This window comes from Phoca vitulina, unplaced genomic scaffold (genome assembly GCF_004348235.1).
Source record: "Phoca vitulina isolate PV1807 unplaced genomic scaffold, GSC_HSeal_1.0 scaffold4, whole genome shotgun sequence".
NCBI lineage: Eukaryota > Metazoa > Chordata > Mammalia > Carnivora > Phocidae > Phoca > Phoca vitulina.
In genome coordinates, this window is record NW_022589707.1 from 38,532,887 (window position 1) to 38,583,989 (window position 51,103).

At 40.0% G+C, this 51,103-nt stretch overlaps 1 protein-coding gene across 1 annotated transcript; it reads left to right on the plus strand.

Moving 5' to 3' along the window:
* Positions 1 to 28,200: 28,200 nt before the first annotated feature.
* GGCT (gamma-glutamylcyclotransferase) lies at positions 28,201 to 38,812 on the plus strand. Its single transcript, XM_032401849.1, has 4 exons — positions 28,201 to 28,548; positions 32,600 to 32,745; positions 33,807 to 33,942; positions 35,992 to 38,812. The coding sequence occupies exons 1-4, from the start codon at positions 28,408 to 28,410 to the stop codon at positions 36,133 to 36,135; spliced, it is 567 nt and encodes a 188-aa protein (XP_032257740.1). The 5' UTR covers positions 28,201 to 28,407; the 3' UTR covers positions 36,136 to 38,812.
* The last annotated feature ends 12,291 nt before the right edge of the window (positions 38,813 to 51,103 follow it).

Consider the following 51,103-nt stretch of genomic DNA (forward strand, 5'->3'; position numbering starts at 1 on the left):
CTCAGGACCCTGAGATCATGACCCAAGCTAAAGGCAGATGCTTAACCGACTGAGCCACCCAGGTGCCCCTCGTTTTCCTCTTCTGATTTTAGGAACAATAGTTAGCATCTAGTTTGTAGACACTTTTTCTGCTGTGAAAATCAACAAAGACCAACCAAATGAGATCATTTATCCAGGGCTTGCTATAGCAAAGGAGTCAGCCACCATCACACGTTTTGGCAGAGACCCAGAAGCAGGCAGAGGCGTGGGAAAGCTTTATCATGGAATGAGGGGAGGGCTGTGGCCGGCCCCAGTTGGAGGCTCTTGGCCTGTGCGAGCTGTAGGCTGGCTAACTAGAAGTGGGGTATTTTATGTGACTGGTCAGGAATGTATATTTGCTTTCTCTGGAAAAATGAGGGGCAAGAATTAGGGAGGCTGTCAGTTATTAATAATGTGCTGACCCTTTGGGTCTGATTGTTCCAGGGGTTCTTGCTTGATTTCCTGGACTGGTTGGTGGAGAGAGAGGTCTGACTTTCTACAAGTCTGACATAGAGAACAGATCAGCTCCCTGGGCTGGTTGCTGCAGGGTGTAGGTTAGAGGTCTCTTGGTGTATGTGGTCTGCCCATTGTCCATTGGTATATTCAGTTTCTTGCTACCAAACCTTGAAGTGTCTCAGCCCAACAGTCTAGTGATGGTGGATTGCAGGAGTACGAAGGGATGGGCAACTGTGGGAAGTGCAGCTTTCTTTGCTTCCCCTCTGCTCAGGCCAGTGTGGCAAAGGCCATATCAGATCAAGGGGACCAGTGGTCCAGAAGTTCCAGGTGTGGCCACTACCAAGGCCAAAATCGAGGAGTGGCAGGTAACAACAGGGAAGCTCCCTCTGCATTGTGAACCGGCTCAGGAGTCACAAATCTGTAAGAGGAAGGTCACCTTGACAGCAAAAGGAAGCACTCCAGTTCTGCTTGGAAGGTAAGGGAATTCCCAGAGAGCAAAACCCTTTGATAAAATCCCTACTACCCCTGAGTTATTTCAGAGTTTACCATTGAAAGTGATGTCAATCAGTCAATCTGTCCTAGCATCGAATTGTAAACAGCTTCTTTGCCCCCGCCCCCACCATCAGCTGAGCCCACCCTCTAACTGGAAATCTTCAGAAGTGTCTCTGAGAATCATTTTCCGCCCTCTGACACCCTAAGATTTGGTTTGAGTCTCATATGGCTTCTGGATTGCTGTATGGCTTGTTTTATTCATATTTACTTCTCTTCACCTCCACCAGACTAAGCTGTCTTTATCACCTGCGGTGCTGGTGCAGGCGTTGCAAAAACACGGGCTGATCTGTGTCTCTGTGACAGATGACACATTCATTCTCCCAGTACATACTGAGAGGCTTTTTCCTGCCAAAGCGGAAGATAGGTGCTGGAGGACACAAAGAGAAGACAGCCACTGCCCACTGGCCTCAGGGTGTGAGAAAGCAGCCAAGTAATTAAAGACAATGTGATAAGTGCTAAATAAAGGAATGGAAGTAAGTACAAAGTAGCTTGGGAACACAAATAAGGAAGTGACTTGCTTTGATAGGCAAATCAGGTCTCCCAGAAGAGGTAACACTTGAAGGCTGAGTGGAGGTTTTCCTTGGCAGAAAAGGAGTAAGACATCCAGGTGGAGGGAGAGGTTTTGGAATGTGGAGTAGCTCAAGTGATGGAGTACCTCAGGTGATGGCATCCAGGGGCCGGCAGATGGGTGGATGAGGGCTGGTGGAGATGGAGCTGCCCATGTCCACAGGAACCAGACTACAAAGGGCCTTGTTTGCCTTTTTTTTTTTTTTTTTTTGAGATTTTTATTTATTTATTTGTCAGAGAGAGAGCACAAGCAAGGGAAGTGGCAGGTAGAGGGAGAAGCAGACTCCCCGCTGAGCAAGGAGCCCAACTAAGCGGGATTCAATCCCAGGACCCTGGGATTGGGACCTGAGTCGAAGGCAGACACTTAACCGGCTGAGCCACCCAGGCGTCCCTTGTTTGCCATTTTTATAAGGCATTTGAATTTTATTCTAGTGGCAACATGGGGTCTAGGCAGGCTGCTAAGCAGAGGAATGTCAAACATCTGTGTTTTATTATAATTTTGGTATCTGTGTGGCAGATGGATGGGGATGCCCAGTTAAGAGACTGCAGATTATAAGGACCTGAACTAGGACAGATGATGAGGGTGGAAAGGGAAAATGGGTTTAAGAGGTATTAAGGAAGCAGAATTGGTGGGACTTGGGAAGATGATATAGTTTTGGAATGTTGGTGAGGTCCAGAGCCCACGGCCAAGAAAGAATTCTTGAGACATCTTTGGTGCAAAGAGATGATTTTATTAAAGCACGGGGACAGGACGTGGGCAGAAAGAAATGCACTGGGGTTGTGAGGAATGGCTGATTATGATTATATACTTGGGAGTTGGGGGAGGTAAGGAAAAAGGGAGGTTTTCAAAAGGACTTTGATATGCTAAAGAGGACTTGGGGTACTGCCTGCCTTGCTATTGTCAAGCTAAGGTTGTTTTCCCCTGTAGTAAGGATTTAACATTAAGACAGTCAGGAGCTTCCTGGAGGAACGTTATACTCTGCCTGCCTCAAGTATTTGTCAATGGGCTGCAGGTTATAAGGGCATTTCCTATGTTTCCTTCTGCCGTTGTTTCCCACATTAGAGGGAGTGAAACAGAAAATTGGGGGTGCTAGGTTTTTAGCTTAGACAACTGGATTCGTGGTAAGGAATTGAGAGGTCCAGTCCTGGGGCGCCTGGGTGGCTCAGTCGGTTAACAAGGTCTGCCTTCAACTCAGGTCATGATCTCGGGGTCCTGGGATCAAGCCCACGTAGGGCTCCCAGCTCAGCAGGAAGCCTGCTTCTCCCTCTCCTCCTGCTGCTCCCCCTGTTTGTGCTCTCTCACTCTATCAAATAAATAAATAAAATCTTTTAAAAAAATAATAATTGAGAGATTCAGTCCTGGCTCACGATGGACATGCCCAGGGAAGGGTACCAGTGGCCATTACAGAGAAGGAGAGCACACCATATGCACTCCATAGCCGAAATCACAAGGTGTCTCTGAAAATCTGTAAATCACTGCAGTTCCCTTCTGCTCCTGTGGTGCAAACTAGATCTTCCTCGGTAGTTTTCAGGCAGTCAGCTTGCCAAAAGGCAAAAGGGAAGTCCCACGGTATCACCTCCTGTGTGGTGTTTACCTTGATACACCCTACCCTACCTTTGTTCTATGATGGTCTGTGCTTGATTTGGTCTCCTGCATATATGAGTAAATATCTGCTGTGAGAAATGTCTCTGAATTATGCCTTGAGAGTTACTTGTGGAATCTCCATCGAGATCGGCCCACTTTGTTCCCCTGTTGGAGCTTATATGTGGCATCTCTTCTGGACACCTTGAATTCTGAATTGTCTTCCCTTAGCCCCTCTGGGGCGCCTCTTTGGGCGGCCATTAAGATTTGTGACTCTTGCATGCTAAACCTGGTTTCTGAACAGTTCTGGCTCTACAGCAGCTGGTTTTTTGTTGTTCTTGTTGTTTCCATTGGTGGAAGAAAAGCTGGTGGTTAAGCCTTGATTATCTGATCTCTGTCAAGTGGCAAATGGCTGGGAGCCTGGTGTCTCTTTGTCTTTTTTTGTTCCTGTTTTTCTTGAAGATTCTAATACTTGGGAAACCGGTATGTATACCTTAACATCACAAGACAATGGTTTAATCAAGCACTTGCCACCCTCAACTACAAAGTTGAAAATTCAGTTATGTCATATCCAACACTGTTGATTTATTATATTTTTTGACTATTAATACAATCCTTTGTGTTCTTTGTCTTATGCTCTGTATTTAGTTTTGCCAGTTCTCTGAGTATCTATAAATGAAAAAAGCCTTGCCCCCCTTGCAAAGGAAGGAAATATTTTCTTTTTTAGACAGTCTGTTAATAAGTATATTTCTCTCGTATTTGTGGAAATTTAAAAAAAATTTTTTTTTTCAAGTAGGCTCCACGCCCAGAGTGGAGCCCAACATGGGGCTTGAACTCCCAACCCTGAGATCAAGACCTGAGCTGGGCTCAAAAGTTGGACACTTAACTGACTGAGCCACCCAGGCACCCCATGTATTTGTGGAAATCTTTTTAAGCAGCTTTATTGAGAGGTAATTCACATACCATTAACTTCATTTAAAGCATAAAATAGAGTAGGTTTTAGTATAGCCAGAGTTGTGCAGCCATCACCACACTTTTAGAACATGTTTATCACCCCAAAAAGAAACCCCGTACTCATTAGCAGTCATTCCCTTTTTTTCCCCAACAGCTGAACCCCCACCCCTAATCCCAAATCCTAGGCAACTGCTAATCTACTTTATATATAGATTTCCCTAATCTGAACGTTTCATATAAATGGAATCATACAGTATGTGGTATATGACTGGTTTCTTTCACTTAACATAATGTTTTCAGGGTTCATCCATATTGTAACACATATCAGTACTTTATTTCTTTTTATAACCAAATGGTATTCCATTGTGTGGATATACCACATTTTGTTTATTCATTCATCAGTCGATGAGCATTTGGGTTGTTTCCACTTTTGGGCTATTATGAATAATGATGCTATGAACATTTATATACAAATTTTTGTGTAGACATGTGTTTTCATTTCTCTTGGGAATATGCCAAGGAGTGGAATTGCTGGGTCATATGGTAACTCTATGTTTAACTTTTTTAAGGAACTGCCAAACTGTTTTCTAAAGTGGGTGCACCATTTACATTTCCATCTGCAGTGTATGAGGGTTCCAATTTCTGCATATCCTCCCCAACCCTTATTACTGTCTTTTTGGCAATCCTAGTGGTATAAAGTGGTATCTCATTGTATTTGGCGTTTCTCTGATGGCTACCTATGTTGATCAGATATATGATTAGCAAGTAGTTTCTCCCATTCTTTGGATTTTCTTTTCACTTTCCTGATGGTGTCCTTTGAAAAGCAAAAGGTTTTAATTTTGATGAAGTCTAATTTATTTTTTTTTCTTTTCACTTGTGCTTTTGATGTCACATTTAAGAAGCCTTTGCCTAGCTGGTGCAGCCACTCTGGAAAACAGTATGGAGGTTCTCAGAAAGTTGAAAATAGAGCTACCCTATGACCCAGCAATTACACTACTGGGTATTTACCCCAAAGATACAAATGTGGTGATCCAAAGGGGCACCTGCACCCCAATATTTATAGCAGCAATGTCCACAATAGCCAGACTATGGAAAGAGCCTAGATGTCCATCAACAGATGAATGGATAAAGAAGATGTGGTATATATATACAATGGAATATTATGCAGCCATCAAAAAAAATGAAATCTTGCCATTTGCAATGATGTGGATGGAACTAGAGGGTATTATGCTAAGCAAAATAAGTCAATCAGAGAAAGACAAGTATCGTATGATCTCACTGATAAGAGGAATTTGAGAAACAAGACAGAGGATCATAGGGGAAGGGAGGGAAAAATGAAACAAGACAAAACCAGAGCTGGGGGCTAGACCTTGGGGAGGGTATGTGCTATGGTGAGCACTGTGAATTGTGTAAGACTGATGAATCACAGACCTGTACCCCTGAAACAAATAATACATTATATGTTAATAAAAAAATTTTTAAAAAATAAATGTATATCTCATCCAAAAAAAAAAAAAAAAGGCTTTGCCTAACCTAAAGTAATAAAGACTTATTATGTTTCTAAGAATTTCATAGTTGTAGCCCTTACATTTAAGTCTATGACCATTTTGAGGTGATTTTTGTATACGATAAGAGTCCAACTTCATTCTTTTTTTTTTTTAAAGATTTTATTTATTCATTTATTTGAGAGAGTGAGAGAGAGGGAGCACATGAGAGGGGGGAAGGTCAGAGGGAGAACAGACTCCCTGCCGAGCAGGGAGCCCGATGCGGGACTCGATCCCGGGATTCCAGGATCATGACCTGAGCCGAAGGCAGTCGCTTAACCAACTGAGCCACCCAGGCGCCCCCAACTTCATTCTTTTGCATGTGGATATCTAGTTGTTCCAGCACCATTTTACTGAAAAGGCTATTCTTTCCCCCCATTGAATTATCTTGGTACCCTTGTCGAAAATCAGATAACTATAAATACAAGCGTTTGTTCTGGACTCTCACTTTATTGATCTGTATGTTTTTCTTTATGCCACAACCACACTGTCGTTGCTTTGTAGTAAGTTCTGAAATTGGGATGTGTGAATCCTCTGATTTTATTCCTTTTTTTTTTTCCAAATTGTTTTCACTCACACCAGCATCCCAGAAGTCCCATCAGATAGTTTTTGTTTTTGGTTAATTATTGGAGATTAATTAGCCACAAGATTTTTTTTGTCATTTGTGAACACCATAGTTTATATCTGATTCAAACAGGCATATTTTCTATCAAAGGGGAGGGAAATGTATACAAAGAAAAAAGAAACAATTGAAACTGTTTTTTCATGACTTGGAAAATAAAGAACTCTAATTGAGGGGCGCCTGGGTGGCTCAGCTGGTTAAGCGTCTGCCTTCGGCTCAGGTCATAATCTCAAGGTCCTGGGATGGAGCCTGCTCCCTGCTAAGCAGGGAGCCTGCTTCTCCCTCTTGCTCTGCCTGCTTGTGCTCTCTCGCTCTCTCTCTCTGTCAAATAAATAAATAAAATCTTAAAAAAAAAAAGAACTCTAATTGATAGCAACTGTATAAATATACTGAATGTGTGTTTTTGGAATGCAGATGGAAGTAGGAATGATTGCTTCTGGCTTTTCAGAGCTTCATGACATCCCAAGAAATTGTAGAGGTTCTGAGTACAAGGCTCTTTCTTCTTCCATTCTCCACTAAAAGGAATAGGGAAGTTCAATAGAAATAAATGCAAATGAGCAATGTCAAGGTATGAGGGAACTCATATCTCAAAAATTCTTCTAACAGTTATCTAGCTTTCCTGACAGTTTGATAAGATATTTTCAATGTATGGGTATGTGATGGTTAATTTTGTGTCAATTTACAGGGTGTTTGGGGATGAAATTAACATTTAAATCTGGATTACCCTCCGAAATGTGGGTAGGCCTCACCCACTCAGTTGAAGAACTGAACAGAACAAAAAGACCAGCCTCCCTGAGCAAGAAGGAATTCACCAGCAGACTTTCTTTGGACTTCATCTGCATCATCCACTCTCCTGGGTCTCAAGCCTTCTGGCCCACACCGAAGATTTGGACTTGACAGCCTCCCTAACAGTGTAAGCCAATTCCTATAATAAGTCTCTCTATATATGTATACCTCCCAATGGTTTGTTTCTCTGAAGAACCCTAATGAATACAGGGTATAAATAATTTCTAAACAAATGGATTGGTATATCTTTGCCTACCTCCAGAGAGAATTTATAGATTGCATTATAAAACACCTTAAAATTAAAGGTGCCTCTATTTTGATTGACTTATAGGAACTAATTATCTTTTTTTTTTTTAAAGATTTTATTTATTTATTTATTTGACAGAGAGAGACACAACAAGAGAGGGAACACAAGCAGGGGGAGTGGGAGAGGGAGAAGCAGGCTTCCTGCTGAGCAGGGAGCCCAATGCGGGGCTCAATTCCAGGACCCTGGGATCACGACCTGAGCCGAAGGCAGACACTTAACAGCTGAGCCACCCAGGCGCCCCCTAATTATATTTTTTTATTGAAGTGTAATTGACATACCATGTTATATTAGCTTCAGGTGTACAATACAATGATTCAGCAATTCTATACATTATGCATTATTCATTATGTTAAGTGTCCTCTTAATCCCCATCACCTATTTCAGCCATCTCCCCATCCACTTCCCCTCTGGCAACCATCAGTTTGTTCTCTGTATTTAAATGTCTGGTTTTTTGTTTGTCTCTTTTTTGTTTGTTTGTTTTGTTTCATAAATTCCACATGTGAGTGAAATAGTATGGTATTTGTCTTTCTCTGTCTGACCTATTTCACTTAGCATAATACCCTTTAGGTCCATCCGTATTGTTGCAAATGGCAAAATTTCATGCTTTTTTATGGCTGAGTAATATTCCATGGTGTATATACACCACATCTTTATCTATTCATCTATTGATGGACACTTGGATTGCTTCCATATCTTGGCTGTTGTAAATGCTGCAGTAAACATAGCAGTGCATATATCTTTTTGAATAAGTATTTTCATTTTCTCTGGGTAAATACCCAGTAGTGTAATTACTGGATCATATGGTAATTCTATTTCTTATTTTTTAAGGAAACTCCATACTGTTTTTCTTTTTTTTTAAGATTTTATTTCTTCATTTGAGAGAGAGAGCAAGAGAGAGCACAGAGGGAGAGTGAGAGGGAGAAGCAGAAACCCTCCACCCAGCAGGGAGCCCAATGTGGGACTCTATCCCAGGACTCCGGGATCATGACCCAAGCTGAAGGCAGACACTCAACTGACTGAGCCACCATACTGTTTTCCACAGTGGCTACACCAATTTGCCTTCCTACCAATCGTGCAGTAGGGTTCCTTTTTCTCCACATCCTCACCAATGCTTGTTTTCTCCTGTCTTTTTGATTCTAGCCATTTTGACAGGTGGGAAGTGATATCTCATTATAGTTTTTTTTTTTTTAAGATTGATTTATTTATTTTACTTTGAGAGAGAGAGAGAGAGCACAAACAGGAGGAGGGCAGAGAGAGGGAGAGAGAATCTAAAGAAGACTCCATGCTCAGTGCAGAGCCCGACACAGGGCTGGATCCCACAACCTCAAGATCATGACCTAAGCTGAAACCAAGGGTCGGTCACTTAACCTACTGAGCCACCCAGGTGCCCCTCTCATTGTGGTTTTGATTTGTATGTACTTGAGGCTAAGTGATGATGATCATCTTTTTATGTGTCTGTTGCCCATTTGTATGTCTTCTTTGTATGTCTATATAGAACCTCTCCCCATTTTTTAATCAGATTATTTATTTTTTTGGTGTTGAGTTTATAAGTTCTTTATATATTTTGGATATTAACCCCTTATTGGATAGATACATCGTTTGCAAATATCTTCTCCCATTCAGTAGGTTGTCTTTTCATTTTGATGATGGTTTCCTTCACTGTGCAAAAGCTTGTTATTGTGGTGTAGTCCTAATAGTTTAATTTTGCTTTTGTTTCCCTTGCCTGAGGAGACATATCTAAAAAAATGTTTCGGGCGCCTGGGTGGCTCAGTCATTGAGCATCTGCCTTCATCTCCGGTTGTGATCCCAGGGTCCTGGGATCGAGCCCCACATCGGGCTCCCTGCTCGGCGGGAAGCCTGCTTGCTTCTCCCTCTCCCACTCCCCCTGCTTGTATTCCCTCTCTCGCTGTCTCTCTCTCTTTCAAATAAATAAATAAAATCTTTAAAAAAAAAAAAAAAGGGCACCTGGGTGGCTCTGTTGGTTAAGCGACTGCCTTCGGCTCAGGTCATGATCCTGGAGTCCTGGGATCGAGTCCCTCATCGGGCTCCCTGCTCAGCAGGGAGTCTGCTTCTCCCTCTGACCCTCCCCCCTCTCATGCTCTCTCTATCTCATTCTCTCTCTCAAATAAATAAATAAAATCTTTAAAAAATAAAATAAAATAAAAAATAAAAAAAAAAGAAAAATGTTTCTACAGCCAATGTCAGAGAAATTACTGCCTATATTTTCTTGTAGGAGTTTTATGGTTTAGGTCTGAGATTTAGGTCTTTCATCCATTTTGAGTTTATTTTTGTGTATGGTGTAAGAAAGTGGTCCAGTTTCATTTTTTTGCATGTAGCTGTTCAGTTTTCCCACCATCATTTGTTCAAGAGACTGCCTTTTCCCCCATTGTATATTCTTGCCTCCTGTGTCGTAAATTAATCAACCATATAAACATGGGTTTATGTCTGGACTCTATCCTGTTCCATTGATCTGTGTGTCTATTCTTTTGACAGTACCATACTGTTTTGATTACTACAGCTATGTGGTATAACTTGAAATCTGGGATCTTTTGTGGTTCCATACAAATTTTAGAATTATTTGTTCTAGTTCTCTGAAAAATGCTGTTGGTATTTTAATGGGGATTACATTAAGTCTGTAGATTGCTTTGGGTAGTATGGACATTTTAACAAGATTGGTTCTTCCAATCCATGAGCACAGAACCAGAAACTAATAATCTTTCATATAAATATAGGAGAATTCAAGAAAAGAAAAATATTTAATTCCATATGCCATAGGTCTACTGATTTGACTATTTTGATTTAAAAACAGTAATATGTTTTCTCTGTTTTTAACAAGGAAAAAAAAATAATGGTAGCTAATATTCTAGCTTTTGCAAGACCTGGATTTATTTATTTGTGGAAAGTCTTACTAATCTGAATTTCCTAAATCATGTACTAGTCTTGCTCTTCCGATAAGCTTACGTTACTAATTATCTGACAATATAAAAACGTTAAGAAATGCATATGCCCAACTACACTGAGTTATAATTAGATCTTTTTTAAAGATTTGTTTTTAAGAATTTTAAACAATGTTAAAACCTACTTAGAATGAATTACTCCACTTCCACATAAAATTCATAATATCACCTCTCTGACAATATTTGATAGCAACGGTGATTGTATTATTCTACAGCCTCAACTTAAATCATAATACCAAGATCCTAAATTGACTTTGAGACCCTGGGCTAATTGAATCAATTAATAACTAACCATCTTTGGATGCCCAATTTCTTAGCAGATCAAAATTTCAAAAAGTAAGGAATATAAAAACAAGCAAGCATAGTTTTAATATATCTGCTGGTGCTTCCTACTTTTATTCTTTAGAGAGTGACCATCAGTTAGTAGATTAATAAGTGATATACCTATGCCTTCAGGTCATATTAGCATGCATGATACCATTTGCCACACTAAGGACTTGCAGAATGAATGAATGGCGAACGTGTGTTTACAGTACACAACCAGGTGTCCTCGTAGAGCACTGGTCTGCTAAGGTACTTGAGTATGGTAGAGTGTGCCCAGTTATTTCCCTCCCAGTTTTCTCTGCACCTGAGAGGGAACAGAAGTTAGATTCTTTGGTTAAAAGCTGTCATAAAATGAGTACCTAAATATTATTTGCAAAGAGATATAAATATGTAAGGTGATGGGTATGTTTCATTGAGTTTTCAAGGAAATTGCTGTAGTTTTATTATGATGGTAAATTCAATGTGGTGTATGTTTTATCTTCTAAAGCTATAAATTTATCACTTAACTATATGTGTATGTCTAAACATATATATTTAAAGTCATGTGAATTAATAAACAAAGTTTGTGAATGATAAAAAATAGTTCAGAAAAAGATGATCTTTGAATATCCTTTATTTTGCTTTTGCCATGCTTCAGGATCATTTTTAAATAAAAATTCTTTACTTCTGAGAAAGTTAGGATTCTTAGGCATTATCGTTGCTTTTTCCTGTTTTTAATATAAATTGTCCATCTGACAGAGATTGTTATAACTTTCCTATTTTTAGGTACCTATTATTTGTGCTCTTATCTTTAAGTATGTTCATATCTCATCTAATAACTCTTTTATTTCCCATATTCGAGCTCTAATTCAAGATGGTAAAGCTGTTAAGATACCCTCTGCAATCTTGACACTCTTCAGGTGACTACTGAGCAGCACCATTTTTTGTCTCTTTACCTTTTCAAGGAGAGATACTAAAGATAATTAGACATGTTTGGCTTTTCCATATTTCTCTTAGCGGAATCACCATAAGAGCTACCTAAAACACATGTTCCAGAACCCCTCCCTTGGGAACCAGATGTTAAATAGGCCTTTTCCTTTCCTGAGCAGACACTATAGCAACTCCTGACTTTAGGCAACCTGACCATGCTAAATCATTTGCATTGTTTGTACAGAAAAGGCAAATGCTATGCAAAAGCTAAAAACACATCGCAAGCCTATGGCCTACTTTGGATGGGTTTCTGTACCTTGTTTCTTGCTGTAGCTAAGATAGTTAAACCTCAGCAGGAATTATTCTAGCTCTGCTTCTCACCCACTGCCCTCATCAAATTTGTCCTTCAAACCTAATTGCTTCAAAACAATGCACAACAGTTACCTGCATTTTTTTTTTTTTAGTTATCTGCATTTTGCCTGTGACATTTTTCCATTGTCCACTTCTCATGTAATTGCCAAGTACCACTCCAACCTCAGTAATCCAATCTAAGGAAACCCATCTAATAACTCCCCCTCTTAATAAAAGTGAATCCCATGACTACTGAACTGCTCTTCAGACTCTTAGCATTCCCCCTCTTGACTGATATTACCTTGGCCAATGCTGATGTATTATTTTTTCATGGTTCTGATTTTAAAAATGATCAAAGTACGTTCTGTGCTGCATAAATCGTAACTTCAGAACTCTCTGCCTCTTAACAAGAACATGCCATCCCTTTAAAGATTTAAGAATTCAAAATACCCTGATAGTAGATATGCCTTTGGATCGTTCAAGATCTCGGCATGTTTTGAAAGCAAATGGGTCTTCTAACTTCCTTGAATCAAAGATGGAAAATGAATTAATAACTAACTAGAGACAAGACAACACCTGAAAAAATATTTTTAAGATACTATTAAAAGTACTGCTTAAATACTACTACAAATACATACTAATAATACTTTTGAAGCTAAAGTAAATGCCCTAGCCATCTACCGTGCAAAACAAACAGCCCTTACTGATTTTCCCACGATTGTTATTATAGGGAGCGCTACTTAATATGATTTCATCAATCCAGAAGGATTTATTTGAATACAATGATCTGCCTCTACAGAAGGAAAAAAGATCATAACTATATCAAAACTCTCATGCAGAGCTTTGGGTTTGGGACTTCCCGTGATGGCCACCTGGTGGCTCCCAAGTACACCTGCAAACCTTTATTACATCAGTTACAGGGAAGCATCTGTGAGGCCAAGGATGGATTCCATCTAAAATGCAAAAATACAGTTGGGGAAATTTTACCTGAGGCCCAATAGGTGACTGAAACTCCCTTTGTCTATATCAAAATCCAGGAAAAACTGTAAAGAAAGGGCAAAGTTCAGAATCCCGCCTAAAGATTCACTTAAACATTTACAAGTAGATTCATTCTTTTTTTCTTTTTTAAGATTTTATTTATTTGTTTGAGAGAGAGAGAGAGAATAAGCAGTGGGGGGCTGCAGAGGGAGAGGGAGAAGCAGGTTTCCACAGGGAGCCCGACGTGGGGCTCGATCCTAGAACCCTGGGATCATGACCTGAGCCAAAGGCAGACACTTAGCCAACTAAGCCTCCCAGGCATCCTACAAGTGGATTCATTCTATTGCCCAAGTGATAAAATTTTAAATATGTTTCAGTAATAGACTTTTCTTGCACTTTTTCTTATTGGGACAAATGCTTTATTCTGCTAAAAGGATAATACTTTAATTGATTTTAAAAAACAAACGGGATTTTGTTTTTTTCTACCTGAAAGGAGGAGCTTACAATTTCTATACTTAAGGATCTATGTAGAATCTTCAAATAAAACAGAAACTTTATTGTCCCTTTTATCCCCAAAGTTCTAGAAAGGTAAAACTAACAAATGATATTTTAAAATCAAAACTGTTGAAATTTCTAGAAGAGCTTAACCTTTCTTGACCTTAAAGATCAAGAAAATAATCAGATACGGGGCGACTGGATGGCTCAGTCGGTTAAGCGTCTGCCTTCAGCTCAGGTCATGATCCCAGGGTCCTGGAATCGAGCCCCTCATGGGGCTCCCTGCTCAGTGGAGAGCCTGCTTCTCCCTCTCCCTCTGCCTGCCGCTCTGCCTACTTGTGCTCTCGATCTCTCTGTCAAATAAATAAAATCTTTATTAAAAAAAATAATCAGATGTGATGATTATTGATGAATAATCATAATGCGATGTACACTACAAAAAGCTCAAACTCTCACCATAGGAAATTCATATAAGAAGACCCATAAGGGGGGGCGCCTGGCTCTGTCGGTAGAGCATGTGACTCTTGATCACAGGGTTATGAGTTCAAGCCCCACGTCAGGCATAGTTTACTCACAAAGAAAAAAAGAATAAGATTGAGGCTCAGATTGACTCCTCCAACAGATTTTGCCTTGTTAAACAATCCAAACTTGTCAGCTATTGTCAAAACTAATACCATGTACTCAATCACAAGGTGCAAGCTGCACTTTGAAAATGACAACATCAAACGCATTCCTACATGATATAAAACCAGGAAACTGGGTATATTGAGAAGGACGCCAAGACGCCAAGACATCAGCCTTGGAGAGGTCATATCATGGACTTTGAGCCGCCAATTACTCTTAAACTCTAAGGATTAATGATTCCCACTGTACAGATTCTACAGCCTGGACATCCAATCCCACTGGAGATATATAACTCTGAGGCTTAGTAAAAAGCTTTTAGAAGCACGCAGCTCTGGAAATAGATAGCTACTCCAAGATTTATGAATCAAAATGATGATATAAGGTGTAGACAGTTTCTACCTAAGGTTTCCAGATTAAGATCTGTGGTTAGGACTTATATTTTGTTATTTGTTTCCTCCTTTATTACTTATATGCTTTCCTTTGTGTGGGTCAAAGGATGAGATTATAAAATGACTGCCATAATCCTGTTTGCTTTTCCCTCAGCTATCTTCTTTGCCATAAACTCTTTGAACTCCCTAATTAACCTATCTCAAACAATTGCAATGGCTGCCAATGTTAATAATGGATGGATTTGCCAATGGCTTTAGACTCCTCTAATAAGACCCCCTAACATATCAATATATCTTAACTGAACCGTTGGCCTCTAACCACTAGCTGCTGTTACTGAAATCTACATAAGCCTCAAAGGAATGCAAGGAATATGAGGGATAATAATAACAATAATAATAATAATAATAATATAAGACAAGAGACTTATTTGCCTGGTTTGGTCTAAGCCAACTGGGAAACTTGGATACAAACTGGGTTTCAAATGTTTTTTAATTTTATTTGTGATTGTTCTCATACATTGTGAGCTCCTCCATTGTCTGATATCCAGTTACTTAAATACTACTCTGAGCTATTATGTCAATGCAACATCCAGTGGGTGATACTGCATCAGGAAGACACTAAAGTCTTCACAGTCAGCCATGGTCCTGGTCTGAGTTTGACCACAAGAAGGGAGTAAGTAATTATAATGAGAGAAATGGGACAGTCATAGCTTAACTATGGTATAGATACCAAAGGAAGGACATCAGCAGCCAATACCAAAAATGAATATACTCCCTACCTATTCCGCAGCTGAAATCACAGGATTTCGGGGCAGGGGGGGATCACAAATAACTAAAATTGTCTATCCTGGTAATAATGCAGTCTGCTTGGGTGCAAATTATCCCCTCGGTAGTTTCAGCCAATTAGCATGCTTAAGTTCAAAACAAAACAAAAAGCTTTCCCATTGTTCCACCGATTCAGGGTTCCTGTTTTGCCTCTTTGGTGACAATTTATATATGACTAGATCTCCCCATATGATAAATGTCAGCTGTGCTTTAAACTACATGTCTGTGAGATATTCTTTGACAGGATGATGTCAACATCCAAGATAGGCAATAAAAGCAGGACAGATAGTCTGGAAGGGGGTTAAGGATCAGCACATGCAGAGTTTGTGGTACTTGTAAGACGTACAGGAAATAAGTAATTAATTAAAAGGGAAGATGAGGCTGGAGAAGAAATTAGGAGTTATTAACATGAAAGTGGTATGGGAGATATGTTAAAGTAGATTACCCACAGTGCAGGAGGAAAAAGAGTGAATCACCACCAGATTATCTATACTGTCATCTAAGGGTTTGTCTGAGGAAGAGGAGTCAATGAAGAAGACTGCGTAGAGCTATCAGAGGGGGAGGAGGGAAGCCTGTTCACAGGGATGTCAGTGGCACAGGAACAGAGAGTTTCCGGGAGAGGGGAATGGGCATGGTATGAAATACAAAGAAGGGTGAAGAAATTGAATTTTCCAAACACAAATACAAAGTACCATTGATTTTAAGACATCCTGCCCTCAGAAATGTGAAAATTATGTGTGTTAGAATTTATTAAACACAGCAGAATGTGAGCTGAAAAGAAAGCACTGGATTTGGAAATTAGGAAGGCATTGCTTGCCTTACTTAGAGAAATCCCTTTTGTGAAATTGGTAAGTGTAGAACTGATGGCTGTGAGCTGAGCAAAAGGGAGATGTGGAAGTAGGGACAGCATGCTGACTGCTATTTTGAGAAATTTGTGATGGGAAGATGTGATGAAACTGGAGATGAGGTAGAGTTTAAAGGAAGGTAATGTTTGTATGAGGAGGAATAGAGGCCGTTTGAAAGTGAAGGCGAAGAAGCTGATGGAGAGGTAGAAATTAAAGATCCATGCAAGGCAGTGTAGAATAAATTAGTGGAAGGAAGCACAGCTATGGAGTCAGTCTGGGCTGGATTTAAGTAGTGACTTCTCTACTTACTAGCTCTCTGACATTGGGCATCTCACTTAAGCATTCTGAGCTGGGGTCTTCTCATGTGTAAAAGTGGAGTAATCATTCCCCTACCTCATGTGGTTGTATGTACTAAGTGAGATTATCCACATACAGTCCTTAGCACAGTAGCCAGGATATATCAAATGCTCCATAAATGGGATCTACTATTAAGAGATTAAGAGAGAGCATAACTGATTAGTCAAGTCCAGATGGGAAATGATAGAATCAAGCTTATAGGTGGATGAATTACCCTGAAAAGGAAGAGGGATCCCTCTGTGGTGGTTCTAAAAGATGGCCACAAATTCTTTGATACCCCTGCCTTCAAAATATAGAGGCTAATTCCCCTCCTCTTGAGTGTAGGTGGTACTTAGTGACTCTAATAGAATGAGGTGGAGGTGATAATGTGCAACTTTGGAAAGGAAGTTATAAAAGGCATTGCCATGTTTCCCATGCTCATTCTCTTAGATCATTCAGTCTAGGGGAAGCCAGGTGATATTTCATGAAAACATGCAAGCAAGCAACCCTGTGGAAAGGCTCATGTGGCCGGGGAGTGAGGTTTCCTGCTAACAGCCACATGAAATTTTCACCTGGGAAGTTGGTCCTCCGGCTCCGGTCAAGCTTTCAGATGAATGCAGCCCCAGCTGATATTTTGACTATATGAAAGACCTAAGCCAGACCATCCCAGCTGAGCTGCTTCTAAATTCCTGACTCATGAAAACTGTGAGGTAATGAATGTTTGTTCTTTTAAGTTCTAAACTTTAGGATTGTTACACAGCAATTTGTTACCACTACTTTCTCTGAGTCAGAAGGAAATTGAAGAATGACAGGTGAAGACATGCATGATATGGAAAAGGAAAGAAAGTAGATGCCCGACAGTCTCTCTTTTCTCTGTAAATTAAAATATGAGGGATGCTACTTGCTGAGCATATAGTCGCTTGACAACACTGGTGGGAGGTTGAAAGCCATGCAGAAAACAGGAAAGGAAATCAACGAGGAATGCACATAAGATTGATGGTTTTCTTTTGGGCTTGTCTTTCTTTATGCCACACCCAACCACAGAAATTACACTTGCTACTGGAACTAGATCAGACTCCACGTAATAACCCTTCATCTCAAGTGTGAAATTCAGAGGCATTGTAGCCTGTCTGGGCCAGCCCCAGAGACTATGGTGTGGGCAAACTGCTGACGAGCAAATTCAAGGCTCAGAATGGCTCAGGCTCATCTTGGAAAAATACTCCCTGCTGTCAAAAATGATTTGCAGCAGCTATGTAGGGCCTAGCACATTATTTATGAAGAGAGAGAGAGAGTATCAGAGGAAGTATTGTAAGAGTAAAATCAACAAGCGTTATGTTTTCTGCAACAAGAATATTGCAGTATGGGGGAAACCCACAGTCTTTTAAATGTCTCATTTGCATTATTCTTTCCTCCTCAATCCAGTGCCCCCACCCACCTCTCTCTTTCTCTCAACCCTAGTTATTAGCAGGGGAGCCCTGGGAATTCTCCTGATTTAGCCAGCCTTCAATCTTATCTCAGAACAGATCCAGCACATAGAAGACACCAGGCTAGGACTGCGCCCTTCTAAAGTTATACCACTTTATAGCCCTGGTATCTTTAAACCTCTAAGATCCCCTAGGAATTGAGTCATTGGTCTCCTTGCGGAATGATAGGTCCTGCTCTCCTTGGGAGCTTAACTTCTCTCTGCACTGATTCTGTTTGCAAATTGGGAAGCTAAAACTTCCTGCAAAACTGGTGCCTTTTCTACCTTATACAATCGAGTCCATTCATTCATTCATTCATTCATCCTTTCACTCACTCAGTTACTCAATTATTTAGCAACTCATTGCTGCATGCCTACTCAATAATGGGACAGTCATGTACTAAGTGTTGGGAATAAAAAGATGAATGTTGCAGTTTTAAGGAGGAGGAAAATGGCCTGCTGGCCCATACTAAGCACTCTATAAATATGTGCTGAATGAGTAATGATTCTCGCCCTCTGTGGGCATCTAGTCTAGTAGGGGAAGAAAGCATGTCAACAAATGATTAAAATAAAATGGTTTTAGTGCAAGGGTAAAGGAATCAATCAAGTGTTATAAACATTGAAGACTGAATCTAGCTAGAAGTTAAGGATGGCTTGATATAGGAAACAACATTAGTTTGATCTTAAAGAACAAATAAGAGTTTTCCAGGAAGGTAGGAAAAGTCTTTGCAGGCAGACTGAAACTATACACAGGGCTTATTTTTAGCAGGTTTATTTCACTACAGCCCAGTCCTACTTTGCTAATGTAAATATTAACCAATATCTTGTGGGTTTTAGTCTTTTGACTTTATTTTTGCTTTTGTTCCCTAGGCAGTGATAGCTTGGCAAAGTAAGATTCAAAACAATTCTATAAAAGAGATTAATTTTGACAGAGTGAATGAAATTAATTCAAGGAAAAAAAGGATGTATTTTAAGTTTCTTCCTGATAAATATTCTCATTTCTAAGCCAGATGGGAGATATTCTTCTTAAAAATGGTCTCCCTGTTACTTCCAAACCTTCCTCTCTGACACCTGACTGAAAACCCAGGAAGCACCCCTGTTCCGCGCCACATCGGTGTTTACTGTCATTTGCTCCCTTTGGAGAACATCAGATATTGTACACGCTAAACCAGATTGGCAGAAGGACTTGAAGGAGCCAGATGCAGTAAATCTGATTTGTCATTATCAATTCATTAGTGATTTTATATGTTGAAGAAATTCTTAATTGCATGGCAGCTTGGAAAATCATATTACACCAGGGAGTAGAATTTGCTAAGCCAACGCTTTTCTCCAAATGGGAATTTAGAAAGAACTCCTATTTGCAACAGGAAACATGAATCAGTTCTGACATTTACTAAAATGTTTTAATGAGTAAGCTCAAGCATTTTGTTTCAAGAAGCTACTGGCCTAACAAGACCTGCCATTATTATCAATGGTAATTAGGTACATTTCCATGAAGTTGTCTAACCTGTTTTATTAAGCCTGTAAACTTCTTTGACAATCTTAAAGGAACTAAGAAGGGACAAAATAAGAAGGGTGGGAAATAGAAAGAGCCAAGGAGCCTAATGTTTTTCCAGTTTGAGAATTTTGGAAACTATCACTTTTGCTTTCAGCCTTGCAATCAAATTCTTATTTTCACCAGCTTACAACCATTATTGCATTTAATAGAAGTTGGCGGTTGATGGGTATTTTTATACATGACTCTGCAGCTTCAAATTATCAGTTATCTTCAGTTTCTGGTTATCAGGTATTTAGCCAGCCAAGCCATACACCATTTCCATGAGTCAATCCGTGATAAGAGGTTATCTGTCACGCACCAAACCAGGCAGTAGCAAACCAGAACAGTACGAAGATTTAGAATCTTCCCTTTCTAGCTCACACACCATTATTGCTTGTCTTCAATTTTCTGGATAATTTAGGGTTTTATTTAATATGATTCTTCAAAAACTTAATAGTCATCCTAAACAAATCAAGGTCAGCCTATCAACACAGAGCAGCATTTTCCACACTCTGAGTAATATGCTTTCCACAGCCAAGGGGTTCTGTGACTAAAGAAGTATGGACAAACATGTCACCAGGTTTCTTCACTACAGGTATTCTCAGATTCCTTCATGTGGTAATAGACATCATGAATCTCTAAGCAGAAATACAGAGTATTCTGTTTTCCAGCTCATTTGACTACAGAGCTGTTTTTGGATGGAGGACCATCTAGTGGGGCCAGTGTCCCAAGCATCATACTTTGGGAACTATTGCTGTTCAAGTATAATTGTTATTCTTGAACACCTCCCTATTGTTAATGGAGCACCGGACACTATAAGGAGACTCCAGGGAAGGAGCAGCATATTAGTAATGATTGATTTTCCCTTCCCACAATATCCAGCAAGCACCTACTGCAGGCAAAGTTTCTGCCATCACCCCTTGAAAATAGTAAGGGCATCACATTCCTTCAGTGAGTGCATATGGGAACAGGAGTGACCTGTCTGGGAGACATGTCAAATCTGTTAAACTCCTCACCCTCACCTCATATCAGAGGAACTTGATGTCCAAGTTATCCATCAACATTTTTTTTTTTTTTTGTCCCCCACCCCTACTCCTTGATCCACCAACATTCTACTGTCACTTCTCACAGCACTGATGAGAAACCCTGGAAAGTAAATGGGGTTTTTGACTTTTCCTTTTTTTTTTTTTTTATTAAGATGAAATTCACATAATCTAATATTAACCATCTCAAAGTGAACAACCTGGTGTCATGTAGTACATTCATAATGTTGTGCAACCACCAACTCTTTCCAGTTCCATTTTCATCACCCCAAAATAAAACCCTATACCCATTAAGTAGTTACCCCTCTTCCCCCCCAGCTCTTGGGAACCACCAATCAACTTTCTGTTTCTAGGGGTTTACCAATTCTGGATATTTCACATAAATGGAGTCATATAATTTGTGACCTTTTATGTCTGGCTTCTCTCGGTTACCATAATGGTTTTTTTTAGATTCATCCATGGTGTAGCATGTATCAGTACTTCATTCCTTTTTATGGCTGAATAATATTCCATTGTATGGATATACCACCTTTTATTTATCTATTCATCAGCTGATGGACTTAGGGTTATTTCCACCTTTGGGCTGTCGTGAGTAGAGCTGCTATGAATATCTGTGCGCAAGTATCTGTTGAGTCCCTGTTTTCAATTTGTTTAGTTATATACCTAAGAGTGGAATTGTTGGATCATGGAAATAAAATTCTAAAGCATATGGATTCTAATAAAATTCATATGATTCAGCTAGCTTGAGACAGTTTTTAATGCCTCTAAAAAAGATGCATATAAAATGCACTACCCTCAGGAAGCTTAGAGGATAACTTGCTGAAGCAAGTTTCTTCTCCACACAAAACACACCTATTTCTCCCATGAACAACTGTCATTTTCAGTGAGCCATCTGAGTTTCTGTTACTCAGCTATCTAGAGTTTCTGTTGTCTTCTCATCCAATAAGCATTTAACAAAGACAATAAGTAGAGATGCCTTTTGGGAGCTCTATTATTGGGATGTGTTGTATTCATGTGAAAGCAGAAAATAATGAAGAAGAAAAAAGGTTGACACCAGCACTAGGTCAGCTATTCTGGAAAGATTTCCAAACATCCAGAATTGTTTTAATAGTCAAGTAAAATGCTTCATTTGAGTGTATGTCTCTGAGAAGTGTTAATTGTTGATTAAATATTGTTGAATAGACTGAAAACATGAAATCCAAGCATATTAATTAAGCAGAGAATTCAAGCATAGTTCTCACTTTCCATAAATGTTTCCAAATGCTTAAACTAGGCCTCATTCCAAAGCCATTCTTCCTATGGGGACGTGGAGAAAACCTTGGCTCTCATCTAATTATTATACATGATATTAAGAATTTACTGAGTTTAAATTTCCAGGAAGAAAAGAATGAGGTCTATCACCAAGGGAAACATTGGGATTCTCACTTAAGTAAATCTACATTCTAAAGTGTTATTGCTTATATTACAGCTATTATTGGCAGTAGAAATACGCAGCAATAGTCTTCCTTTACATTTTAATTTCAGTTAAACTTAAGGTGTCACAAATAATATGGGCATATAAACAGAAGAGATGAATATATTAATTATGATACAGTTTGTCAGACTTTAACAGTAATGGTAGTAGATCTTGGGATTGGTACATCTTGATCTAATGTAGCTATGGTAAATGACATGGAGATGGCTGAATTGCTATTATTTCCAGAACTTCCTGGAAGGGACTTAAGGTTGGCAGTAGGATCTAGCAGGTCATTGTCCTAGAATATATGTGTGGTCTTCCCCTAAACCAGACTGGGAAAATAGTCTGGGTCTTGTATCCACTGGCATCTCGCAGGGCAAAGAGGGACTAACCGGATAGACACATGGAGATTCTGCCGCTGCAGGCCTCTCAGAACAGGGTTGTACCCTTCCACAGAGCAAGGTTGACCTGCTCTGGCCTAATTATCTGACGTGTTGAGAGGTGAGTCACCTGGGAATGTGTTTGCTGGATCTGCTTTTATTTTGGACAGTTTATTTAGTCATCACCCTCTTTTTACCCTCCTGACATTAGATCTCCAGATATTGACTTTAAATTCCATAGGATATGAATTTAATAACATATGTATTTTTAAATAATAAAAGTAATACAGGAATGCATGCTCAAACATGGAAAAAATACCAAAGAATACAGAATGAAGAAAATGAAAGCTTTTTGTCCAAACTGCTCCCCTATTCCGCACCCCTCCAGTTCCGTTTCCCTTCCCATAGGTAAGCACTGTTAGCAGTTTGGTGCATGCCTTTCCAAAGTGTATGGTTATAGATAAAAATACATATCAATATAAAGATAAGCACTCTTTTTTTACTAAGCACTAAGCACTAAAAAACTGTATTGGAACCACTTCCTAGGGTTAATCTCAAAACAAGAATACGGATTATCTGTCAAACATCCTGAGAAATTACTGCCTACCAGAATTTTACTTTTTTTTTTCCCCCAGAACACTTCTGATTTAATATCTTCTGGCATGCTTCCCAGTCATGTGGCCATGAGCTGGGAGGAGATATAAATACCACTATGGCTAATAAAATGTATGCAGAATCCTGTATGTTAAAGCATTAGTATGAATTTTTAAATCTTAAATCAGAGCTAAAGGACAAATGCCTCTCAGTAAGTCAAGGAAAGCTGGAAAAAAAAATCATAAAGAAAAAAAGGTTTGGGCATCTCTGTGAAGGGCTGGGGAGATTTTGACTCTGATTTGATTGATCAGCAAATATTTATTATTCATCTATGCTGTGGTAAGCGCTGTAGGTGTACAGAAAGATGAGGTGTAGTCCCTGCCTCCAAAGGGCTTACCATCAGCGGGAAATCAGACTAGCCAAATAGAATGGAATCAGATAAGAAAAAGCTTTCACAAGAGCTTGAACTTGATAAAGTAATAGACAGCCAGCCTCACAAGGTTTCTGCACAAAGGAGTGATACAATAAAAGCAGATTAAAAGAATACGTCTTTGCGGGCACCTGCGTGGCTCAGTCGGTTAAATGTCTGCCTTCACCTCGGGTCATGATCTGGGGATCCCAGGGTCCTGGGATTGGGCCATTTCAGGCTCCCTGCTCAGCGGGGAGTCTGCTTCTCCCTCTCCCTCTGCCCCTTCCCCTCACTCACACATGTGCTCACTCGCTCTCTCAAATAAATAAATAAAATCTTTTTAAAAAAAGAAAAAAATATGTTTCGGGTGCCTGGGTGGCTCAGTCAGTTAAGCGTCCGACTCTTGGTTTTGGACATGATTTCAGGGTCATTAGATCGAGCCCTGCATGGGGATTCACACTGAGCAGGGAGCCTGCTTACGATCCTCTCTCTCTTTCTCTCTCAGGGCGCCTGGGTGGCTCAGTCAGTTAAGCGTCTGCCTTCGACTCAGGTCATGATTCCAGGGTCCTAGGATCGAGCCCCGCATCAGGGAGCCTGCTTCTCCTTCTCCCTCTGCTTTTCTGTCTGCCAACTTGTGATCTCTCTCTCTCTCTGTCAATAAAATCTTAAAAAAAAAAGCTTCTCTCTCCCTCTCTTCCCCTCTGCCCCTCCTCCCACTTTCCATCCCTTCAATTCCATTCTGTAACTACTGCCTTAGCTCTGACTTTTAGGACCTTGCCTATTGCAAGGAGCTAGTGTCCAGCACTCAACCATCTCCCCATCCTTCTTCTTCCCAGGCCATCCTACACACAGCCACAAGAATGTTTCTAAAGGTGCAAGAGGGCCCTTTTCTGTTCAAAGGTCAAAAATGTCTCCCCTTTGACCACCACATAGTCTGAGCTTTTTAGTGCGAAGTTCAAGACCCTCCCATAAATCATGCTAGTCTCCTTACAGACTTGTCTCCCATTCCCTAATATGAACCTATTACTCCACTGAAATTGAACTACTTACTATTCCCCAAACCTCTTCCGTGCTGTCCTCATGTGATCCCCCACCCTTACCCCACCTCCAGAGAAAAGCAGAGTCGGGGAAAACAGCTAGGAAGCTGTTGAATAATTCAGGTGTGGGCTGATGCCATCAGGGAGAAGGTAGTGAGTGTGAGAACGCAGAGGACGGCTGATGGCAGCAGATCTTCCTGATTGGACACAGGGTTTGAAAGAAAGAGATGAGTCAAAGGTAACTCATTTTGGGCTTGAGGCAGCAAACACAATTCCTTCTCCATAACTGCTTATTCCTCATCCTTGCAGTTGTTGGAAGTTCATATTTATTTCATACTGCCTGTGTAACCTGGGACCACATATAATTAATGATTTCTCTATACTTTAGGTCACTAATATATATTTATTTAAAATAATACAGGCAGGGGCGCCTGGGTGGCTCAGTCATTAAGCGTCTGCCTTCTGCTCAGGTCATGATCCCAGGGTCCTGGGATCGCGCCCCGAGTTGGGCTCCCTGCTCAGCGGGAAGCCTGCTTCTCCCTCTCCCACTCCCCCTGCTTGTGTTCCCTCTCTTGCTGTCTCTCTCTGTCAAATAAATAAATAAAATCTTTTAAAAATAAAATAAAATAATACAAGCAGAACAAAATACTTTAGGAGCTAGAAGTCTTCAAGACACAATCTAAAATATTGTTGTGGGATTAAATATGCCACATTTCACATAATCTATGTGCATTTAATAGAATCTTTCATTTCATTATCAGTGTGGTTTCGAATATAAGGCTTATGAGACTATCTCATGAAAAACAACATGAGAATTTCATCTGGGTCTGGTAACAGCTGGAGCCAGGCACCTCAAAGCTCAGGGCTTGGGTTTCTCTAGCTCCGTTCTCTTGTTAGGTGGGGTCTGCTTTCTTCTCAGTCACCCTGCCTCCTCTTCCCATTCCATCTGACACCAGCTCTGAGACCACCAGGTTTTACAGTTTGAGAAATCTGGGAGTCAGTACCCAGTAATGACTCTAGAATCAGAGGGCTTGGCTGTTGAATTGTGTGCCTGTCATTGCTAGCTACAACCTGGGGCAAGTGAGTTAACCTGCTGACCTCAGTTTCTTCAACTGTAAAATGAGAATAATATTAGTACTGTCTCAATAGGGCTATTTTCAGGATTAAATGAGTTAATATATATGAGTTTAGATTGGAGCCTGGCATTTGATAAGTGCTCAGTGAATGTTAACTACTAACCAAGCTTTGATTAAATTTGGAACAAAAACCCTTGCTATCTACTAACTTAGCCAACAGGGGTCAGTACACAGCAATCCACATGGGGAAGCTAAATAAAATGCTTAATGGGCGTAAAAAAAGATTTTCAGTGTTTGAGGAAACATAAGTGCTTCAGAAAATTTTTGTAAAATGGTGTTAAGAAAAATCAGTAACCATAAAATTAAGCAATTAGTGAGAAAGATAGGAAGAGAAAAAAAGGCAAAGTAATTAAATAATAAATACATTTAGAATGTCTAAAAACAATTTAAAATGCAGAAGGACGTTTTAAGTGGGAATGCTCCAAAGCAGAGGCCTTGAGAATTCATGATGCAGTAGAGTACTATCTTGCCAACAAGAGCAACTTGCTCACTGAAGTAACCAAGTACGTATTTCAAGTTCTACCTTGATGTTTGGGGGATGGGAGAGGGTATGAACCATCCTATTTTCCGATTACATGACAACAGTGTTATTGCTTATTGAGTGTTCACTGTATGCCAAGTGCTTTACACACATCACCATATTTCTTTGACTTTTTAACATGAAAATGTTGAAATATATAGGATAGAATAATAAAGTGAACACCCATATACACATCAATCGAGCACTGAACACTTTCCATATTTTAATTTTTCTAAATTATTTTAAAATAAATATAGATATCAAAAATTTTACCCCAAAATATGTTAATATGTATATCTAAAAATAGAGACATTTTTCTACATCGGCACAATACTATTATCATACCTAATAAAAAAGCAGTTATTTAATATCATCTCATGCCCTAGTTCGTATTCAGATTTAATTGTCCCCAAAATATCTTTTATATCTGGTTTATTGAACCAGAAACAAGGACAAGCCATTGCATGTAGTTATTATGTCTCTTAGGTTTCTTTTAATCTAGAACAGCCTGCCCTCTGTCCTGCTTTTTTGTTTGTTTGTTTTGTAATTACACTGACTTAAGAGACAGCCATTTGTTCTGCAGGATGTTCAGAATTTTTCTAATTGTTTCCTCTTGGTGTCATTTTATTCTTCTATCCTTGTAGTTCCTGCTTGAGCGTGATTATATAGAAGTGAAAGAGTTTGGGAAACAATCCTTCACAGACAAAACTGAGGCATCATATTGTATCACATCAGGAGGCACATCATGTCCGATTGGTCCACTTTTAGTGATTATAAGATTGATCTAGGTTAAGATGGGAGGGACCAGATTCCTTCATTGTCATTATGTTTTTCTTCTGACTACAGCTAGCAATCCCTGGGGGATAATTTGGCCCTAGGTGAATATTCTGTTCCCTGTCACCCTTTCACCACATGGTTTCATTGATGATCCTGGCATGAATCAGTTATTTCATTAGGGGCTACAAGATGGTGATTTTCTAATTCTATCATTCATCTTACATTATTTAGCTGGAAAACTTTTGTAAAGAGAACTGTTTCCTCATCAACTGGGAATATTTGGTTACCCTGAAATACAGCTGCAAGTAGGCGGGCAGGATAAATGTTTAATTTATTTTCTTAAATTACCACTTTTCAGAGTAAACAGTTGCTGTAACAGTCACCATGGCAAACGAGGCTTTTAAAAATTGTTTTTTATATTTGGTTTATTCTTTTGGTGGGACTTCTTTGACATTTTCAATCAATTGCAGTCATTATTTTTGGTGCTCAAATTGTTCTAATTTTGGCCAGTGGGCATTCCTTCAAGCTGGCTCCCATATCCTTTTGAAAGGACCTCGTTTTTTTTCTTGGATACCTCCAGATTTCACTGTCACAAGATGTCCCAAGCGCTCCTATTCATTCCCAGCTTTTGACCTGGCATAAATCATTTCTCCAAGGAGCCCTGGGACCTTTTAGTGGAGAGTGGTATTTAGAGATCAAAATCTGGGTGCCAAGGATAACCACTGCCCTGAGTTCAAATTAATATTTTCATTTCAAAGTTAACATAAGGTTTTATTTCTTGTTTTTATACTTTCATATCTTATTTTACACTGGAGTTTTTGCGCCTAATAACATTAACAAAATTATTCTTTAAATACTTAAACCAACCCTATGAGATAGGGGATTATAAGTTCTATAACTGTGATCATAATTCATGTTAAAATCGCTATTTTACAAGGAGGAAACCGATATGAGAGGTGCCCAGGCTTACGTGGCCAGTAAATGGCAGCGTTGGGATTTGAACCCGGCACGCTACTTCCATCCGGGAAGGGAGTCCCAGACATTCAGAGGGTCTTCTCCACGTTAAGTTATCAGGGCTGGGGATGCGAGAACCAGCACGAGGGGGAAATTGACCCGTCGTGACCGACTGCTTCAAACCGGGAGGGCAGGGCGGGGGACGAGCTCCCTAAAGAGCACGAAACACCTGGAACCACACAGGCACCACCTTAAGGTGAGAAAACCTGGTTAGGAACCACGCGGCGCAACCCCCAAACCGAACCCACCGGACCTGACCCGTCTCCGCGTAGCGCCCGCCCACCCACCAATCGTACGGAGCCTTGAGCATCGGGGCGGGACAACAGAGGAGTATGTCCAATGAGGAATCGGTTCGCGGTCGCCTCAGAGCTGAGCATTTCAGGGTCCTAACTGGAGAGCGAAGAGGAGGTGGCGGGCTTGGCCAATCATAGGGGGAGACTCAACATTTGGGCGCGCAGCCAGTCAGAAGAGCGGTCGCATCCGATTCGCCCGGCCCACGCTTCCCGCCTTTCCGCTAACTCCAGAGGCCCCGGCTCGTTAGCCCCCGGAGTTGGGACGCCCGCAGTCCTCTTCTCACAGTCGTATCGCCGACCCCGGGGCCGCGCGGGTGTCTGGTGGAACATGGCGAATTCGGGCTGTGAGGACGTCCGGGGCCAGGAGGGGGAGAGTTTTCTGTACTTCGCCTACGGTAGCAATCTGCTGACCGAGCGGATCCACCTCCGAAACCCGTCGGCCGCGTTCTGCTGCGTGGCCCGCCTGCAGGTCAGTGCTGCCGGCGCGCGGCCCCTGCAGTGCCGTGCCCACCCTGCGGACGAGAGGGCAGGATTTCGAGAAGTCGCTTTCTCGGGGCCGGGAATGCAGCTCTTGCTGATAAGAGCACGTCGGGGCTGTCTTCACCGTCTGGCTTCTGCCCTCCTGGGCGAGCCCGCCTTGCCCCCACAGCGCTGTGCCCGCCTGGCAGCTGTGCGCCCCCGGGCCGCCCTGAGCCCCCCTGCTGACTTTCCCCGGGAGGCTCCTTCTGCCCAGACCCGGCCGCCTCTGTCTTGCCCACCGACTTAGGGGAGCGCTCACAGCACCCATTCGCTCCGTGCCTCCCAGACGCCTTCTCTGTCCCAAGTCAGGGAACGCGTGGCTTTCTCTTCCCTACCACACACCTTCGCTGCAGGGCTTGTCAGCTGGTATTGTAAAACTCCGTTCACCTGTCTTCCGCTCCCGATGGGAGAGGTCCTGAAAGCTGGCACCGTGTCGTAGTCATAGTAAGGGCCGTGCTCAGTTCAGTCAGGTGGCTGGGTGAACCATAACACACCTTGGTAAAAGTCATTGCTCTTCAGGGGCGCCTGGCTGGCTCAGTCGGAGGAGCATGTGACTCTTGGTCTCAGGGTCTGAGTTCGAGCCCCACGTTGGGCGTAGAGATTACTTAAATAAATAAAAACTTAAAAATAATTGCTCTTCAGTACAATCCGTTCATTCCTTTGGTAGATTTTTTTCCCTGCAGATACAAAAGTGATAAAGTGGGCTGCCTTGAGGGCCGGTCCATGTCTATAGGAGGGACACACCAAAAAATTATGTACGAAACCTTTTGACATTGTCGAATTAGACAAACATGGTCTCTGCTGTCCTTGTCAGGGTTCTTAGTTGCAAGCAACAGAAAGTGGCTGATTTAAGCAGAAAAAGAATGTGTTGAAAGGCTGTTGGAGAGCTCACAGAATGACCAGGAAGGTAGGCCCACAGAGCTGACAAAACAGGGAGGCATAGGGGCGCCTGTGTGAGTCCGTGGGTGGAGCATGGGATTCTTGATCTCGGTTGTGAGTTCAACCCCATTTTGGATGTGGAGCCTACTTTAAAAACAAAACAAAAAACAGGCAGGCATAGAGGGAGGTACAGCAACCACAACAGCCCCGGAGGCCACTGGCGCGCCTCTGCTGAACTTCGTAAACATGGACACTAAGTTGTGCATCACTGACCCTGTCTGCTTCGGACCTTGCCTGCTACTGTCACTACTGCAGTTCCTGAAACCTAGATGTGGCCACCACCTCCAGGATGTAGTTTCTGCTGTCCTTGGGCACTAGCACTAGCTTCTAATTCAAAGTCTCAGGTGGGTGTCCTGATTGGCTAACCCATGGCCACATGCCCATGCCCTGACTGCAAGCAAAGCTGCAAGAACCAACTGCTGGCATTTGAAGCCTCAAAGATGGGAGTTGGGCTCTAACACTTTCTACCCCCCAGACTCCTAAGGTAGGGAACTGCCCAAATGTGGAAAAGAAGTTCAGATGCTTATAGTTGGGACAAGTGGAAGAGCTATCAAACAAGTGATTATTCAGTTACACATATGGTGAGTTTAAAAAGGAGACATGTACCTTCCTCTCAGTTTTGCTGTGAACCTAAAACTGCTCTAAAAAAAGTGAAGTCTTTAAAAAAGAGAGAGAGAGAGACCTACAAGGTGCTATGGGAGTGTATGACTTGGAGGTCCTGACCTAAGAGCTTAGTAAAGCTTTTCCTGAAAATATGACTTTTAAGCTGAGACCTGAATGAGTGGGCAGGAGGAGACAAAGAAAAGAGAAGGAACAGCATGTACAAATGACCTCAGGAAAGAAGAAGCTGGATCATCCAGCTGCTGTGGCTGGAGTTTAGTGTGTGAGGAGGATATTGCTTGACAACTAGAGAGGTAGAAGGACCACATGTTACAGGATCACAGAGGCCAAAGAGGACTTTGGTCTTTATCTTGAGAGCAATGAAAAGATCCATTGCAGAATTTAAGCAAATGAAAGATTAGATTTACAACTTTGAAAGCTCATTCTGGTTGCTATGGAAAATGGATTGGAAGGAGAGACAACAGTTGATGTGGGGAGCCCAGTTAGAAAGCTTTTGTAGCAATCCATGCTAAAGATAATGGCACCTTGAACTCGAGTGGTAGCAGTGCTGGGTAGATGGGTTGGGGAGATATTTAGGGGATAACAATATTAGGCCTTGGTGATTGATTGTGAAGGGAGGAAGAGATAACAGGGGTGACTAAGGTTTTTGGTGCAATAGGGTGGATGATGGTGATATTTGTAAAGAGGAGAATCCGTTTTGGAGGGAAAGTCAAGCTCAGCTTAAACATACTGAGTTTGAGATGTTTGTTATACATCCAAGTGAGCAGAAAAGTATTAGTGAGCATTTATTAAGTATTCACTGTGTGGTAGGCCCTGTTCTAAGCATTTCTGAAGTTTAGAAGAGAGATCTGGGTTGGATTAAAAGATGATTGGAATATTGGATGGTATTTGAAGTTATCGGAAGGGATAGATTGTCTTGAGCAAATTGCTGATGAACAAGAAAAGGTGCCTAAACTGAGCCCTTAGCAACTCTACCATTTAAAGACCAGGTATGGAGGAGGAGTTAGCAAAGGGAATTGAGATCAGGGAACAGTCTGAAAGTCAGGAAGGAGGCAGATCAAGACAGGGTGGTTAACTCTGTCGGAAGCAGCTGAAAAGTGGAGCAAGAGGAGGAATGAAAATTGTCCATTGGATTTAGCAGTAGACAACCAGTACCTAATGTGGTTGTGACTTTTTATCAGCTCTCCTGATGTCCTGCCAGGGCTGCTTGGCCCTAAAACATCCAGTATACCAATTGAAGATACTGGTCACTCAAACCAACCTTTTTCCTGAAATGTCTGACATTTTTAAGAAAATAAAGGTGACAGGGATAAAATATAAACCTTAAATTTAGTATCTAGTCCAACCTTTTTTTATTATTAAGGAAACTAAGCTCTGGAAAGATGGAAAGAAATTTCCTACACCAAATGGCCAAGTAAGGGTTTGTAATCTTCCCCAGGATTTTCTCCTCTGATTACCCATCTCTATAGGGAAGAAGCTAAACTAGAAATCTGGCAGGACGCCTGGGTGGCTCGGTCGGTTAAGCGTCTGCCTTCGGCTCAGGTCATGATTCCAGGGTGCTGGGATTGAGTCCCACATCGGGCTCTCTGCTTGGCGGGGAGCCTGCTTCTCCCTCTGCCTGCCGCTCCCCCTGCTTGTGTTCTCTATCTCTCTGTGTGTCAAATAAATAAATAAAATCTTTTAAAAATAAAAATAAAAATGAACTAGAAACCTGGCTCCATTACTTATTAGTTGTGAAACCTTGGGCAAGTTGCTTAATCTTTATAAGCCAGTTTTTCTTGTTGTTAAATGGCTATAATAAAGTTGTTGGCAGGACAAAAATGAGTCCACATAAAGCTCATAATGCAGTTATAGAACCTAGTAATGTCCTAGTGTTAGCTGCTCTTAATGTTTATTATAGATATAATAGTACAATTCATGAATGCTAGATTAATGTTAGGAAGTATACAAATCACCCTCAAATGCTGGCTCCTTGAGGGCAAACATGGTGATACATGCTAGTAGGATACTCTCTATATACATAAAAGTAGGTTATAACCCCTATGTAGCTACCCAGCTTCAACAATTATGTATACAATGGTTGCCTCTAAGTTAAAATCTACGTGTATGTAGGTAGACTGGGAAGTAATTTTTAAAAATGAAAATAGTTACATTAAGGCATTGGGATTATGGGGTTTTTTTTTAACCAGTTTATGGCAAAATATATATACATATGTATATTCAGTATACATTTCATTTTTAAAGAAAAATATGAAAAAATATAGTCCTTGAGATCCGGGTCCTTGTTTATCTTTGTATTTTTTACAGCTTCTTATGCAGAGAAAGAACTCAAAGTTTATGTTTTAATTGCATGGAGTTCAAGGTAAATTTTTTTTTTATATTGAAGAGGGAAATTTTGGTTCAAGTGGATATTGATCATATCATTTTGGCTTCCTTTGTAGGATTATAAGCTTGACTTTGGCAATTCCCAAGGCAAAACAAGTGAAACTTGGCATGGAGGTATAGCCACCATTTTTCAAAGTCCTGGCGATGAAGTTTGGGGAGTAGTATGGAAAATGAACAAAAGCAATTTGAGTTCTCTGGATAAGTAGGTGGCTTCTAATTATAAGTTAAATAATAACTAATTCAGAAAGTGGATCATATGCAAAGATGTGTATATATATATGTTGGTTTTTCAAAACCATATACTACATTCTTTACACTGTAGAGTTAACATAAAAAGTATAATGTGCATATCCTAAAAAGCCTAGGGGTGCCTGACTGGCTCAGTCTGTAGAGCATGCAACTCTTGATCTCAGGGTTGTGAGTTCAAGCCCCACATTGGGCATAGAGCCTACGTTAAAAAAAAAAAAAAAAAAAGCCTAGAAGGGTCACTTATTCCAGTTGAGATTTGGGGGATATTTATAATCTCTTCTGTAAAAAAATGGAAGTCTTTATTTTTGTTCTGTTTATCTTTTATTAAAAAAAATCTCTTTGTAGTTTCATATTGTGAAAAGGTATGAAGATGTTTGTAATTGTTGCATCTTTTTATTGGTTTCAAAAGCAGTTCAGTTTTTACTAGAGTCAGTTTTTAAAAAATAATTCTTTAAGGTGGCAGTTGAATCAGTAAAAAAGTAATAATTTGTAAAAACTTTGACAACATACTAGAAATGTTTTGATACTGTTTATAACTAGAACTCTCCGGTTGTGTGGCAGAGCATGTATACAAAGAAAGTTGGCAGAAAAGAGTAGGACTTGAAAAGGATGCATTATCTGATATGCATGATACTTTATGTCACTGGTGAATAAGAGTGAGCCATTCTCTCTACTTTTCTCTGGGTGGATATTCTCTTGTTGTCAGAACACAGTCATTTTTTGTAGCCTAGAGAGCAGTGTTGAGGGGTATAAAGATTGAAATAACTATACTCAAGCATGGGTTTATATAGGATAAATATAGAGATCTGTTAGAAGTATACTAAGTAATGCTAAATCTGAGGCTTTCCAATTGAAATGCTAGGTTTACTTTTGATGTGGTAGTATTTATAATATGTTCTACCATATCCCAAAATACAAAGGGAGCAAGTACATCCATATATAGTTAAATTTTTAATCCAGTAAACTAACTTGGCTAAATCATATATGGTTAAAATTTGGCTGTTCTGGTTTCAGGCAAGAAGGGGTTAAAAGTGGAACATATGTCCCAATAGAAGTTAATGTTTATACTCAAGAAGGAAAAGAAATAACCTGTCGAAGTTATCAGATGAAAAATTATGAGAGTGCTCCGCCATCCCCCCAGTATAAAAAGGTAAGCTACTTACAAAGACTGTTGGCAATTCCTTTTTAATTTTCACTGAGCTAAACTAAAAAATATCTTGTTTTAAAAAGGCTATGTGTGCATTAAATTCTACACGAACACTTTTTTTTTGCCTGCCCTACCCCTATGAACACTTCATTTTAATAAGAATGTTTTTAATACAAAAATGATAGTTATTTACCTAACATGCAAATTGAAAAATATTCAGATTTATTTGTAAAAATAGAACTATGTTCCTAAAACAGATTTATTAAAAAAGACTGTGGAAATCTATATGAGCCATAATTCTAGATACGTGTTTTCTTTCCTAAAGTAGAAAATAACACATATGCATGTATTTTTAGTGGATTTATTCTATGCATAGGCTTTTGTAATCATTTTTTCTCCACAAAACAATATTTCATAACACCAAGATTCATTTTTATGGGGAAAAAACACATTTCCTATTGCTGAAATGTTTTCCATCCCTAGATGGAGGGAAAAAAGTCACACTCTTTCTTTTTTTTTTTTTAAGATTTTATTTGACAGAGAGAGCGAGACAGCGAGAGAGGGAACACAAGCAGGGGGAGTGGGAGAGGGAGAAGCAGGCTTCCCGCTGAGCAGGGAACCCGATGTGGGGCTCGATCCCAGGACCCTGGGATCATGACCTGAGCCAAAGGCAGACGCTTAACAACTGAGCCACCCAGGCGCCCCAAGTCACACTCTTTCAAAATCAGAGAAACTACTCCCACAAGCATAGGAAAAGAATGTGGGATAGAAACCCCAACATCCCTTTTTAGAAACCCAAACTTAGGTACTATTGGAAGGCCCAATCAGGACATAGCACGTGGAGTGGATGACCCAGTTCCTGGGCCTAATCTGGAATTTTCTAGTATGGAACCTAGAGGAATTAGCCTGGTATGGATCTGGGAAGTACCACTGAACATAGTTACCATCTGTTAGCTCATTTCATATCAGAGGTAGAGTAGACTCCCAGATTAAACTAAAACTGCTCCCTATAAACTTTACTTTTTTTTTAAAGAATGGTGTTTTTTCTTAATAGATCATGCCAGTTCTATACAATAAGTTTTTGTCTTAATATAAAAATATTTTAAATTAGAATGACTAGAATCAAAAACACAAGAAATAAAAAATGTTAGCAAGGATGTGGAGAAAAAGGAACCCTGATGCGATGCTGGTGGGAATGCAAGCTGGTCCAGCCACTGTGGAAAACTGTATGGAGGATCCTCAAAAAATTAAAGATAGAATTACCATATGACCCAGTAATTCCACTACTGGCTATGTACCCAAAGAAAATGAAAACATTCATTTGAAAAGATATATGCACCCCTATTTTACTGTAGCATTATTTACAATAGTCAAGATATGGAAGCAACCCAAGTGTCCATCCATAGTTATGGCTAAATAAGACATGGCGTGTGTGTGTGTGTATATATACACATACATACAATGGAATATTATTCAGCCATAAAAAAGAATGAGATCTTGCTATTTATGGCAACACGGATGGACCTAGAAGGTATCATGGTAAGTGAAATAAGTTAGACAGAAAGACAAATACCATATGATTTCATTCATACGTGGAATCTATGAACAAACAAATGAACAGACAAAAAAACACCCAGACTCTTTATCTACAGAGAACAAACTGGTGGCTGCCAGAGGGGAGGTGGGTGGGGGATGGGTGAAATAGGTGAAGGGGATTAGGAGCACACTTACCATGATGAGCAATGAGTAATATAAAGAATTGTTAAATCATTATATTGTACACCTGAAACTAATATAACACTGTATATTAATTATACTTTAGTGTTTAAAAATATTTTAAACCATATTATTGAGTGAAATTGATCCTCCATGAGAATGTATCATGTGGCCTTGAAAACTCCCTGCACATTCATGCTCACTATAAGAGGAATGATTCTATTTTGTTCCATAACTGTTTATTCTAGAGTTATCTAGAAGTTATCATAAAGCTGTGGTATATTAAATTGTGTTCCTAATTAAAAGGTGCTTTTGGTTTCTTTTAACCATTTCTAGGTCATTTGCCTAGGTGCAAAAGAAAATGGTTTGCCACTGGAGTATCAAAAGAAGTTAAATGCAGTAGAACCAAATGACTACCAAGGAGAAGTCTCAGAAGAAATTGAAGACATTATCAAAAAGGGAGAAACAAAAGTTCATTAGAACATAATAGATATTTTAGATAGAAATCGAAATTATAATAGAAAATACAGATATTTTCTGTATGTGCTAATATATTTTTAACATTTGGAAAAGAGATCTGAGGTATCTGTATGTTTAATATATTTTCAACAGTGCTCTGAAGGGATATCTTACTTAGGTAATTCCTTGTTTTCAGACTCGAAAAAGAAACTAGGTTAGAAATTAGATAATTGAGGGGCGCCTGGGTGGCTCAGTCAGTTAAGCGTCTGCCTTCGGCTCAGGTCATGATCCCAGGGTCCTGGGATGGAGCCCTGCATCAGGCTCTCTGCTCAGCGGGGATCCTGCTTCTCCCTCTGCCTGCCGCTCCACCTGCTTGTGCTCTCTCTCTCTCTGTGTCAAATAAATAAATAAAACCTTTAAAAAAAAATTAGATCATTGAAAAGGAGGCCATGATGCACTGGAATGCATGACAAATGGATGTGGGTACTCCTTCCATGAACACTTACTTTCTGGAGTTGAGTGTATTCTTGCTCTGTGACAGAGGAGAGATTTGCAACTTAACGATCATGCTGGTGAATCACTCTGCTCTGGGATTTTTTTTAATCAGCTTAATAAGAGCAAGCAAACTGCAGAGACAGTTGATAATTTTATTTTTAATTTAAAAATGGCATACTGTTCTTAGAGAAATAAATGTATTTGTGGTTTAACCTGTCTTCCCTCCTGAAGTACTATTTCACTTTGTTAGAGACTCATATCCTCACCCATACTGGGTCTGATGTTGGCTGTACACAGTCCATACTAGAGGATTATTGCACAGACTCTGGAACCGGACAGCCTAGGATCAGTTGTCAGTTCTACCACATTCTAGCTGGGAGACTTTGGGTTATCTGACTCTTTGCCTCAGTTTGCTCATCTATAGAGTGAGGGCAGTTGAAACACCTATGTCCTAGGATTATTTTGAGGAGTAAGTATATGTAATAAGCTTAGAACCGAGCCTGGCACATAAGTATTAGAAATCACTAATGTTCTTATTGAAGAATTAAGTTTATACAGAGCCATCCTTGGAACAGGATTTTAAAGTAGAAGAGTTAAGATTATGAGGGGAAAACGTTTTTTGAAAGCTCCAGTTTGACTCTTGGCTTCTTAAATTTATTTACTGAACAAATGGAAGAGAGAAGAGTCATGAATAAAACAGCACTGGTTATCAAAAAACCAGGTCTCTGGAATGCAGTGAGCTAGACTTTTGAAACAGGTTATTGGAATGAAATGAGCTAGCTGCAGGAACATAAAGATTTGGTTCTCTTGGGAAAAATAACCAAAGAACTTTTCAGCTACAGCTGATGAAGTGGGACTGAACCATAGACTTCAGGTTAGATCATGTTTTATAGCTGTTACACCTCTAATATTCTAGTTTCCTCCAGTTTGTAACTCCTCCCAAGAAGACCAAGTTTGTCAGTACCTAGAACTCAGTTATGGTAATATAGTGAGCAAGGCTGAGCTTGGATGTAAAAATAGAATATTATTCTCATAATCTGTCTCACCCACCTAAAATGACAAATTTCATTAAGGAATTTAAAACACTAACAATAAAACCTTCATGTCTGGCCTGTTAACGAAAATCTGGTAATCATGAGGAATACTGTTTCTCCAGTCGTTCTCAAGGTAGTAATACCAAATATCATATGTAAGGAATTTGCATTTCTACTAGTGATTTTGGCCCTCTAACCACAATACAACCAAATAGATAAACTATAACAAACAGTTTTATGAAGAGCATTTCTGAGCTTGCAAGAAAATAAGGGAAGTCTTCAAGATATACCAATCCCTGTCCCACAAAAAGAAAAAGACACTTTTCCAGCACTGGTAAACAAATGACGCTGACATCTTTGGGTACAAATGTCAATAATAGCCCTGGAATTTGACTGCTAACCCTTGAGCAATCCCGCTGCAAGACAGGAAAACAACTTGAAAATTCTGTATGAAACTGGGACCCTTGAAGAGAACTAAAATGGTCTCTAGTAAGCCTCGTAGCTTCCAGCGGAGATGCAAATCCTCTCTGGAGAAAGCAATTCTAATTTAGGTCCTCAGAATGTCCACCTGAAAATTTAAAAGATAATAAGGAAAATGATGCATCATAAATGAGAACAGGAAAAACACCTAGATCCCCACGGTTTTGAGATACTGAAATGATCAATAACAGTATAAAATAAGCATATATGGAGACTGACTTCTGGAAAGATGGAGTAGACATACTCTTCCTTATTCCTTCTGTTAAGTACAACTAAAATCCCTGAACATTATATATAAAACGACTCTGAGAGGGAGAGAGGAACCAGACTAGACAGAGACAAGACACAACATGGTACTGAATTCCCTGGGTTTTCTCTTGCCTCCTACATCTCAGACTTGTACCTGAGGAAGCCAGCAATCTGAAAGCACCAATGAGCACAGACAAGCAAAACAAGGAAAACCTACTCTGTAGTAAAAGGACTAGGAAATGGACAATCTAGCAAGACAAAACTTTCAGAGAATAAGTGTTCTCCAGCCAAACAGCACAAAGAAAAATTATGGACCTCCCCCACACCTCTATACCCATGCCAGGAAAGGTCAAGAGGGGAGCCTAGACTTCCACCCTCACCAGGCTGTAGCAGGGCACCCTAACACTGTCCCCTACCACAACTACCGGTGCAGTGTCAGAAAAGGCTGAGTAGGGTGCCACCCAACAGTAATAGGCCCTGTCTCTCCCCCACTCCCCATAGAGTGGAGACCATGGGGGAACCTGGACTTAAACTGCCCATCGGGCATTACCAAGGTGCCTCCCTCTCTGCTGGGGTGGTGTCAGAGTCCAAGTGGTAGGTCAGGACTTTTATCACCACCCAGTGGTAAAAATGCCACCCTTCCCTGCTATATCAGTGAACACCATATAGTGGGCAGTGATAAGGCTTTCCCACTCCTCCTAGGAGCTGGGGAATTACCAGTGGAGGCTCATTGGGGGCTTGGAACTTCCACCTCCACTCAAGTTCCTTGGGGGACAAGAGTAGCTGAGTGGGAACATGAACTTCTACCTCCATTTAGCAATATCAAGGCAATGACCCTTGCTGCCTTCTGCTGGAGTGGTTTCAGGTGAAGCTAGTTAAAGTAGATTTCAGTAAGATCCAGAGACTTACAATTTCAAGAACGTCCAGGTTTTAATTGAAAATCTCTTAATTCCAAGATCCAGGAAGATCTCAAACTAAATGAGAAAAGATCATGAGTAGATGCCAAAACAATTAGATTATGTTAGAGGAAAGAAGCAGTGAACTGGAAGAAAGAACAATAGAAATTGTTCTATCTAGCAGAGAAAAAACAGACTAAAAAAAACTAACAGCCTCAAGGACCTATGGGGCTATAATAGAATCTCAGAAGGAGAGAAGAAATAAAGAGAGAAAAAGAAAAAAAAAAAAAGGAGAGGAGAAAGGGCAGGCTGAAAAAGTACTCCAAGAAATAATGGCTTACATGTCCTAAATTTGGCAAAAGACATAAACCTATAGATTCGAGAAGCTACGTGAAGCCATGACAGTTGGCATGTGGTTTAATTTAACACACCTAACTCCCAGGTTTGTGGTGGAATTAGCAATAGTGTACATAAAATGCCCAGCACGGTGCCTGGTATACAGTTGTTGCCTAATTAGTAGTAGTGAACATTAGAAGGAGGAGGAGCTGAGTGAACCCCAAATAAGCCCAAAGAAATCCACACCAGACACTTTATAGTCAAACTTGTAAAAACTGACAACAAAAGTTCTTGGGAGCAGCACATGAGAGATGACGCCTCACCTGCAGGAGAAACAATTCAAATGACACCAGATTTCTCATCAGAAACCATGAAAGCCAGAAGAAAGTGGCACATTTTTCAAGTGCTGAAAGAAAACTGTCAAATCAGAATCCGGTGAAAATAGCCTGTCAGAATTAAGGGGAAAATCAAGACATTCTCAGATGAAGGAAAACTAGAAAAATTTGTTGCTAGCAGGAATGGCTTAGAGAAGGAATGGCTGAAGAAAGTTTTCTAGACGGAAAAGAAGAAATAAAAAAAGGAACTGGAACATCAGAAAGGAAAAAGTAACATGGTAAGCAAAAATATGGGTAAATATGATAGACTTTCCTTCTCTTGAGTTTCTGAAATAATGGTTGAAGCAAAAATTATAACATTGTGCTTCTAAATATATGTAGAAGTAATATTTAAAATAATTATTAAAGGACTGGTATGAATGATGACACCCGTAGACTGAAAAATTATATGTATATATTGAAATAGCTAAAGAAACAGCTTAAAAAGGTATACAAACAGATACACTTAAAAAAAACTATAGAGGGGCCTGGGTGGCTCAGTCACTTACATGTCCAACCCTTGATTTCAGCTCAAGTCATGATCTCAGTGTCCTGAGATTGAGCCTTGTGTCAAGCCCCACGCTCAGCATGGAGTCTGCTTAAGACTCTCCCTCTGTCCCTCCCCGCCTGAACATGCTCTCTCTCTCAAAATAAATAAATAAATCTTTAAAAAATTTAAAAAAAGAATATGATCCAACCTTATTCTGTCTATAAGAAACTCACTTCAACTATAACAATATAAGCAGTTTGAAAATAAAGGGATAGAGAAATATATATGCTGCAAACATTAATTAAGGGAAAGAATGAGTGGCTATTTTAATACCAAATAAAGTAGATTTCAAAGCAAAGCAAAGTATCAGAGATGGAGGGGCATTGTGGTAACCCTTACCAATTCATTTTATGAAGCTAGTATTACCCTGGTACCAAAACCAAAGACAATAGAAAAAAACAAGCAAACAAAAATAAACCTACAGGGCACCTGGGTGGCTCAGTCGTTAAGCGTCTGCCTTCAGCTCAGGTCATGATCCCAGGGTCCTGGGATCGAGTCCCGTGTCAGGGTCCCTGCTCAGCGGGGAGTCTGCTTCTCCCTCTCCCTCTGCCTGCTGCTCTGCCTACTTGTGCTCTCTATCTCTCTGTCAAATAAATAAAATCTTAAAAAATAAATAAATAAATAAACCTACAGACAATATCCCTCATGAATATAGATGTAAACATTATTAACTAAATAGTCGTAAATAGAATTCGGTACTACATAAAAAGAATTACACATCATGACCAAAGAGGGTTTATTCCAGAGATGCAAGGCTGGCTTGATACTTGAAAATCAAAGTAATCCACTGTATTAAGCAAAAAAGTAAAGTGACATGATCATATCAGTTGCAGAAAAAGCATTTGGCACAGTTCAACACCCATTCATGATAAAAAAAAAAGTTCTCAAGGCGCCTGGGTGGCTCAGTCAATTAAGCATCTGCCTCTTGGTTTTGGCTCAGTCATAATCTCATGGGTTATGAGATGGAGCCCCCCAATGGGGCTCTGTGCTCAGCGGGGAGTCTGCTTGGAGATTCTCTCCCTCTGCCCCTCCCCCCACTTGCACATGTGCATGCTCTCTCTCTCTCTCAAACAAATAAATCTTTAAAAAAATTCTCAGAAAAATAGGAACGGGGAACTTCAACAATATGATAAAGAACATCTGTAAAATACCTCCAGCCAACATTATACTTAATTGTAAAAGACTGAATGAATGCTTTTCCCCTAAAACCGGGAACGAGGCAAGGATATCTGCTTTCACCACTATTATTCGAGATGGTGCTAGAAGTTCTAGCCAGTGCAATAAGAAAAAAAAAAAAAAAAAAACGAAATGAAGGCATACAAATTTGAAAGGAACAAATGAAACAGTTCCTATCTACAGATGACATGAATTGTCCATGCAGAAAATTCCTGGGAATCTATAAAAAAAAAGTATCACCTAGAACCAATAAGTGAGTTCAGCAAGGTCACAGGATACAAGATAAACATACAAAAATCAATTGTATTTCTATACACTAAGATACATGGACACTGAAATTAAAAATGTAATAACCATTTGCAATTGCCTTTCATAAAACTAATATTTCTTTTTTTTTTTTTTAAGATTTTGTTTATTTATTTGACAGAGAGAGACACAGGGCGAGAGGGAACACAAGCAGGGGGAGTGGGAGAGGGAGAAGCAGGCTTCCTGCTGAGCAGGGAGCCCGATGCAGGGCTCGATCCCAGGACCCTGAGATCATGACCTGAGCTGAAGGCAGACGCTTAATGACTGAGCCACCCAGGCGCCCCAAAACTAATATTTCTTATTGAGATGAAATTCGTGTAACATAAAATTAACCATTTTAAAGTAAACAATTTAAGAAGAAAGCACGAGTGGGGGGGAGGGGCAGAGGGAGAGGGAGAGAGAGAATCCTCAAGCAGACTCCCTGCTAAGTGTGGAGCCTGATGCAGGGCTCGATCCCAGGACCCTGAGATCATGTCCTGAGCTGAAATCAAGAATCAGCCACTTAACCAACTGAGCCACCTAGGTGCCTCAAAAATGCTGTTGATATTTTTATAGGGATTGCATTAAATGTGTATATTGTTTCGGGTAGTATAGACATTTTAACAATATTTGTTCTTCCAATCCATGAGCATGGAATGTCTTTCCGTTTTTTGGTGTCATCTTCAATTTCTTTCATCAGCGTTTTATAGTTTTCAGAGTACAGGTGTTTCATCTCTTTGGTTAGGTTTATTCTTAGGTATCTTATCATTTTTGGTGCAATTGTAAATGGGATTGTTTTCTTAATTTTACTTCCTGCTGCTTCCTTATCAGTGTATAGAAATGCAACAGATTTCTGTAGATATATTTGTATCCTGCAACTACTGAATTCATTTATCAGTTTGAGTAGTTTTGTTGGTGGAGTCTATGGGGTTATATATATATATAGTGTCATGTCACCTGTAAATAGTGAAATTTTACGTCTTTCTCACCAATTTGATGCCTCTTATTTATTTTTCTTGTCTGACTTCTGTGGCTTGGACTTCCATTACTAAGTTGAATAAAAGTGGTGAGACTGGACATCCTTGTCTTGTTTTTGATCTCAGTTTTTTTACCATTGAGGGTGATGTTAGATGTGGGATTTTAATATATGGCCTTTATTATGTTGAGATTTTTTATCGTGAATGAATGTTATACTGTGTCAAATGCTTTTTCTGCATCTATTGAGTTGATCATATGGTTTTTATCCCTTCTCTTGTTAATGTGATATATCACATTTATTGATTTGTGACTATTGAACCAGCCTTATATCCCTGGAATAAATCCCACTTGATCATGGCAAATGATTTTTTTTTAATGTATTGTTGGATTCAGTCTACTAATATTTTGTTGAGGATTTTTGCATCTATGCTCATTAGAGATATTGGCCTGTAGTTTTCTTTTTTTGTAGTATATTTATGTGGTTTGGGTAGCAGGGTGATGCTGGCCTTCTAGAATGAATTTGGAAGCCTTCCTTCCTCTTCTATTTTTTGGAACAGTTTGAGAAGAATTGGTATTAACTCTTATTTAAATATTTGGTAGAATTCACCTGTGAAGTCATCTGGTCCTGGACTTTTGTTTTTTGGGAGTTTTTTGATTACTAATTCAATTTCATTACTAATAATTGGTCTGTTCCAATTTTCTATTTCCTCCTGATTCATTTTTGGAAGGTTATGTGTTTCTAGGAATTTATCCATTTCTTCTGGGTTGCCCAATTTTTTTGGCACATAATTTTTATATATTCTCTTATAATCCTTTGTATTTCTATGGTGTTGGTTGTTATTTCTTCTCCTTTATCTCTGATTGTATTTGAGTCCTCTCTCTCTCTCTTTTTTTTTTTTTTTTTGATGCATTTGGCTAAAGATTTATCAATTTTATTGATCTTTTAAAGAATCAGTTCCTGGGGCTCCTGGGTGGCTCAGTTGGTTAGGCATCCAACTCTTAGTTTTGGCTCAGGTCATGATCTCTGGGCCGTGAGATCGAGCCCTGCATTGGACTCCACAATCAGCACAGTCTGCTTGAGATCCTTTCCCTCCCCCTCTGCCACTCCCCACCCTCCCCACATCAGGCCTAGAGCTTACTTAAAACAAAAAACAAAAAGTGAAAAAACAGAGTCAGCTCCTGGTTTCATTGATCTGTTCTATTTTTTTAGTCTCTATTTCATTAATTTCTGCTCTAACCTTTATTTTTCCCTTCATTCTAATGACTTCAGGCTTTGTTTATTCTTATTTTCTAGCTCCTTTAAGTGTAAGGTTAGGTTGTTTATTTGAGATTTTTCTTACTTCTTGAGGTAGGCCTGTATTGCTGTAACCTTCCCTCTTAGCTTTTGCTGCATCCCAAAGATTTTGGACCATTGTGTTTTCATTTTCATTTGTCTCCATGATTTTTTGATTTTCTCTTTGTTTCTTGGTTGACCCATTCATTGTTTAGTAGCATGTTATTTAGTCTCCATGTATTTGTTTTCTTTCCAGATTTTTTACTGTGATAGATTTCTAGTTAAATTTCTAGTTAAATATGATTTCTATGCATGATATGATTCCTATCTTTTCAAATTTATTGAGATTTGTTTTGTGGCCTAAAAAGTGATCTATTCTGGAGAATGTTCCATGTACACTTGAAAAGAATGTGTATTCTGCTGTTTTCACATCTATTTGCATGACAAATGTTTCTCCATGCCTTCACTTTCAATCTTCATGTGTCTTTAAGTCTGAAGTGAGTCTGTTGTAGGCAGCATATAGATGGGCCTTGCTTTTTATCCATTCCATCACCCTATGTCTTTTGATTGGAGCATTTAGTCCATTTACATTCAAAATAATTATTGATGGGCATGTACTTGTTGCCATTTTGTTACTTGTTTTATGGTTGTTTTCATAGTTCTTCTCTGTTCCTTTCTTCTCTTGCTCTATTTCCTTGTGGTTTGATGGCCTTCTTTAGTGATGTGTTTGGATTCCTTTCTCTTTATTTTTTGTGTATCTTTTACAGGTTTTTGATTTGTGGTTACCATTATGATATATATAACATCTTATGTATATAGCAATCTATGTTAAATTGATGGTCACTTAAGTTTGAACCTATTCTAAAAGCATTAAATTTTTACTCCCATCACCCACATTTTATGTATGTGATATCATACTTTATATCCTTTTATTTTGTGAATCCCTTGACTAATTTCCATAGATATAATTGATTTTACTGCTTTTGTCCTTTTACCTCTGTACTGGTTTTATAAGTGATTAATCTACTACTTTATTATGTTTATAGTTGCCTCTGAAATTTTTCCCTTTCATAATTTTTTACTCCTGATTATGGCCTTTTCTTTCCACTCAAAGAATTCCATTTAGGGGCACCTGGCTGGCTCAGTAGAGCATGCAACTCTTGATCTTGGGGTAGTGAGTTCAAGCCCCATGTTGGGTGTAGACATTGCTTTTTAAAAATTAAAAAAAAAAAAAAAGAATTCCATTTAATGTTTGTTGTAGTGCTGGTTTAGTGGTGATGAATTCCTTTAACTTTTGTTTTTCTTGGGAAACTTTTTATCTCTCCTTCTATTCTGAATGCTACTTGCTGGGTAGAGTATTCTTCATTGCAGGTTTTTTTCTTTCAACACTTTGAATATATCATTCCAATCCCTTGTGGCCTGCAAAATTCCTGCAGAAAAATCAGCTGATAGCCTTATGGTGTTTCCTTTGTATGTAACTGTTTTCTTTTTTCTTGCTGTTTTTAAAAATCTCTCTTAATCACTACTTTTTTTCATTTTCATTATTACATGTCTTGGTGTGGACCTCCTGGGGCTGGTTTTTTTGGGAAAACTTTAGCTATTATTTCTTCAAATAAATTTTCTGTCCCCTTTACTTTCCCTTCTCCTGGGACCCCTACAATGTGAATGTTATTACACTTGATGATGTCCCTGAGTTCCCTTAACCTAGTCTCATTTTTTATTATTCTTTTTTGCTTTGGCTGATCAGCTTGATTATTTTCCATTACTCTGTCCTCCAGGCTGCTGATCCATTCTTCTGCCTCCTCTAATCTACTATTGATTCCCTCTAGTATATTTTTAATTTCAGTTATTGAGTTCTTCATCTCCAGTTGGTTCTTTTTAATATTTTTTATCTCTTCATTGAGGGTCTCATTGAGATCCTCCACTTTGTTCTCAAGGCCAATAAGTATCTTTAAAACCATTACTTTGAATTCTTAATCAGGCATATTGCTTATCTCCATTTCATTTAGCTCTTTTGCTGTGGTTTTGTCCTGTTCTTTCCTTTGGGACATATTCTTCTGTCTCTTCATTTATCTAACTCTCTGTTTTTGTTTCTACATATTAGGAAAGTCCGTTACATTTCCTGATCTTGAAAGTAGTGACCTTATGAAGAAGGGTTCCTGTAGTACCCTACAGCACAATGTCCCCTCTTCACCAGAGCCAGGTGCTTCGGGGTGTCTCCTATGTGGCTTTCATGTGCTGAGCCTTGTTTTGCCTTCTGTGCAGTTGACTGCAATGGCTCACTTTGTCTGTTGTGGGCTAGGTTTGATCACTGTGCTGTTAAAGGGCCAGTCTGAGACTATGGTGGGCTTGTATTTGGGTGGTGTCAGCAGGTAGACCAGATGTCTGTCCTCAGCCCATTTGCTGGGGCTGCAGTGGCACCAACTGCAAGGTGCTCTTCTTGCCTCATCCCCCGAGAGGCTTTTGCTGGTGGGTGGGCCTGGCACCAGGCCAGATGCCTGCTGGGGCTGCAGATGCACTGATCAGCAGGGCACTCTCTCTGCACGGCCAGTTTCGGGTGGGGCTGCTGGGGCTGTGAGTATACTGCTGTGTTGTTATCGTCCCTTCTCCCTGGGGCAAGATTTACTTTAGAGTGCCAATGGTCTTGCAGGGGCTGCTTGCAGGATGAGATGTGGCAGGAGCTACTTTGGAAGCACTCCTACCTGGGCGGGGCGGGGGGGGGGAGTAGGAGGGGCAGATCTGCAGGAGATTGTGGTGTTAGCAAGTAGGTGGAGAGTGCTGGTGCTGTTTCCTGCAGGTGTCTGGCTATCTAGGCTGGGGAAGTAGAGAGGGAGAGAAAATGGCTCCTGCCAGCTCTTTTGTTCTTAGAGAGTGTCCTAAAGATCTCTGCCCGTCCAGCACGCATCACAGGATTAGTAAATCAACCGCCTTCGCGCATACCCCAGGCGCTCTTCAAACTGCTGCTTCTATGCTGTGTCTCAGTGGGGTTCTTTGTTATACTGTCTCTTTAAGAGTGGGGACTCAGTTTCATATCACCCTCCAGGCTGTTGATTTTTAAAGTATGTTGAGTAAAGCCCCACTGGTTATGAAAATTCATGAAGTTAAGCACCACTGGTTTTCAAAGCCAAATATCATGAGGACTCATCGTCCCAGTGCAGGTCGCCCATGTCTGGGGTGCCTGACGTAGAGTCTGCTTCTTTCCCTTCTCCATGCTGTGGTGTCCCTCCTGCTTGTGGTTAATCTCCCTAGGAGTTTGGTTCCCAACCCCATCTCTGCCCCTCCTACCCTTTTTGATGTGGCCTCCTCTCTATGATTAACTATGGAATGTCTGTTCTGCCAGTCTTCAGGTCATTTTCTGGGTTGGACGCACTGATGTGGCTGTTATCTAGGTGTGCCCATGGGACAAGGTGAGCTTAGGATCCCACTAATCCACTACCTTCCCAGAACTTCCCAGAACTTCTCTTTTCAATTATTTTGGGTTTATTCCTGGGAGTGGAATTGCTGGACCGTATGGTAATTCTATGTTTAAACTTTTGAGAAACCACTAAACTATTTCCCACACTGACTGAACCATTTTACATTCCTACCTGCAATGTTTACAATTGCTTTTTTAAAAAATGTAATACTTAAATGTAAATCTTACAAAGCATATGTAAGCCTTGTATGCTGAAAAGTATAAAACACTGATGAAAAAAATCAAAGATCTAAATAAATAGGCATACCATGTTTGTGGGTTGTAAGGCTCAATACAGTAAAGATATCAATTCTCCCTGATACAGGTTTAAAACAATTCCTATAAAAATCCCAGCAAGGGGCGCCTGGGTGGCTCAGTCCATTAAGCGGCTGCCTTCGACTCAGGTCATGATCCCAGGGTCCTGGGATCGAGCCCCACATCGGGCTCCTTGCTCAGCGGGGAGCCTACTTCTCCCTCTCCTGCTCTGCCTGCTTGTGTTTCCTCTCTGTGTCAAATAAATAAATAAAATCTTTTTTAAAAAATCCCAGCAAGATTATTTTTCCAAAATTTATGTTGAAAATCAAAGGAATTAGAATAGGTAAAACAATTAAAAAAATTTTTTTTAAAGATTTTTATTTATTTATTTATTTGGGGGCGGGGGAGGAGCAGAGGAAGAGGGACAAGCAGACTCCATTCTGAGCACAGAGCCTGATGTGGGGCTTGATCTCACAACCCTGAGATCATGACCTGAGCTGAAATCAAGAGTCGGATACTCAACTGACTGAGCCACCCAGGCGCCCTAAGTAAAACAATTTTAAAAAAGAAGAATAAGATGGGAAGAATCTTCCCAATTTTAAGACTGTATAGTATTGGCAAAGGGATAAACACATAGATCAGTGGAACAGAACAGAGAACCCGGAAATAGACCCACACAAAGTTGCAAAGGTAATTTAATGGAGGACTGGAGGGAAAATAACCTTTAACAAATGGTCCTGGAGCAGCAACTGGACATCCACAGGCCAACAACAACAAGGAAAGAAAGGAAGAAAGAAAGAGAGGAAAAGGAAAAGAAAAAGAAAAAATTAACCTTAACTCAAGTCTCCTACAAAATTTAACTTGAAATGGATCGTGGGCTTAAATGTCTGACATAAAACCATAAAACTTTTAGGGAGAAAAAGAAAAATCTTTGAAATCTAGGGCTTGTCAAAGAGTTCTTAGACTTAATACAAAAAGCATGATTCATAGAAGGAAAAATTGTTAACTGGACTTCATCAAAACTAAACCCTTTGCTCTGTGAAGAATCCTATTAAGAGGATGAAAAGACAAGCTGGGAGTGGAAGAAAATACTTGCAAACCACATATCTGACAAAGGGCTGGTATCTAGAATATATAAAGAACTCTCAAAACAATAGTAAAAAAGCAAACAATCCTCTTTGAAAATGAACGAGAGATGTGAAGAGACATTTCACCCAAGAGGTGATAGCAGATGGCAAATAAAGCACATGGAAAGATGTCCAAATCATTAGCAAATTAAAACCACAATGATATATCGCCATCACAACACACCTATCAGCATGGCTAAGAACACATTGTGACAGCATCGAATGCTGATAAGGATGCTATGCAACTGGATCACTCATACATTGCTGCCGGGAATGTAAAATGATACATCCATTCTGGAAAACAATTGGGCAGTTTCTTGAGAAACTAAACATGTTGGGGCACCTGGATGGCTCAGTCATTTGAGCATTGGACTCTTGGTTTCGGGTTAGGTCATGATCTTGAGATGGAACCCTGCATGGGGGGGTGGGGGGGGGTCTGTGCTCAGCAGGGAGTCAGCTTGAAGATTCTCTCCCTCTGCCCCTCCGCCTACTCTCTCTCTCTCTTTCTCAAATAAATAAATCTTAAAAGAAAAAAGAGAAACTAAATATGTGGGGCGCCTGGATGACTCAGTCAGCTGAATGTCTGACTTTTGGGGATTTTGTTTTTCTTCTTTTTTTTTTTTTTAAAGATTTTATTTATTTGAAAGAGACTGAGAGAGAGAGAGTGAGAAGGGGAGGGGGAGGAGCAGAGGGAGAATCAGACACTCTGCTGAGCAAGGAGCGTGGCAAGGGGATCAATCCCAGGACCCCAGGATCATGACCTGAGCCAAAGGCAGTCGCTTAACCAACTGAGCCACCAGGTGCCCCTCGACTTTTGATTTTGGCTCAGGTCATGATCTCAGGGTTGGGAGATGGAGCTCCATGGGGCTGCACACTGGGCATGGAGTCTGCTTAAGATTCCCTCTCTCCCTCTCCCCCTGCCCCTCCCCCAGCTCTCTCGCTGTCTTAAAAAAAAAGAAAAAAAGAAGAAGCTAAACATGTAACTACAATACAACCCAGCAGTTGCCCTCCTGGGCGCTTGTTATGTTCACATATAAACCTGTATATGAATGTCTACAGCAGCTTTATTCATAATAGCCCCAAACTGGAAAAACCCAGATGTCCTTCAACATGGGAATGGTTAAACTGTGGTAATCTATGTGGTAATGCAATGGAATATTACTCAACAATAAAAGGGAAAGGACTATTGATACATGCCATGACCTTGAATATCCGGGGAATTATGCTGGGGAAACAAAACCAATCCCCAAACGTTACATACTGTATGCTTCTATTTATATAACATTCTTGAAATGACAAATTATAGAAATGGGGAACAGATTAGTGGTTGCCAGTGAATAAAGGGGAAGCGGTGTGGTATGAAAGGGCGACACGAGGGATCTTTGTAGTGATGGAAATGTTCTGTATCTTGACTGTGTCAGGGCCAACACCCTGGTTGTGAGCTGACACTGTGGTTCTGGAATCTGTTAACACTGGGAGAAACTGGGTTACGGGTGAATGGATCTGTCTGCATTATTTCTTCCAGCTGCATGTGAATTTGTAATTATCTCAAAGAGTTTAATGAAAAACAAAATAAACTATGTATTTTTTAAAGTGATGGAATTAGCAAACAACAGACTATTAAAAATGACCAAGAAAACTGGAAATAGAACCAAAATGCTTAGAAAGTAAACATATTGTTAAAATTAAGAACTTAAGTGGATGGTGTATTGTTTCCTAGTGCTGCTATAACAAGTTACCACAAATTTAGTGGCTTAAAACAACACAAATTTATTTTCTGACATTTCTGGAGGTCAGAAGTCTGAAATTGGTCTCACTGTGCTAAAATCAAAGTGTCAGCAAGACTGTTCCTTTGGAGGCTCTATGGAAGAATCCATTTTGTTGGCTTTTCATCTTCTAGAAACCTCCTTAGTCCTTGGCTCAGAACCCCATTCCTCCATCTTCAAAGCCAGCAACATCAGGCCAAATTCTTCTCTGCTTACCATCTCTTTGATTCTCCTTTTTCTGCCTCCCTCTTCCACTTATAA

Coding starts and splice junctions, on each gene's coding strand:
- GGCT (XM_032401849.1), top strand. CDS start 28,408: ATGGCGAATTCGGGCTGTGAGGACGTCCGGGGCCAGGAGGGGGAGAGT. Junction 28,549..32,599: donor GCTGCGTGGCCCGCCTGCAG/GTCAGTGCTGCC, acceptor CTTCCTTTGTAG/GATTATAAGCTTGACTTTGG. Junction 33,943..35,991: donor CATCCCCCCAGTATAAAAAG/GTAAGCTACTTA, acceptor AACCATTTCTAG/GTCATTTGCCTAGGTGCAAA.